We start from the raw sequence: 72089 nt of genomic DNA on the forward strand, positions 1-72089 counted from the left end.
AATTTTGCTTCATATCCCCTTGTATGCAAAACTTAATGGACCAATTGGATGCTGCAGTGAATGTTAAATCTTGAGGATAAAAAAAAGGGAGCAAAAAGATGTGAATAGCTTGGAAGTGGGATTAATGTTACAATATTTAACCTGTTAAACCCCGAGCCTGTTTTTCAGGTTTCAGGCTCGAAAATGACATTCCCAGAACAAATGACTATAACTTCACTTCTAAAAGGTTTATATGAATAATTGTTGTTATCAAAGCAAGGTTACATCTGTGAGTTGGATGTAGAAGTGTCAGAATCAATATAGATGTTTCTGTGTCAGAGTAAATTCAGATGGAACATAGTAAAAAAATGTAAATTCCTGTCTCCGCCTAAAGAAAACCCATTACTTATAGTGAAGACCAACCTTGAATGATGGGTTAGTAGCCTAAAAGCTTTAGGAATCCAAAGTATAACATATACCCTGTATCAAGATTGAGGCAAAACAAGTCACATTTGACCTTTTTAGAGAGGTTTATGAAAATAAAGTCCAGGTGGAATAAGCTTTGGGCACATTTGGGCACATTTGGTTCCATCAGTGCCATTTGACCTTTTTCAGGTACCAGACTATACAAATCATTGTATTACATTGAATCATCACTATAGGTATTCATTCCACCCAAAGAAAAATATATATATTTTTTTTAAATAATTTAAAAATATATATATTTTTGTGTGTGTGAGTGTGTGTACTAGGTGTGTGTAAATGTAGGTGTGTGTGTGTGTGTATGTGTAGGTGTGTATGTGTAAGTGTAGCTGTGTGGGTATGTGTAGGTGTGTGTAGCTGTGTGGGTATGTGTAGGTGTGTATGTGTAAGTGTAGCTGTGTGTATGTAACTGTACCAACGCACTATACAATACAACCACACTGTAGGTCATTGTGTGTAGGTGTACTTGCACAATACAAAAAAACAGAAACATAGGTAACATTTGACTCCAACTGGGGCAGATTTATTTCAAACATTTTACCAACACACTATACTGTAGGCATGTAAAAACAAACATTTTACCAATGTACTATACAATAAAACCACACTGTAGGTTTGTAAAAACAACAAATATTTTACCAACACACTATACAATAAAATCACACTAGGTATATAAAAACAACAAGTATATTTTTTTTAAATAAACACTCGCAAAACATTATACCTAACTGAACTTTATACCTACCTGAATGTTCCAGTATTTAGGTCGTGCCACTCCCTGAAACAGTTCTTTTTGACAGTGAAGCACAGAGGGACCTGGCACTTCCTGCAGTACACAGGTGTCTTCACCCTTTTGAGTCCAGCATCTAGGCACCTCCTGCAGTTCTTCCTGACCTTGGTGGCATCTTCCCCATAATACTCGGACATGCATGTGAGTGATGATGGAGGAGGAGGAGGTGGTGGAGGTGCAGGGCCTTCTGCAGGGCCTTCAGCAAACTCCAACAATTCTGCTCCCTGAAAGTCTTCTGGGTGTGTGGCTTTGTCCTGCTGGGGTCACTCCTCATCTAACAAATGTGTAAAAACAAAGAGATTAGATTAATTCACTGGCTTATACTTATAGGATAATATTGGACTATAAATGAATAATATTACACCAAATAAATAAGTAAACACATGTATATTCATTCACTGGCCATTCATTTAGAAAATGTAACTCCAAAAAGACAAGTAACACTATTTAGCATTTTGCCTAATCATTCCTGTAGCTTCTTGGCTAAGCTAGCACTGTGACGCAGTTCCACCAAACACATAAGTAATATATAAAAACAGAGAGATTACATACCTTTCCCGTGGTGGAAGTTCAACATCCGAGTCATTAGTGTCCGGATCCAGGTCTGGCTGGAGGAGATCTTCATCATCCGACGAAGAGTCATCTGGTATGAGCTATCGTCAGCTAGCATCTCTAGCACCTGCTCGCCTCGGTGGTGAAGCTCTCCCTTCTGGCTGCGTAATGGAGCCGGAGCGGGCGTAGTTTATACTACGCAGGATCATATATTTGGAACCCATTGGTCGAATTGGGTGATTTACACATTTTCTGAACCGTTAGAGCCAATTGAATCGAGTGACAGTTAGTAAGTCCCGCTAAACACTTACGTCAAGTAGAGAGAGGTTCGCGTAAACAGCACGTGAGACAGCATTAGCTCGGGACTGCGAAACTTTATACCTACTCTGCTGCCATGAATGTAATGATAGATTATCAGAAACAATTCTAAAGTGACTAATATACATTGGATTAACCTTAAGCAGCGTTGTTATTCCCTTGAACACGAGCTTTGATCACAAAACAGCAACGGTAAGACATAATTATTGTTATGGTTTTGAAAACTGTTGTTTTTTTTCTTCTCTGTTCTGGTTGATATCTCAGTGAGTTTGTGTCCTACAGTGATGATAGTTATAACAAAATAATCTGTGGAGTATCAGCTTTCAGATGATATGTAGTTTGTGCAGAAAATATTAAGTTTTAAAGATCGTTTTTGCTAGTTAGCACCGGAAGTAGCATCTGCCCGTTTTAGCTAAGGGCTAATGCTAACGCTTCTTGTGAGACTTGTGTTTTGTTTCGGTAAAAATGGTTCGTATAGTCAGTTAGCTGAGATTCTTCTCGTTAATCTGGTATAACACATTAATAGGTTTTTAAATATTAAGATGCCCTGAGACACAGTGTCGTGAAAAGAAAAAACAGGGTCCCCGCCGGCGGGGACCTTCGGGTTTAACAGGTTAAACAGTGGCCTTAAAGCTCACCTATTATGCTATATTTTAACAATACATTATCGGCAGGGGTGCACATAACTGGTACGCAGGTACGCATGTGCGGCAAACATCTGAAATGCGTACCGTCACTTGTCTCACTAAGCGCACTTCCGTACCGGCGGACTTGTGAAGCATTTCCACTGGACGACAAAGCCGGTCGCTGTGCGCACAGACGGGGCTGCTGTTAACGTCGGTGTGTACAACGGAATTGTGCCACAACTTCCGGCGCGAGTTACACGCGCGTGCTCCACTAGCGAGCACATCGACGTTCGCGAAACAGAGGGGCTGAACACATAACCTTGAGCGGGCAGCCCTGAGTACCAAACATTGTCTCTTGGTACTCATTTGAGTATGTGCACCCCTGATTATAAGGCCATATCTATAGAAAACATGTCTCTTAAGTGTTTTGCTCAAAATACCAAACGTATTTTGGGTCAGTAGCTACGGGGCCACACCCCCTTTGGAGCCACATGTAGCAGAGCTGCAGAGAGAATCAGATTCCCAGCTAAATGCTGCCGTGATTAAACGCTATATTATGTTCTAAACCAAATCGAGGATTATTGATTATTTCTGAGTATGGAGCTCAAATGCTTTTCTCTTGCGGGTTTACCACAAGGGGAGTACCTTTTTATTCCTGCTTTTTTACCCATAGGCCTACTCTCTCCAGTACAGCGTTAGCTCTGAGTGTTAGCGATGCTTGCTAATGTAAACACAGACCATATTACTTCAAAAAGACGTTGCGCATTGTTTCTGATACAGCGACGTGTCTGATAGGGCCGTGGGCGTATAAAGCCAGCCCACATTTCCGATATTACATCACGACCGCAGCAAATCTTGATCAGCTCCGTTGCACCCCAGTTTTTAGAGATGTGGGTAAGGAGGAAAAGAGAGAGGGTTTTATTTGCTGACACTCTCCTGACACACATAGTGCATTTTGCATAATAGGGGACCTTTAAGGTAATTGTTATGGTCATAAAGACATCATATATACAATGTGTGGACAAAGAGCTGTTGAAATAGCTTAATCACTGGACAGAAGCGAATCTTACTCTTACAGTTACATAAAAGGAGCTAACCTGTCTCGTAAAATAAGACACTGACCAACTGGGCTGCAGTATTGAAACTAAGTGTAAGGAAGCTATATAAGAACTATACTGTATAGTAAAATACAAGGACACTGAAATAAAATAAAAGGGCTGTATGAAATATTATATAAGTCTTAATCATGGGTTTTATATTTCTCCCTCCAAAATGTTTGTATTCCTTTTAAGCTCAGCTGTGACAATATCCCTAAAGGCATTTTTAAGCGTGTTTAACCAAAAATAACTTGACTTGCCTTTTACTTTCTCACCAGTGCATCATTGTTGATATTGGTTGTCACACAGTGGGCTATTATGCATAGAGAGACATTCATTTTGCTCTCAAAGGGGAATAGACTAATTATTTTGATCACTAATTTAGCAGTCCTAGGGCCAATTTATCTCTTTTTTTATCCCAGCAGTTGAGCTCCTCTGCTCCGCTGATACACAGCTGGGAGTGAATTAAGAATCCGTCTCCTCGGAGCATCTGTTTAGTAAGGCAGATAATGTGTGTCCCCCTGGTTCTAGAGTAACATGCTGTGCGGGAGACATTCCTCACAAAATACATATGAGACAGAAACATAGCAGCAGTCTATCCTATGACAATGTAAGATGCATAATATCTCAATATATCACTAGAAATGTAGGTTTCTAAAGACGCACTGAGGCTAATCTGCAGGAACATCAACAACTTAAATAAACTGTTTTTTTCTTTTGTGCTTTTTATCTCAAATGTTTTCATGTACACTCAGCAGGCACAGTTGGTTGTGTTGTCAGATACAACACCTTCAACCACCTCAGTTGTGAATATAAACCATAGGATACATAGATGTAATACCTGAGTTTCTTTCAGGTCAATTGGTGGGGTTTGAATCGGTGGTCCTCAGCAGTATTAATCCCAAGAACAGGCTGTGACATCACCCTATTTGACAAGGTAAAAGCCAGCTTTTTTCCACCAAAACACTAGTCACACTTAAAATGGCACCAATATAACCATAAGATCTATACTACACTGGAAGTGGTTTGTCAGAAAGATGTTGTTACCGTATAGTCCTATTCAGGGTTAGAAGTCAGTCCTCTGGAGGAGAAGTTCAAGATAAACAGCTGGATTTCAGGGATGCCAACAACAGACTATTGATTTACAAGTCAGTTTATGCTCAAAAGGTCCTCTAAATTCTCTCAAATCATCAAAAAAAAGTTGTATTTCTGATCTGACATCCCAAAATGTCGCAAATACAAATAAATCAATAAAATCTGTTGTATGATCTTTTTGAGAGGACAGTATCTTTGCACAAACACCCAACTCTGGTCATTAGAAGTGTCTGAAATGAGATTGCTTCACAGGGCAGCCATACTCTGTGAGAAAGGGTTAGGGGCATCCAGAAGGAGCTTTGAGCAGAACTTGTTCCTTCCCACTGAGTAGAGACAGGAGATGTGGTTAAGGCATCAACGGATGCCTCTTTGATTTGTGGAAAGTCAAATAGGAAGGAGACCCAGATGTGGAAGCTGGTGGGTTCACATATCTCATCTGGCTAGGGATCATCTTGGATGAGCTAGATTATGTTGTTGGGTAGAGGTATCTGGGTTTCCTTGTGTAGCCTGCAACCACAGTAAACAAATGGATATAATGTATTGTTAAAGCTTAACATATAAAAAAATATTTTTTTATAATTTAAAGAAATTCCAATGATAGTCAGTTACATTGTGTTATTTTATCCTGTTGTTATGACTAACATACTAACCTTACATAGCATATAATTTACTACAAAGACATATCTAACACATGCAAAGCGTCAGACGGTTACTCCCACTGTGGCGACAGAGATATATTTATCAACATTATAAGAACAAAAAAAGTGATGATTGGGTTAACTGCAGCAGACTTTGGGTATACCACAACAATAGGATCTTCAGAAGACTCAGCCAGAACAAACGCAGAGGAATAGATGGAGGAGACTGGATATGGAAGCTAAGCTGACCTGGCCTAGGAGCTAAGGCTATCCTCTACTCAGGCTGCTCCTGGCTGATGTCTTGTTGTTGGGAAATAGGATTGACGAAAAAAGACATCAGGCAAACATAGCAGCAGGATTGTACCCACAAATTAACAGAGCCCAGGCTCCAATGTTGCTTCCTAGATCAAGCTTTAGCACTTATACAGATCTCAAGACCCTGACAAGACGAGAGAAGGCAGAGTGTGTACACTGATGATGCTTGGTGCTTGAATATGAAAGTTGAGGGACAAGTGTTCCCTGATGTAAATGTTCAATGTTAAGATGCTGGCCATTTTATCTTCCCAGGGAAGCCACTCGTGTTTCTGTTGCCATTTTTTAAATCCTCCTGATGAAAATATTTAAAAATTAAAATCCGTTTGTGGTTGGACATGTTTTTTTTGTGTAGCATACAAAGACTACAACTGCATTTCATTTAGCAAACATAGTTGCAGAAAGACAAGACATGATCCTTGACTCTTTGAATACAATAACATTCTGGCAATGACCTACAAGAAAAGTCATTACTCTGTTTTTCTCTAACAGGGACTACACTCATTTTGAAGCAGGTACACTGAACAAAAATATAAACGCAACACTTGGGTGGAAGCTTAGATGCTAATGTATGCTAATTTAAACAAGGCTTCATTACAATATTATTAGATGCTAAGTGTAGGATTTGAAGGACAAAGAGACACAAAATGTACACGAATAAAACAAAAAGTAAAGCAGTTGTTCTTTTAGCCATTGCAGCCAAGATGCATTGAATTGAGTTGAAATTTGAATTGAGCTTAAACCCATCACTTGTTGTTTGCGGCTCTCCAAAGCCACACCAGCATGTGCTAACTCAAACACATTGCTTTCAGGGCATATTTTCCATACTTACCAAGTAAATAAATATAATAAACTGCCAAATAAATCAGTTCTAGTGAAAGTTAAGTTATATAGTCATAAAGCCAGCTGCTTGTATATATATACACTGAACAAAAATATAAACGCAACACTTTTGGCTTTGCTCCCATTTTTTATGAGATGAACTCAAAGATCTAAAACATTTTCTATATACACAAAATAATAATTTCTCTCAAATATTGTTCACAAATCTGAAAAAATCTGTGATAGTGAGCACTTCTCCTTTGCCGAGATAATCTATCCCACCTCACAGGTGTGGCATATCAAGATGCTAATTAACAGCATGATTATTGCACAGGTGTGCCTTAGGCTGGCCACAATAAAACGCCACTCTGAAACGTGCATTTTTGCTTTATTGGGGGGGGCTGGGGGGGTCCGAAAACCAGTCAGTATCTGGTGTGAGGGGTAGGGTTAGGTTTTGTGTTGGGGTAGGGTTTAGGATTCTCGGTTGAGAATGGTTGCACAGGCCTGAGGATCTGTGGATGGGTGTGTGTGTGTTGTTTGACCTAAGGTCAGAGAGGAGTTTTAAATATGGACAAATGCTGGGAAGTGTGTGTGCTTATAATTGGCTGTCCTACAACAAGGGCACACCCTGGAATCCAACTTAGATTGAGGGGGTCCTGGGGGATCGATCTCTGGGGAGGTAGGCATGCCAAAACTTGGAGGCAGGCAGTAAACGGGGCACACCCTGGAGTCCAGCTTGGGTTGAGGGGATCCTGGGGAAAAGTTCTCCGGAAAGTCGGCAGACGCAAGGGATTCCGTGGGCCAACAGGTGGAGCAGCTGGAGCCAGAGCCCAATTTAAGTGGCGAGCTGGTGTTATTGGGGAGAAGTAAAAGGGGAACTGGGAGATGGTTTTCGTGATTGTGTTTGACTTTGGGCTGAGGAGAGCCTGGGGGATGGTCGGCTACAAGGGGTTCCGGCTCTTTGGAACCAGAAACCCAAGACCACCTTCCTGGGGGATGGTCAGAACCAGACACCAAAGCCCACCTCCCTAGGGGATGGGCGGGTACATAGGCTTCCTGATCCCAGACGGATTCACAGTCGGAGCCCGAGCACCCACAACCGGAGGCAGAGCGCCATGGCTCCGGCACCAGCTGAAAAACCGCCTCAGTAGGGGAAAGCAAAGGAGGAACTGGGAGATGTTTGTTTTGATTGTGACTGATTGTGGGCTGGGGAGATCCTGGGGGATGGTCGGGCGAGCTGAGTCCCAGAGTGGGCCCGCCGGGCAACGGGAGCCCAACAGAGGAATCCAGGGAGGGGTCAGATTGGGTTTGTGAGTGGTTAAGAGTGACCCTCTTAGTCCCTTTCATCATGGACCCTCCCGGATTTTGGGTTTGGTCTGAGGGGACCCGTTGACCGGCCGAGCCCGACCGGAGACCAGCATCGCCTGTAGAGGGGAGACACAGAGGAGAGGGGTGGTTAGGAAGGAACTTTTTGGGCAGGAGGTGTGTCTTGCTAGTGGGCTGAGGCGGGGATGGGAAGGGAGGATGCTCCTGGATGGGAGTGAGAGGGGAGTGAGAGGGGGGGTCAGGAAGAGGGTTTTTAGGAAAGAGGTGTATCTTTCTTGTGAGCTGAGGAGGGGATGGGAGGGGAGGGGAGGGGACTCCTGGGTGGGAGTAATAGGGGAGGGGTCCTTAGGTTTAGGGCTGGGAGACCCGGGTCCCTTAGGCTTAGGATAAGGGGGAAGGGGAGGGTCTCTCAATGGCTGCCGAGAGGCCTGGAGGGGTTTGGGGTGGAGGACAAGGTTAGAGTCGGGTCAGGGTAGGGGATGAGGTTGGGGTATATACCCTGGGTGGGGTGGGGGGTCTTAGGATACGGAGAAGGGATGGGGAGGTGAGAGGGGGAGGGGTTCAAATAATTGTGTATAGTGGTTACCGTTCCCTGGGTCAGCCTGGGGCCATAGCATTTTCTGGCCCACCCTGTGGCGATCTGGAACGCTAGAGGGTTAAATGGGGAGGGTGTGGGTGTATGTAGTGTGTTCTTGTAGTGTTGTTGCAGTATGATCATGTTGGTATGCATCCAGTTTATGGTGTTGACATGTATCTGTGTGTGTGTGTACTCAGTTGGGGTAGATGGTTTAATGAATGCAGAGAGTATGGTGACTTGTCTGAGCATACCTGGGGGGAAGGTATGTGTGGCTATGGCTTGGTCTGTGGTGTATTTATGATGTGTGGCCTGGATGAGTGTGAAGTAATGTTTGGCAAGTTTTCTGGTGGCTGGTTCCAGTGGCTGGTATGGTGTTCTATGTGTGTAGTTGTTAATATCAGTGTGTGGTCTATGTGTGTAGTTGTTAATATCAGTGTGTGTTCTATGTGTGTAGTGGTTTATATCAGTATGTGTTGGCTGTGCATACTCTCCACGTCCACTCAACTGCACATACTGGGTTCTGGAATTGAACATTAAAAACCGTGTGGGCTCTTACCTGGGTAGGTTTTGTAGTGGGGCCTGGTGAAGACATTCCGGGTGGTTGTGGTTGGAAGTCTTTGTAATTTTCTTATTGCAGGTCCAAGTAGGATGGTTGTAGGAGTCTCCTTTTTGGATTTCCATGCGGTGATTTGGGGAATGTGCAAGGTCCCAACAGTTGAGAGGAAGTGTCTGTTTTGTAGAGTACAGCTTCCATATGGGGCAGAGCCCAACACAACAGTTAAAAGCTTAAAACTTTAATTAGCACGAATTTAAAAGAGGTTTAAAAAGCTTGTATTTAAAAGCACTGGTCAACATTTTAAAACAGAGTACCGTTCAGTGTAGGTGAGTTGAAGTAATCTCCTCGACGTTTCGATACAATGTATCTTCTTCAGGAGGAAAGACAGCATGATTATTGCACAGGTGTGCATTAGGCTGGCCACAATAAAAGGCCACTCTGAAACGTGCATTTTTGCTTTATTGGGGGGGTCTGGGGGGGTCCGAAAACCAGTCAGTATCTGGTGTGAGGGGTAGGGTTAGGTTGGGGAAGAGCGCAGGGCTCCGGAGGAGCCCATGCGTGGTGCACTGGCTCTCGGTAGATAGGTGTTTAAAAAAACATTAAAAACCTCCATAAACATAAACCTTATAAAAACCCTTTAAAAGGGTTAGGGTTAGGATTAAGGTAATGTTGTGAATCGAGTGGCCTGTGTTCGTCATCCATAACATACGCTTGCCCATACCATAACCCCACCACCACCATGGGCCACTCGATTCACAACATTGACATCAGAAAACCGCTCACCCACACGACGCCACACACGCTGTCTGCCATCTGCCCTGAACAGTGAAAACCGAGATTCATCGGTGAAGAGAACACCTCTCCAACCTGCCAGACGCCATCGAATGTGAGCATTTGCCCACTCAAGTCGGTTACTACGACGAACCGGAGTCATGTCGAGACCTCGATGAGGACGACGAGCATGCAGATGAGCTTCCCTGAGACGGTTTCTGACAGTTTGTGCAGAAATTCTTTGGTTATGCAAACCGATTGTTGCAGCAGCTGTCCGAGTGGCTGGTCTCAGACGATCTTGGAGGTGAACATGCTGGATGTGGAGGTCCTGGGCTGGTGTGGTTACACGTGGTCTGCGGTTGTGAGGCCGGTTGGATATACTGCCAAATTCTCTGAAACGCCTTTGGAGACGGCTTATGGTAGAGAAATGAACATTCAATTCACGGGCAACAGCTCTGGTGGACATTCCTGCTGTCAGCATGCCAATTGCACGCTCCCTCAAAACTTGCGACATCTGTGGCATTTTGCTGTGTGATAAAACTGAACATTTTAGAGTGGCCTTTTATTGTGGCCAGCCTAAGGCACACCTGTGCAATAATCATGCTGTCTAATCAGCATCTTGATATGCCACACCTGTGAGGTGGGATGGATTATCTCGGCACACACACTTCCCAGCATTTGTCCATATTTAAAACTCCTCTCTGACCTTAGGTCAAACAACACACACACACCCATCCACAGATCCTCAGGCCCGTGCAACCATTCTCAACCGAGAATCCTAAACCCTACCCCAACACAAAACCTAACCCTAACTTTATTGTGGCCAGCCTAAGGCACACCTGTGCAATAATCATGCTGTCTAATTAGCATCTTGATATGCCACACCTGTGAGGTGGGATGGATTATCTCGGCAAAGGAGAAGTGCTCACTATCACAGATTTTTTCAGATTTGTGAACAATATTTGAGAGAAATGATTATTTTGTGTATATAGAAAATGTTTTAGATCTTTGAGTTCATCTCATAAAAAATGGGAGCAAAGCCAAAAGTGTTGCGTTTATATTTTTGTTCAGTGTATATATATACACAGTAGATATATACAAGCAGCTGGCTTTATGACTATAGAACTTAACTTTCACTAGAACTGATTTATTTGGCAGTTTATTATATTTATTTACTTGGTAAGTATGGAAAATATGCCCTGAAAGCAATGTGTTTGAGTTAGCACATGCTGGTGTTGGCTTTGGAGAGCCGCAAAGTGATGGGTTTAAGCTCAATTCACATTTCAACTCAATTCAATGCATCTTGGCTGCAATGGCTAAAAGAACAACTGCTTTACTTTTTTGTTTTATTTGTGTACATTTTGTGTCTCTTTGTCCTTCAAATCCTACACTTAGCATCTAATAATATTGTAATGAAGCCTTGTTTAAATTAGCATTACATTAGCATCTAAGCTTCCACCCAGATGCGAAAATGTCCACCAGACAGCCTGCCTTTGTTTAGTATTAACCATGGATTACACTTTCACCCTCCCATCTGGTCTTTCACTAAAGCTGTGTAATGAGAAACTGTGTGTATCATTGTGAGGGATGTCCAGGCTCTTTCACAGTTATGAGAGCTTCGGGTGCCTATGCCCCATGCCCCCTGATGTATTTATGTTCTACTATCTTGAATCACCTGTTTTATATTAAGCACTATATGACGGTACAGCACTGAATGATTTTCGTTTCAAGCTCCACCGTATCCTGTGGATGGCAATCTGTAACACGAGATGAGAGTGTAGTGGCTACCTGTGAGAAAGGCCCTCTTTGGTGTCTCCTCTAATCGGTCTTCTTCTCTGCTTTACAACATGCTTGCTGAATTAAAACCACTATAGATAAGTGTATTGCTGCAGTGCCCAGTGTCCTAAATAAATGAGATTTATTTTCACAAAAACAGATCTGACATCCAATTGAAGCCGTATTTTGTTTAATGTGTATACTTGTATGGGTATTTTTGCATTCTGTATCTGGATTATGTCTGAAAAGGATGATGAAAATAAAGCATCTGAATAAACAAAATGGGGAAAAAGGGGTTGATTTAGAGGAAATCTGTTGATAATGAATTCCCAAAAAGCCTCCATAATTTTACAGCTCAATTGGCCTTGCAGCAGTTTGGGTTGTAGCATTTACTGGATCCACCAGATGGAGACCTAATGAGCCTTTTTTCAAAAGTAATACACAGATGGAGACAATATACTGTATGCATTCAAACTAGCATGTACTCATATCGCAGAAGAAAAAAATGGACTTCTCTGCGTGTGAAGCCCACACATAAACCATGGAACACATTGAAGCACAAACACATGCTACCTTTTTGTGTTAACCTGTTTGCTATATTATTTCTCATGGAAACAACGATGAATCAGGCATGTTGTCTGTTACGGAGTCTAGGCTAGATTTATTTTTGGGATTGGAAATCTTTGGCTGATTTTATCCATAGGTGCTTTAATTGTTGGCACTAATCAACCTAAATACATTACTTGAATGACAATGAAGATGTAATTCCACAGTTTAGCCACAGGAAAAATGTGCTTTAATGCCTAGCACTTTTCCTGTTGAATTGCTGGTACCCCCAGCTTATTATTTGCACTGTTATAACAGTTAGCTGCTAGCCGTGGGGTCATCTATGGTCCTGTTAGTAGCCATGTGGAGGCATTTTCTCTGTGCTGAATTTCAAATTCATCATTGCATCATTTTAAATCTCAGCTGGGTGACATGCTGTTTGATACTCATGGTACCTGTCTCTGTAAATAGAGTTTGTAAACTGTACCCTGTACATTATGTTGTATGTCATCCTTATTGTTGTTCTGTTGTTTTTATGTTACATGTGTAACTAATGTCCTGCAGGTCACCCTTGAAAAAGAGATATTTTGATCTCAAGGGGCTTCACCTGGTTAAATAAAGGCTACAAACACATACAAACAAATTGAGAACTTTAACAATCTAAGCTGAAATCTGACCAAACAGATAGCACCATAGTTCATCGTAAGAACATGCTTTGTAAATATTAATGTAAATTCCTAAAAGACAGCAATGAAACAGCCTATTAACAATACACATGTCAAAATAAGACGTGTTACTCAGTGTAGTACTCTAGATGTATGGCGTACTGTATATACTGTATATATGCTATGATTGGTAAGATTTAAATGTTTGTAACTGTTAAACAGTATTGTTTGTTTACACACTGATTATTATATTCTTTTTTTTGTAATAAATGACTTCATGGCACTTTCTTTTTCCACCAGATATAAAACTCTTAATGAGGAGACAACCTCTGTCTGCGTGAATGCAACATAGCCTCATTAGTGATATGGTAGTGGAGCTGTTTATGCATCTTGCATCAATGAGACATCAACACAATTACTTAATTTTTAGTGTGTTATTGTTGTGTTTTTGTCAATAACTAAATGAATGAATAATAATAAAAATGCTTTATATGTAAAAACAGTATTCAATAGAAGTATATGTGACCAGGCGTTGTTACCAGTATCAGTCTCGCACAGTGCTATTCACACATTGGCAGTACAGCATGGTAAGGCTGGGCTGAACACGCAACAAGCTTTTCCTGACTTCACTGCACTGACAAAAAACCCTTCTGACAGGAAGTCAGCTACACACAATGCTGTTTCTACAGCTTAGTGAAATTGATGCACCCTTTTTATAAACCTCCCCTGACATGGGATAATCCAGGAGCAAGTAAGAGCAAGGACATAAAGTAAGTGGAATATCTCAAAATGTGCGATAGCGGCACTTAAGGATGAGTCTGAAGATGGTTTATGTGGGATGACTTTCGAGTCTTTGTCTAGAAAAGTTGTTTTTGGTAAAAATGCTGATCCATCTAGGTCAGCACGGTTATCATTTTATTTTAAAGTTTTTAATCCTGCAGTTTTTTATAAAAAAAATAAAGGTTTTTTTCATTTGAATATACTTGTACAGCTCAACCTGCATATATGAGCTGCCGAGAGAGCAGTGAGACGACCACACAAAGAGTGCATGCAGGTAAACCAGCATTGGGACTAAGAGTTGGACCTTTACTTGAGGCAAACACAAAACTGAAAGGAGACATTTTAAAGGAATTAAATGGTGGTAAAAATGAAATAAAATAACCCTCTTGTGTATGATTTTAGGCTATTACACAGATCTTGAGGTGTGATGAGGTCATGAAAAGCATGTACCGTTAATATCTCCAACAATTTTGCATTTCTAGTGTACATCAAAAAGGATGAACTTTAATATCTTCTTTTAATATTAAGCCTCATTGTTGCGTCAAATGATTAATCTGTCCAATAATTACGAGACGCAACATCCACGCTGGTATTGTTTTCAGCATTGCAGTCTATGTGTGTGTAATCATGGGAAAAAGTTCTCCTGAAGACACCTACCTAGAACTACTGCGTGTGGTGCAGTGCATTGTGCGTTGGTGTTCGGATCAGGGGGTCACAGGTTAAAACCCCACTGCAGTCAGCATGTCGTTGTGTCCCTGGGCAAGATACCCCAAATTGCTCCTGTGGGGATTGTCCACAGTATTGAGTATGTAAGTCGCTTTGGATAAAAGCGTCTACAAGTGACATGTAATGTAATAGAAGCTGTTTTCTGTTATTTGTCAGGTGTTTATATTTCTGTCTGTGGACAGATTTTGTGACCACAAAACGTTACAGGTGTGTTGTTAAGATCAACGTAAAGGTTCACTTGAAGGCTAACACAATAACATATGGTATATTATTGGTCAAGTTGTACCTGCTTAACATCAGAATGTTAGCCTTTCAGCTAATGGAATTAGTTTATAGCACTGCTAAGTGCTACATGACGGAAGATTCATTGTTTAATTATCAAAATGGATATATTAATATTTGTTCTTTTCTTTTGGATGCTCTATTTGATGTGAAGCAGCACTTTTTCAGGAGCCTAATGCCACTAGGGTATGCACTTTCTCTCTAATACATGCAAACAAAGGAAGTATGTACAAAGGATGCGTAGAGAAATAAAAAGTAGGGTTGATTAAGTGTTCAGTAAAATCTTACTTCAGTTCACATAATACTAAGGGTTGATTTTTGCTTGAAAACTATACATAAATAGCAGGTGTGAAAGTGAAGGGATCTGTAGAAAATAAAATATGAAGATGACTTCTTCAAACAATGGATACATTAACTGCATAATTACACCACAGGAAGGTAGGCAACCTTGAACCTCCCATGCATTGTTCCCATTCCAACCAAGCAAAAGACAAGCTTTTCGCTACATTACATTACATTACATTACTATCTCGCATCTGGGTAATATCAATCAGCAGATGCTGCTTAGCTGGACCTTCTCAGTGTGCAGTTTGTTGTGCCCTATGTGTGCTGGATGCACTCCCACAGCACATAGCAGATAGATTAATTTCCTCAAGCAATGACATAGTCAATATAAAAAATCCCCTCAATAATCTAAAGACTTTGTAGACATAGGCAACTGCCCTTTAGTTATTGAAATCATACTGTACATGCATCTTAAATTAATACCTGACCTTACACACAAGCCACTTATTATATTCCTAATAAACATCATCACTCATTTTAAACATTAGAAATGTGGTCATTTTCCTTCTAACAGGCTACATAGCAAATTGCAGTACAGTAAAGTGTATCACTTTTGTTTTGCTGTATGTAAGCCTTTGTTTATCAATGTAAATGTTACAACTGGTCCAACTTTAGCACCAGTGTGCACCCTTTGTAAAAATATATACCATTGCAGACTGGTATAGTGCACTTTACAAACCAGATCTAATGCAAATCGGTGAATGGATGGTGCATTTTCCACAATTGTTCCACCAGACCCATGAGAGGGAAATGTGGAGTAACATAAATTATACAACCGAAACAGACAGAGGAAATACAATATAAAACGAAATGTTTTCTTATATAAAAACCCCATTTTTAATTATTTATGTTTCATCATGGTTGGCAGGATTTTAAGCAATAGCTATGAATAAGCATTTGATTTGGATATTAGAACATTATCTTGATTGTATGAAATTACAATGATACAATTCACGAATGATTATCAACTGTTAGTAAAATAATAATATTTATTTTTCCATTTCCCCATTCGCTTTCATACCACTTGGAATAGGTTTACAACAAAGCTACCTCTGCTGAGTCCTGGGATTGCTTCCTGGGTTCAAGAATGGATTCAGTGGATTGAGGAAGGGATTGACCCACTAAGGTGATGTTGTGGCTGCAGATCCTGTTGCTGGTGTGTCACACAGGTCAATACCGGTGTTTGTGCAGTCACTGCTCACACCTGTTGTTTCGCTGTTAGCACTCTTGTAGAGGTGAGATGTGAAGTCGCATGGCTGGAGCAGAACCTGTGCTGTGCACCACATGTGATGTGCTTTCTTAAATATATCAGTGACAAACAAATACATTTTAAGTCCTTTTCTGCTTGTATTTCATCTTTTACAATTCATTAAAATGTCTAATGAATCATGTTTGCATATAAGATTGGGGGACTAACATTTAGCAGGTCTAACTCTCTCTGTGTTGCCCTGTTTTTCATTTGCCCACTCACATTCTAAAAAAAAACCCTCCCTCTACTCTGCCTCTGATTTACTCTTACCCTGATATTTTAGAAAATATAAGGCATGTGCGTTTGGGTAAGACACTGTTCTCCTCCCCCATATCACAACCATTGCTTTGCAAAGGCTTCAATAACACCCTAGAAAATAACATTATATTATACATTTAAAAAATACACCCTATTTGAGGAATATGTGGTATTATGTTGCTGATGAACAAAAACAGTAATGTGTTTTAGAATAAATTAACTGTTTTACATTGACGGGTGCATCTTTAAACCTGGTGTTTCTATGCTCTGTACTGTGCTCTGTATTAGGCATGTATGTCTTGGCTCAGTTCGTAAAGCTATAAGAGCTCCAGAAACTGCACATCTCTGTCCTCCTCACTCCTCAACAATATCTAGCCCTCTGAGGCCTCTGTGACAAACACTCACCTTGAGTGTTGAATCACACATCCCCGGGGCTGGCCGACTCTGCCTGATGAATTTTCTTGGGAAAGAAAGGAGGGGTTATCTCGGAGGTCACCCTAATGTGAGCGACATTCATCAAACCTCGCTCCAGAGGAAGCGGCTGAAATTGGAAAACGGAAAAGGTAGTGATTCTTTGAGGGTTGCCGGCAAAAAGGGGGACAGAATGGGAGAAAGGGGAACAAAACAAACAAACAGCTTTTACGCAGACAGAGGATAGCTAATGGATTGAAGATATGGCAAGTGGGCAGTGCATGTTTACATGTTGTAAACTGCAGTCAGCTCATTCATCACTGTGGGCTGAATATTTCCCTCGAGCAGCTTTTGCTTCAATTTGGTAGCAAGCACCTTCACTCACATAGGAATATACACATCCAACACACTGAAATGAATTAGTGTGTTCATTTAGAATTATACATGCATGCATGTCTGTAAGGGCACAGATGTATTCATCAATTTAACATATTTCCTTCATGTGATCATTCATCTTGTGAAGCATTTTTACATTTAGTATAAAATCTTTCTGTTCAGTTACATGTTTTTTATTCAGTGTAGGCATTGTGTTTTTCTACCTTCACAAATGAAAATGTGTATTGGTTGCATTTTACTTTTAGACTGTAGCTGTGCTCTACATGTGTAATGTTGACATGGTAGTGACTCTGTGTTCTCACTATTTATTTTTTATTTTTCTTTACTTGTTGTGGAAAGGTATGAATTTAAGTGTGAATACCCTGTGATGGGCAACCTGGTCGGGGCTTTCAATGGTTTCCACCCAACATATACTGGACATGAAGCAGGACCCTGAAATAGAATAAAGCATAGACACCTCTTAAGCCCCACGGACCCGGTTCCGGGGCCGAAATCGCGTCATTTGCAGGAAACAACGTCTAAGGAACCTTAATATTTAATAAACTATGAATATTTTATATCCATATAACGGGAAAAAACTAATTTAACTGATCTTTTTCATTTTTTTTTCTCCAAAAAAAACACACAATGCTAACAGTGACCCTCTGAATTAGCCACGAGTGAAAAATGCTAACCTGCACCGAAAATCACTCCTAGCTCCCTTATTACTTATCCTAGCTGCACATCCAACACATCGTTTATGATCGTAAAGACACATAATCTAACGGTGCCTCAACACTGAAAGATACAAACTCGCGACGTTATCAACAAAAACGTACATCAAAACATGTGGCGCTAGGTAGCCTAAAACGCTAACATGGCTTACCTAGGTCTTTGTCTGGTCTTCAATGGCCTTCAAACGATAAAAACGATGCTGTAGTTAATCCATAGGTTAATATCCAATGTGACTGTGTCCCCTTTGAAATGTTCTGATAATCTATAAGCAATAAAACTGCAATTCCGTTTTCAAATATCAGAGCAGGGATATTCCTACACTCTGAAGCAAGATTGCATGCGCAGAGAAACAACCTTTTTTTTAACATGAGTGTGTGCGGGACGATTTCCCTTCGATTATATTGGCTCTAGCGGTCAGGAAGAGATGTCACACGTCAAAATCGAACAAGGGGGAACAGAGATATGAAAATCCACCCAAATGGCCCCAGAAGAGGTTTTTTTTGCTAAATCTGTCTAAAAAGGTCAAATATCACTTGTTTTGCATCAATCTTGATACAGGGTATTTATTATATGTTGTACTTTGGATTACTAAAGCTTTTAGTCTGCTAACCCATCATCCAAGGTTAGTTTTCACTATAAGTACAACATATGTTTTGGACGGACACTATAATTTACAGTTTTTTACCATGTTCAATCTGAATTTTCTTTAAAATAAAAAACATCTATATAGATTCTGACTTTACTACATCCAACTCACAGGTTTATCATTACTTTGAAAAAAAGGTTATTAATGTAACCCTTTTAGAAGGGAATATATGGTCATTTGTTCTGGGAATGTCATTTTCGAGCCTGAAACCTTAAAAAAACAGGCTTTCAGATACAAAACAGAAAGCATGTGCACAAGAAAAATGGGCTTAAAAAAACATGTTTTTTTATTCATGTGCATTCTGTTTTAAATGTTTATGACTACATAGTGATTAGCTCTTGTTTAGTTCTCCTGTGAATGTGTGTTAACACCTGTGCCGCCTCACACCTATGCACCTAAGTGTTCAGTTGGCATCTGAGCTCTTTTTCTCACATGGGATCACAAACATATGAGACCACGTTCCAAATATCAAGCTGCAGCCCAGTTTTAGCCAATGGGGTTTCCCACAGGAATTATTCCTCCTACGAGCTTCATCACTTCCAACTTAATTGCATATTAATGCAATACTTACAAGCCCAAAACCAGTTAGGTATGTCAGGGGATGATCTACATTAAATATCTGCTAACACTGCAATCCAGAGGATACACTTAACTTGAGATAATTTGTGTTTGTCAAACTTGAAGCTTTCTCACAAAATTCACTATACTTGTATTTTGTTTAACATTTATCACTATAGACGTAAGAAGATCAATCAAGTTTGGAAAAACCAACAACAAAACTGGTTGTGTTAGCCGAAGGTGACAAAGACCATTGTATCACATTGAATCTGTGTGACAGGCAGGTGAAGAGCAGGATCTGTGAGAAACAAATGTAATTTAGAAAGGGTTGTATGAGGATTATTTGGGTTTGACGGCCATCTTGCCTCAGGGAAGGAAGTGCTAAATGTTCAAACGTTCAAGAGCACAGGCTGGAGTATAAAGCTGACACATAGCCTGCAGGAGTTTAGGTTAAAATGCAGCCTTGCTCACATGGCAGCTTAAAAAGGAAGAGCAGAGAACTGGAGCTGGAGAGCTAGGGATGAGCTTTTTGTTCTTGATGGGGTTCAAATGTGAATTACAGTAAGGAATATACGTGAAAAGCACCTGAAAAGTACACTTACTCTGCAGCACATTTATGAATGATTGATCACCTTTTTATTTTAAATTGGTATCCTTATAAGTTTGGAGTGTACAGCCCAAAGCTGCTATATTTATTTATTAAAACCGTGGATAGTCATAAAATATGTTTGAAATATTTTGACTTTAAAAACAATGAATAACTGTAAATAGTGTTTACCAGAGAATGCTCATGTATCCTTATAGTTTAAACCTTTTTCATTTATTAAGTAGATTTGTAAATGTTTTGTGCAGTAACTTACGAATAATACCCTCCCTTTTATTTTGTACTGTGGGATGTCCACATAACCTGAAATGTTTGCACATTCATTCATAATTTCCCTATACAGAACATATTTTTTATTTTACATAATTCTTAGTGTCTTGGTCCCACTTTGCTGATATAGAATATATTTATGAATGTGGAGGTCTTTAAAACATCTTCATAAGGAGAATATCTCATGTATAATATATCCAGTTTACACACAGCCCAGCACCAAATGTCCAGAGCTGACTCACTATACCTGAGCTAATACTGCACAGTGTGCTGTGTCAGATTCAGAGACTCCCATCCATTTAAGTAACATTAAGATAAAAACTGTTTTTTGGGGCTATGATTTAGATAATGGTTTTCTCTTTGTCGGGGCTTGTAAAGCTTTTCCAGTTTAATGTTGAAAAAAGAAAACCATTAATGTAAAGCTTGGTGTGCCCCATTTCTAAAGAGTCTGTTTTATTTGTGCACCCTTTAAAAGATTATCCCAACTGGAGATAACATTTGTGTTGCCTTAAACTAGTAACTGAAGATATGTCTTGACAAGATATCATTTTTCTATTAATACAATTATGTTTATTTGAAATTCCCAATAAACCACCTCCCTCTGGTTGTATTTTAAGTGACACAAAACTTCAGCTATCAAATGTCTTCTGATTGTCTGGATGGACTGTAAGAGGGAAAAAAAGGAAACAGAACCGGCTTATGATTAAAACCCATTTTCAGCAGAGGCTTAAAAGTGCAGCCCTGTTGGCTAAACATCCCTCTCTCATGTTTCTCCAAAGACAGCTCCTTTGGGGCTAAATGTAGGAAGTAGGTCATCCCTTTTTGGAGCGGCCATTTTCTGTGGCTACAGCAATAATTTTGTATGTACATAAAGTTGTTGGGTATTTCTATATTACTTTGTAAGAGTAAACCCCAGCTCGGTTCAAATATACCAAAACCCAGTGAACAAAGATAACAGGACTCGAGTTTCAAGTTTACTTGCTGCAAGGAGAATCAGCGAGTGACAGGTTATGTCAACTCCAAAACCAACTCTGCTCCTCTTCTCTCAGTGCAGTCTCTTTATTACAAAAATACAGTTACAAATCATGCATGAGGAAGTGTATGTAACCAACGGCTTTATTTGTCAATGGGAGTCTTGTGACTCGCAATCATGTGTGTGTGTGTGTGTATGGTCCACAGAAAAGGGGAACAGACTATTCTCTGTTCCTCTTTTCTGACTATGGTCTCTTTACAACATAAAATGACAACATATTATGAAAACACGTTTATCCTTCAATAAACTCTAACATTCCCTCCTGTTTTTCATAATTACTAGCTGGTTACAGTGTCTTTATTACTTTCAGAATTAATTCACTTGTTTTTGACATTTTCGAACCATTCGTCATATGACAGACAGTAACCTAGCTTTAAGTCTTACACATTGGAGGTTAGGTGAGTATATTCGTCCTTCTGAGAGGGGTCTGTGTCAGTATAGTCATCGTTATCTGTCTGTTGCAACATCGTATATTGGACAAGAGTGTTGGTAACTATTTTACCAACCATAGCTTTAACACATGGTATAATACAAGCCATAGCACAGCACACAAGGATGACAACACATATGATTGCAACAAATCCCATCACGAGCTTTTGAACCCAGCTCCCTGAGAGTAGCCAATTGAACCATCCGGTCTCAAGAGAGGCATGTCTGTCTTGGCCCATAGCTGTCTGTAGGGCTTTGAGAGTAGCCATTGCATCTGTCATGTTTTGGGAGTGGACATTGTCGGTGATATATGTACAACAGATTGTGTTCAAAAGGATACACGTACCTCCTACTGAGGCAGTGAGTAGATCAAGGGCCATGCGGTGCTGTAGCACCATGGTTCTGAGTGAGTCTAGTTCGAGGTTCTGTTGTTCGTTTACAACGATGGAATTATTTACAAACATGCCGAACCGGTAATCAAGGGTTTCGAGTCTCAACATGTTCTTCGCTACGCCTAAGGCAGGAGTCAATGCTAATATTACCTTTCCACTGGTGGACCAGTGTTTGAATTCATCAGGGACATCTTTTCCCCATACTGAATCATGTTTTTTGAAGGCAGGCATGGCATTTCTCCTCCTGCGGGTGTGGTTAAGGTGTGGTTCTATGTCTATCACGAAGGTGTGGTCGCTAACAAATATTGGTGCGCACGTGCCTGTCCAATTTATTGGCAGAACTGGATAAGCGTTGTTGCCACACAGCCACCATCCTCCTTGTACCCACCATGTACCATTAGATTGTTTGCTCAAATAGACTGGAGCCCCTTCGCCATTAACAAGTGTCTGGTTACAACCAGTGGTGTTTCCCATTGGTACAGAACCTTCTGTCTGACTGTAACACATAGGGTGTATAGCTTCATTATTTGGCATGACTACCTTTTGTCCTGTCATTTTACGTGGCACTGTCATGTTAAAGTTCACCCAAAATATCTTATTACAAGTGCCATTGCTTAAACCTGGGGCATATGGATTCACATCGTTGACTTTTATCCCTGAGTGCTGGTATCCTACACCTCCCATGGTAGCAAAACATTTAGCTTGTGATTTACTCATCCTTTTACCATACAGAGTTACTTGTCCAGTTGACCATGGCATGTGGGAACAAACATAACAATTTGAACGCCCTGTCTTTGTAACAAGTTGATGGACATAGGCATACCAGGCATTTGTCATCCTAGGTGAGCGTGCAGTTTTGTCGTTGTGGTTCCATGGGTCATCGTTGAGTAATGACCATTTTTTCTCTCGATGGACCTTTTTTTTTGTTGAGGATTCCTCACTCAATTGTCTTATAGTCATTAGCGTCAGACCCAGCAGGGTCACTACAAACAACACCTTTCCCAACATAGTCTATTTGTGATAGTGGTTCTGTTGTTTTCTTCACCGGGGTTGAGACCAGTATTTCCTAATGAAACACCGCCCTTTGTAGCCGGACTTCCACCACTTATCCATCGTTAAGTTGGAGAGGTATTATCTTTTTGCAGTGGCTCTGATGTATCCACGTAGTTCTTTCGGCGATTTTTAGTGCAGTCGGTGTTGTCAGCAGTACCGTGTAGGGACCGTCCCACCGTGGACAGTGCCAATGCTTCCTCTTAATCACCTTCACGAGGACCTGGTCACCAGTCTGCACTCGAGTGTCCTGCAAGGGAGTAGAAATGTCTGGCAGGTTATTTGTTCGAGCTATCTCATTGCTTCTGAAGAGTCTGCTCATCCATTCAGCTAATGTAGTCCCTGCCTCAGCATCATCCTCCTCCCTCACCTCGTCTGTGATTGGTAATCTGAATTGCCTTCCTGTTATGATCTCAAAGGGAGACAACCCTTTTGCCGTGGGCGTGATTCTCATGCATGTTTCTACCAGAGACACACATTCCACCCATGGTCTTCCTGTTTCCTCCATTGTTTTCCTTAGTCTTAACTTTACTGTTCCGTTTGTTCTTTCCACTAAGCCTGCACTCTGTGGATGATATGCACAATGGTTTTTTAATGTTATCCCCATATGTTCGGACAGTTTGGTAATAACCTGATTTACAAAATGAGACCCATTATCACTGTACAGTTTCTCTGGAATACCTCTGTTTGGTATTATTGTCTTGCATATGGCTTTTGCTACGGTAATAGCGTCTGCATGTTTTGCTGGGAATATTTCAACCCACTTTGAAAACGGACATATCATTACCAAACAGTATTTGTACCCTTGGCATGGTGTTAGTTCGATGAAGTCCATATGCATGTGTTGAAATGGGTATGTTGGTGGAGGGAACTTTCCTCTCTGTGGTCGCTCATTGCCTTGAGCATTGTGTCTGCAACATACTACACAGGCTCTACAAAAGTTTTTAGAAAATGTAATGTAGTTGTATGTATGGAAATGTTCATTTATTATTGTCACCATCCCTCCTGTTGAGACATGGCACGGCCCATGACTCAAATGAGCTGCTGTTTTGTAGAGACTAACAGGGAGTACTATCTTGTTGTTTATTCTGAATGTTCCCTCAGGGTCTGTGGTTGCTCCATCTGTCAACCATTTCTTCTTTTCTCTGTCGGGTGCGTTGTTCTGCATATCCCTTAATATCACAAGAGGTATTGGTTGTGAAACACTTTCCCCCTTCTGCAAGAGGATATGGAACCCATATTCGCCCATAGCTGCTAGCTTCGCTACCTTATCCGCGTGTGCATTGCCAAGTGTTACTGCATCCTTCCCACTGGTGTGCGCAGCGCATTTGCATATAGCAATGCTTTTCGGCAACAACACCGCTTTTAAAAGATCAGTCAGCAGCTGTGCATGGGTGACTGGTTTTCCTGTTGATGTTTTCATGCCCCTGCGGGCCCATTGGGCTGCAAATATATGTACTGTTGAGTGCGCATACTGGCTGTCTGTCCACATAGTCACATCTTTTCCAACCCCCGCTTTGCATGCTTCTGTAAGAGCTACTAATTCCGCTGCTTGTGCAGAATATGTGTGGGGGAGTCGGCCTGCTTTTATGACCTGTGAGTGTGATACAACTGCAAACCCTGTTTGATTTTGGCCTGTTATAGATTTAGAACAGGACCCATCCACAAACCATGTTTCGCCACTGAGTAGTTGTATGTCTTTCAAATCTGGTCTTGGTTTGCATGTTCTGTCAGTCTCTTCTTTACAACAGTGTGGTTCTCCATCTTCTGCTGTAGGTATTAATGTGGCTGGATTTAAGATATTACATCTTTTTATCACAATGTGTGGTTGTGACATTAGTGTAGCTGTCAGTGCCAAATAACGTGCAGGTGATAAGAAAGCCATTTTGGTGTCATGTAACAACATGGTGACTGCGTGTGGAACCATCAGTGTGAGTGGGTGGAACAAAACTATTTCTGCTGTACAATGTACCGCCATTGCTGCCGCACATACTGCTTGTACGCATACTGGTAATGCTTGTGCTACTGGGTCTAACCTTTTAGAGTAGTAAGCGACAGGCCTTAGTTTTGTGCCGTGTTTTTGTGCCAATACTGATGTCATAAACCCTTTTTTGCAGTCAACTGTTTGTACAAATGGTTTTTCATAGTCTGGTAATGCTAACACTGATGACCCTACGAGACACTGTTTAGTCCTTTCAAATGCAGCTTCTGCCTCTTGTGTCCATTCTATCTTGCCGGACATTTTCATGTCATTGTCTGAGTATATGCAATCTAGTAGGGGCTGAGTCATTCCTGCGTAGTCTGGAATCCATGCTCTGCAATAGTTAGTCAGCCCAAGGAATTGCATCATTTGTTTTTTTGTTGTTGGCTTTGGTGCGTTTAACACCGTCTGTTTCCTCTCTGAGTGTATGCGTCTCCCTTCTCGGTTTAAATTGTGGCCTAAAAAGATCACTTCCTCTTTCACAAACTGAAGTTTCTGTCTTGAAACCTTGTTTCCTGTTTTGGCCAAATGTGTCAATACTTGTAGTGTGACTTTTGTGCTTTCTTCCTGTGTGGGTGACGCAACAAGAATATCATCTACATATACCAAAATCTGCGATGTGTCAGGTATCTGTAATGTAGCCAAACAATTAGCTATTTCTCATGAAAAGATTGTTGGGCTATCCACATACCCCTGAGGTAATCTGGTGTATGTGTATTTTGTTCCTTCATGTGTGAACCCAAACCATCCTTGTGAGTCTTTTTCTACAGGAATGGAGAAAAAGGCATTGCTCAAGTCTATCACTGAGAACCATGCCATATTTGGCTTAAGGCCGTTCATTAACGTGTGTGGATCTGGTACTGTTGGGGCTGTGCTTTGTACAGCATCATTTACTGCTCTTAAGTCTTGAATCATTCTCCATGACTGCCCATCAGCCTTTTTTACTGGGAAGATGGGGGTATTGCATGATGCATCAGGGCACTCACGCAGGATCCCTGCTTTTAGCATTTCTTCAATTACAGGTTTGATGCCAACTTTTGCATCCTCTTTTAAGGGGTATTGTCTTATGTTAGGTCTGTAGTTAGTTTTTGGTCTAACGTGTACAGGTTTTGCGTTCACCATGCGACCTACATCACATTTTCCTTGTGACCATACGCATGGCGGCACCGTTTTCAGGACCTCTAAGGCCTCTTCACTTAGCATACATCATTGTTGTTCAGGGTCGTCTAGGTGGGCGCGTGGTGTCATCACTAGAGTAAACCCTAGAGTTTTGCGCTTTAACCCGCCTCCAGTTTGCCAACCGTTTTTGTCATCTGTCCATTTTGTTATCCTGTTACCTCTAGCCACTAATAAACCTAAGTCTCTCCATGAAGTCCCTGGGCCCCTAGCTACTGATATGTGTGGCGTGGAACCTGGTTCCATTATCAAGGCAGTGGTTGATGGGACCCTAGCGTCAATTACAACATCCCCGTGTTGGTTTGCATACATCGAGTGGAACACTACCCTCTGTGGTGTCAGTCGATGCACGAGCACATCATAGTCTTTGTCTGGGCCAGGGGTGTTCTTGTACTTTAGTGTAACGTGCAATGCGTCAGGTTTCATTACTTCTTGGCCATGTTGTGGGGTGAATAGTGTTAACAGGTGTTCACCTGTGTTTGTCACGTCAGGTTGTGGCATGTCTAGTGACCAGTAGTAGTTGGGGGTGTTTATGGATTTTTGAAGGAAGACCTGGTCTTCCACCTTTTCTCCGGGCCCTACTGCTCGCATTCCCCCTTTGACTGGTACTACACTGATTTTTAACATTTCCATGCCGTCTCTCCCTAGCAAATTGACAGGGCAGTTTGAGATGAACACAAATTTGAGGGATGCCTGGAGGCCTGACCTTCTATCTTCCATAAAAAGTGGCTTTGAAATCGACCTCTGATTTATGTGTCCATTTGCTGATTTTACAAACATAGTGCCAGTTGGTGGCCACATTCTTTGGACCTCTTTGTTCACTACTGATGAGTCTGCACCGCTGTCACATAAAAATTCAAATTTTTCCCCATTGATTTCGATTGTTCTGGTAGGTTTAATACTGTTGTCTGACAGATTCAGTAATACTTCAGAAAGGTCAATGTGATGTGTGTGGACGTCCTCTTCTTCCTTTTCTACGTCTAGTCAGTTGTCATAACTATGTAGGTTATGTGAAGGGGGGGGGCCATGTCTTTCGTCTTTGTACTGTCCCTTTTGTCCCCCTTCTTTTATCTGTGACATCTGTTCCTCACAGTCCCTCGCCATGTGCCCCTCCTTTCCGCACCTGTAGCAGAGGAATTTGCCTTCTGCGTTTCTGCCTCCTCCTCTGCCTCTGCCTGCTCCTTTTATGGGCTTGTTCAGCCCATAAAGCTGCGACTCGCAGTTGAGCTTCTAACTTCTTTCTTTTCTTGCCTTGTGTTGTTCCAGCTGTTTCTGCTCTCAATTTGTCGCTTAATTCTCTTACTGCTGTTTTCTCCAACTTTCCTCGGAAGCCGTACAGTTTATACCATTTGCTACAATAACTGGTGCTGCCATGACTATATATTTCCATATATCTCATGTCCCCTGTAGCGGCAGGCTTACTCCCATTGGACCCCATTATTCTAGCTTTGTGTTCCTACTGGACAACGTGCCGGTCAGAACCTAATTCCTAATTCACCACTAGTGTACTTCAACAGACCACAGAGTTTTTGTTATCACCGTTAGGTTTCCACTCTGTGCGCTGATTCCACCTGGTGACACTTTTACACACTACTTTCACTCAATCACTCATAAGTGTACCCAAAGGCACGTCAATTTCTACCTCCTTAAATGGTGGAGTAACCTTTCTCATAAGTGTACCCAAAGACACGTCAATCCTCCTTAAATGGCGGAGAAGCCTTTCTCTACCTCCTTAAATGGTGGAGAAACCATGTATATCAACTTTTATCTTACCCGTTATCTGTGGTCACTGGTCCGGTTGGATTCCGTCAATCGTGCCGAGGATGAGGGAGGTTGGACATATAATCACCGGCCCGGCCACGAATTCTGCGTCCCGGGTCTTTCTCGGGGTCGGCTGATGATCCCGGCTGTCGACAGACTTGCGGCGTGTCTTTTCCCTCCTCCTTCCCGTCACGATGTGTTGGATTCCGGCTCCGAAGGACCAATTAATGTTGGGTATTTCTATATTACTTTGTAAGAGTAAACCCCAGCTCGGTTCAAATATACCAAAACCCAGTGAACAAAGATAACAGGACTCGAGTTTCAAGTTTACTTGCTGCAAGGAGAATCAGCGAGTGACAGGTTATGTCAACTCCAAAACCAACTCTGCTCCTCTTCTCTCAGTGCAGTCTCTTTATTACAAAAATACAGTTACAAATCATGCATGAGGAAGTGTATGTAACCAACGGCTTTATTTGTCAATGGGAGTCTTGTGACTCGCAATCATGTGTGTGTGTGTGTGTATGGTCCACAGAAAAGGGGAACAGACTATTCTCTGTTCCTCTTTTCTGACTATGGTCTCTTTACAACATAAAATGACAACATATTATGAAAACACGTTTATCCTTCAATAAACTCTAACAAAAGTGCCGTATGTATAGGACAAATATCAACAATGTAAACACATACTGTAAAGAGCAGCAGCAGCTATTAACACCATGATAGTGTCAAGTACAACATAAAGGTGTCTTTATTTTTCATTGCACATTCATATCTCCACACACCACATTACAGAAGGTTGACAGGCCATGCAGACAATATAACTAAATACTTGATTGATTTTATTCTGATTTAATTCAGATGCGTTTTTCATAGAACTTTAAAATTCTGAAGTACAGGATGTAACGACAGCCAGTCTCCTCCACCAAATAAATTCAGGACAAACATAATCCAGAAATAGTGCAGTGAAAAAGAAAAATGTGCAAAAGTTGGTATTGCCCTGAAATCAGGATTTGTGATCAAACAGTCTCATTCTGCTTGGCTTTCCTATTCTTATTTTTAGTCAGAAACTGTGAACAGGTGTGAGTGGAGTCTCCATCAATCTTGGATGTATGATGGATGCAAAGAGGCAACATGAGCTTGTTGTGCAAAGTTAAGTTTACTTGGGGGCAGTTTGAGTGGAATTTGTTTTCCCAGATGTGGGACTGGGCAGATCCAGTGCACCTGCACATTTGTTTTAATAAAAGCGACTTCAATAATATAACCTTAAGGTGTTACATTTTCACTTTCACATGCAAATGTGAATGGTTTATGTAAGCCTTCCCTTTATAGTTAATTTGTTTATTTAATGTTTTAAAGAAATAACAAGCTCAGACCAGAAATATAGCAACGTTCTCAAAAACACAAATCTAAGAAACTGAAAGGTCATACCTTTACAGTCTCCAACAACGGTGACTCGCTCCCCTGTCTAATGTTTAAAATAAGGTACACTACAGATTTAAAAGAACATATCCATCTAACATTTATTTGTTGTTGTCTCAAAGAATCAAGCAAATGATAAACACTGTACTCAGCAATATAATCCAATACAACTACTGTATTCGGTAATTAACTTAAATAAAATGGTTAGGATTATTTTAATGAGGTAACAATTATTACAGGACTTTTGTATCCCACCGGATTTTGTGCATTGTGCAGGTTTTTCAAATGTCTTACACTTTTCATGAGCATACCACATTTGTCACAAACATTTATATGGTAAATAAGCATGTGCCAACACATTTATTTATTTGTTGATTGTAAAGTAAATAAAATGTATACGGTCAACCCTGTTACTCCCTCATAGTTTCCTCTCTGTTGTTTTGGGATTAAGGTAAATGTTTGGTTGCATCGTTTAACAATCAACTGGACATTGCTATAATGGAGATCAAACATAGTAAAAGTAAAATGTTTAAAAATAAACGTATAGGCAGACAAAATGTGTATATGAGAAGCACTGGCTGTGTTATCTCACATTTGTGTGGTTTTTCCTGAACAAAACAACAAAGACAATAGATCCAGCGGTGCTTTCTCATGCAGCTATTTTTCTACAAACATGAGCTTAATGCCATGAGCCATATGGGCTAATGTTTGCCAAAGGAAGTTGAGGAAAAAAGGAGAGGAGAGGAAATGTGGGTATCATATAATTACGTAACCCTGAGTAAAAACTGTTTTTCAAACCGGAGAGACGTGATGTAAGGATTACATAGTTATTGTTTATACGTCATATGAATGAAATGATTGCCATGATAATACAACAGGAGAATGTAATGGTGTTTGGCGATTAGGCCCCGGTTTGCAGGATAATCATTCAGGAGGGAAAGAACCGCTCCGATGAAATCCCCGGGGTCTAGACACTGGTGGTGGTGATGAGTAGGCAGCGACGTGCAGTCAGGGGAGGCAGGGGAGGCAGAGCCTCACCTGTCATACTCCAATGTAACGGAAAAACAACTAAAGAAAAACTAAATAGTAATAATAATAATAACATGTCTCCACTGATCTGTGTTGTAAGTGTGATTTCTGTATGATTCCAATCGCTTCTTATAGTCAAAATCAGCAAATTGGCCGAGCTCCGCTACAACTCCTACATGGGAGCGATGAGGAGTGAGGCAGGGACGAGCTCTGCCTCACGTAAGCCCACAGTAACTGGCTGGAGCGCGGGCACTAATGTAGCACGGGCACTTATTTTGTGAGCGCGCTCAAGCCAGTTACTTGTGTGGTGAGATGAGGCACAGATGAGCTCTGCCTCACCTCAGAATGCGTCACCCCTCAGAAACTGGCTGGAAAGCGGGCCCTAAGCGCATGCCTGCACCATCTCACTGTATGTCACCAATGTAATGTTTGTAGATCCCTTTATTACATTTATCCTCGCCATCCATAGTCTCTAAATAACTTATTTCACGTATATATGATATTTAGGCCCGCTGGTCTCATCATACAACGGCAATGAAAAAAGCACCAGGAGAGGCAGCCATAACCTCTGCCGCACTGAAGGGGGCGCACGTGAGCCCACAGGTTCTTGTTGCTACTGTTATTCTATGCAGAGACGGTAGACTAGACGCAAACAACAAGCTAGACTTTTGAAACTAGAGGAAGATAAGGAGGACTTTTACAAAAATGTAATGGAGATTGTTGTCCAGAAGGATAGCATGGACTGCATCTTCAAGTCAAGGTAAGACCACAATTGTAATGAACATGGGATCTTACTAAGAAAGAACAATCCAATATTTAGATTGTGGGTATCCTTTTGTTGAACAGTCTGTTTAAAATGAATCGAAGCATCAGACTAAAAAAGCTTTTGAAAATAACCGAACATTTCGATTAAGGTCAAAATATAATATTTGTAAATCTGACTCTGAAAGAGTCATGCTGAGACTCTGACTGCCGAAATCAGTGCCGGTCTTATCTGAAAACGACCTGCGGGTCGCCTGCCTGGCTAGCAGGGCTTGACTACGCCGCCCGACGGTCTAACGGCCCAACGTCCATGACACCGAAGTGTACGGTAGCCCGAAGCTACGACACCGAAGTGTACGGTGGCCCTCAGCCACGCCTGACTTCTTAGGATATATATTTTTTTCTTTACTCTTTCTTTATTTTTTCTTTGTTTTGTAACTGACACCGAAGTGTACGGTGGCCCAAAGCCACGACACCGAAGTGTACGGTGGCCCGAGTCCACGCCTGACTTCGCAGGATATATATTTTTCTTTTCCTTCTTTATTCTTTTCCTCTTTCTTTATTTCCTTTGTTTTGTAACTGACACCAAAGTGTACGGTGGCCCGAGTCCACGCCTGACTTCGCAGGATATATCTTTTTCTTTTCCTTCTTTACTCTTTTCCTCTTTCTTTATTTCCTTTGTTTTGTAACTGACACCAAAGTGTACGGTGGCCCGAGTCCACGCCTGACTTCGCAGGATATATCTTTTTCTTTTCCTTCTTTACTCTTTTCCTCTTTCTTTATTTCCTTTGTTTTGTAACTGACACCAAAGTGTACGGTGGCCCGAGTCCACGCCTGACTTCGCAGGATATATCTTTTTCTTTTCCTTCTTTACTCTTTTCCTCTTTCTTTATTTCCTTTATTTTGTAACTGACACCGAAGTGTACGGTGGCCCAACGTCCACGACACCGAAGTGTACGGTGGCCCGAAGCCACGACACCGAAGTGTACGGTGGCCCGAAGCCACGACACCGAAGTGTACGGTGGCCCGAGTCCACGCCTAACTTCGCAGGATATACATTTTACACTGACACATTTGAGCAAGGGCCTGGGATTTGGATACCTGCGTACAGGAGATGAAGCCCGTTACAGGTAGGTGCAGCGTGAGACGAGACATTGTTCCCTGTGGGCGGGGGCCCATGGACTAGGACAGGAATGCAGTTTGAAATCCGATACCATGATGAGACATGTATACGTGTTATGAACCACCACCAGTTATATGCATAGATACTGTGAGAGAATATTTTAATACGATCTGTGTATCTAGAGGTCCTCAGTCTTTCTGTAAAATGTTAATCACAAAGTTATGCTTTTTGGTAAACCGCATATATTCCTGCCTGTAATGTGATCCTGTGTAGCTTCTCAGGAAGACACAGGTCAAGAGGTCATCTGATATCCTGTGGGGGAGAAGCTTGGCTCATGTGGGTTTGCAATGCAACGAGTCTTTGTCTCGACATCTGGCATGCATTAAAGGAAAACCCGCGTGTTTTAGGGCCCTCCTCTTCTCATGTATAGATGTGTTCCTGGCTCCTTTGTCTTCAGAGTTTGCTGGTATCTTACATGAGAACTGTGATATACTGTGATCTCTCCGGCCGTACGAATTCTCAATAAATATCAGTGTATTGACTAAGGCGAATCCAGTTTCCCTCATTTCATGATTGGCTCAACATTGCTGCAAAGAAGTTTTTACTTCACAGATACCATAGTTAGGGTCTGAGAGATCTTTTGGAAGCCCGTACGGCGCTGATGTCCGGACGAATGAAGGTTGTGAAGGCGGAGGAGGACCACCGTCCTAGTTGTTGTAGGGATGAGGTAGAGAGACCTTGATTAGCAGCAGAGGTGGCTGCACCTATCCTGAAGGAATGCCCCGGGTATGATATGGGTGATAGGCCGGATTTAATGAGAACTTGCTTGAGGTAGAAATTGACGGGGCCATGACCCTGCGAACCACTCTCCCTGGAAGAAACCCCCAAAACCCATGGATGGGCGGCATCCGTGAAGAACCTCATTGAGTCAGAGGAACGCACAAGGCCATCGTAAAAGAAAGTAACTCCATTCCAGTGGGCGAGCAGGAGGGACCAGAACCGTAGGTCTGAGCGGCAGCCTTCGTCTAAGAAAACGCAGTCATGGAGGTTTTCGACCGCTGATGCTGCGTCCAGGAGGCGGGAGATGAACGAGCGCCCCTGGGGGATGACGTGCATGGCGAAGTCGAGGTGTCCGAGAAGGGAGAGCAACTGTTGTTTTGTGATAACTTGTTGCTCACAGTATGACTTGGTGATGTCCCGGATGCGCTGCAATTTGTTGGAGGGGAGAGACGCCTTCATGTCTATGGAGTCGAGGATGATGCCTAAGAACTCTAAGCGTGTGTCAGGACCTAACGTTTTCTCTTTGGAGAGAGGGACACCTCACTCTTGAAGCAGTGTTTAAGCTTGGCCAGTGAGATCCCTGAGCTGTCCTGTGGCGGGTTTATGGGGAGGAAGTCGTCCGGTAGGTGAAGGACGGAGGGGATTCTGACGATGTTCAGCAGGATCCAATAGAGCGCTTCCGAGAAGGAATTGAAGATGCGGGGGCTGCTTCTGCACCCGAAGGTCAGGCGAACGGCGAAGATAGAGTTTGGACTCCCACTTAATACCGAACAAATTCCACTGAGACGGATAAATGGGGATGATTTGAAGGCATCGGTAATGTCCGCTTTGGAGAGCCGAGCTCCGTGCCCTGTGAACTTGATCATCTTTATTGCATTATCCACTGAGGCATGGTGAAGGGAGAACTGATCTGGAGGGATGATGCTATTGACGCTGCATTATGGGCCGGAGCAGGGAGCGGACAGATCGAAAATCAGCCTTTTATTTGCGTGTGGCTATTCCGATGGGATTTGAACGGAACACTGAGAAGGGGGAGGAGCTAAAAGGACCGATTATATATCCTTTGAGAAGTTCTTTGTCGATGAGCTGGGAAACTATGTTGGGTTCTTTAGCGGCTGACTGTAAGTTTCTTGCTACGAAAGTCACTGTGGGAGATGGGAGGACCCCTACCCTGAAGCCTTGAGAGAGCCCTGACAGGAGATAGTCAACAAACACGGAATCTGGGTGAGTAGATAGCGCAGCTGCTAGCTGAGGATGTTAATGGGAGTGGAGGGGTGATATTCCAGAATGTTTTTTTTTTTTTTTTTTTATGTTTCTGGCGCAGAGCCACTGTGACGGCCCGTCCACACGGTGGCGTGCGTTACAGCTTCCAAACGCTTCTGCCCATTCACTTTGAATGGGGTGACGTCACTTTTAGCAGAACTGTATTTTGGGAAGCGACGTGGAGCGTTTGCTGGCGTTGCTCGCTTCAAAAAGTTGAGCAATGTTCAACTTTTGGCGCCTCGGCAGAAGCGTCAGCCAATGAAATCCCGTTTATGCAAATCTGCCAGTACAAGCGCTAGCCAATCAGACCGCGTGTATGCTGGGAGAGACTACGCAGGTAATTCCTCATATTCCAAAAATGTTAGGGAAAATTCATTATAGCGGTAGTGAATCACCCGGTGCAGTATGATCAGTCTCTGTTAATTTACCGGTATACAAACGAGAGGAGCGAGGCATGGAGGGAGGTGGCAGAGACAGTGGGTGAAACTGGTAGGTTTTCACCTGTTGGGGATTTTATTTTTTTCCAGTTTACTTCGTTTTAACATTGCTATTGCTTTGTGTGTCGGGGGCAAGAGATTCATGTGATTGGTTGTTGCTGCTGTGCGGACCAGTAGCGTAGGCAGAAATGTACTTTAGGGTGGGCCTGTAAAAATATAGGGTGGGCCAGATTTTTCTTTTGACGGGATCCTGGAGGGCTCGACTTCCTGCCCTTTTTTACCTCCGCGGCTGCGGCCTCGTCCTCGCCCTGCTCTCTGGGGAGCTGACTGGAGCTGCTGCCCCGGACTGGGGAGCTATGCTGGAGACCTGGTCCGAGAGCTCTCGCAGCTGCAGAGAGAGTGAGGCCTGGGGCTGTGGGAAAGCCCTGCTGCAGGAGCCGGGCGATGAGGAAGTCTGCCTCTGTTGATAAGCCGCTGTGGGGAGCCGAACCGGGATCGGAGACTTCCAGAGAAGGTTCGTGTTCCGAATTGTCCGAGTTGGACATCTTGAGATAGTTGTTTCTTACGGTTTTTCTCACGAGAAGGAGTATTGTAGTACTACCATTGCATGTGATCATCTGCAATGACAACTGACAGGGAGGAAGAGCAGGCATTTAAGGAATTTAGCATGTGCAGCAATTGGCTGCTGAGGGGTGACGCCCTCGTATTTAATGAGGGGGGAAGGGAGCCATAGAGTGACGTGTAAGTGACTCGTGTTAGGTCTTCCTTATTGAACTTGCGCTAAAGCTTTCATATGTCAACACAGCGTAATCAGATAATAACTGGGTAATGATGTATGTGAGATTTTCAAGACCCACTTGTCGATAGACTTGCAGTATATTGGGGAGTGTAAGGTTGTGTATAATGATACAGCATGTACAACAAACCAACTTCCACAGAGAAACAGTGCAATAACTGAAACCTGTGACTTTCTTTGCAAGCTAAAGCAAAGCAGGTTTACATACTGCACAGCACTTCACCCTTTCCCCACCTGCTGAGCTGACACTCAAGATGTCTCACTGAATATTCACTAAGTGCTAAGCCTGCCTCCACCGCCCCCCACCAGCAGGAAGCCTATAGGGACATTTCAGGATGTATGTTCGAAAAATTATCTTAGTTATTTGATGTATTTATGACTGGGTAAGGCAGCATTCACACCAAATCACATGTGGCGAAAACAACAGACTCACACTGCCCACACATGGGCAGTGTGAGTCTGGTGTTTTCGCCACATGGTGTTTGGGTTGTGGTGTTGGGGACCACAGGGCATACCAAATAAAACCAACAACACATGGGCCTGCAGTAAACTGTTGAAAGAAACTCGACTTTTGGAGAAACTGCCGTTGTCACACTGTGGTTGCCAATCATGTAACCGGCGATCCAGAGCCGTATGCTGCCACGAGGGACTACAGAGACATGAATCGACGTGGAGTTGCCTGGGGTAAATAGGGCATTTTTTAAGTGACACTGCACACCGCAGCACAAACCTGCTCTAATCGCTGCAACGGCTGATTTGGTGTGAATGCAGCCTCAGGCTGTGTATATACACATGCTGTGTTGGTTCAGCCAACAGTCATCACCTTTCTGACACAGGCCCGTAAATACTTCTTGTATGTGCATGACTTGTTAGGGTTGAGTGAAGTAGGCAGGACCCAAATGCAGAATAAACTGAAAAAATACCTTTATTTCAAGGTTTTAAGGAACAAACAGAACACTAACCCGTGAACACAGTCAAAGACAAACAATGAACCAACAATGACAGACAGAAACACCAGAACTTAAATACACACAAGACTAATCACACAAACAAGACACAGGTGAGGAGGGAGGAGAAAACACAGGTGCACCAGGTGAACACAATCGGGTAATCAGGTAGGAGGGAAAACAGACAGACAGCAACAGGCAAGACAGGGGGTGAACACTCTTCAAAAATAAAACATGAAACCAAAGACAGAAAAAGACAAGACAAAACACAACACAGACAGATCGTGACATGACTTCTGCATTAGATTGCATTATACTGTATGTAGTCTACAGTTGTTTAAGATATGATGTGGAACCACTGTAGCAGCCTATTAACCCATTTCCCAGAAGAGTATACAGATCAGCAGACTGACTTTGTGGTTGGTGAAAAGAGACATAATGGTTGAGTTCTTCAAAGGTAAAGGTTTGGTGCTTTGAGTGCATTACGTCAAATGCCACTTAGATTCACTGCACTGCTGTGATGACTGACAATGACTGATAGCAATCCAGGAAGAAAAAAAACCATACTCAATCATAGATAAGACTTATTTAACCCTTGTGTGGTGTTCGGGTCAAATTGACCCGATTTCCATTTTCAATGAATAAAAAAAAATATAAGGATATTTTCGTTCAACCTGAAACTCAATGGCCGGGGCTTATTTATTGTGAAGGACATGTGGAATTGTTTTTATTTTTTTTCCACTTATGAAAAAATGCCCACCCGCATTTATGTCCTTCATAAGAGGTTCGGGTCAATCTGACCTGGATACAATACTAGGACAGACAGACAGAGAAAAACACACGCACACACAAACTAAAGACACACACACACACACACACACACACACACACAATTGTATGCATAGAGAACCTGTTTGATCCTGTTTTCCCTTGATCTTTACCCTTTGTAGTGTGTACACAAAACTATCCTAGAACATTATAAACATTTTAGATCTTCCAGAAATGTATAAACATTTTACATGTTCTCGCACTGTCCCCCCTCGCACCTACACGCCGGAGGAGGGACTAAACAGAGACATAACCTCAGTGTAGTAACAGTGTAGTGCAGAACTACAATTATCTACCAACAAAATGGCCAAAACATATTCTGCTCAGAGCCGCTGAAGGACCCCCACAGCCAGCCGCAAGAAGACCCCCACAGTCAGCTTCTGGAAGACCCCCACAGCCAGCTGTGAGGTCTGTGGACCCTCAAAGGACTCCAAGACACAGACTACATGCAGCAACTGCAACAAGTAGATCTGTGCTATACACACAAAGAAGTTCTGTACATCATGTGTTTCCTAAACGGACCTGCCCATTGACTCACATGATGTTCTGCAGCGTCACTTCATCAATATATTTTTTCGGATATACTGTATTTTATGAATAGTGACTGTTAATTGTTTTTATTTGCTTTGTGTTTATATCTGTTCTATGTAATTTATATGGATGTTTCATTCCCTCTATATTTCACAGCCAAATACTTTTGGATGTGTGGTTCTTGTGTTTCAATAGCTGCTAAATTGCTTTATTTCCTTCAGGGCTTTGATTATTATATGACAGATTAAAAATAATAAACATTAATGAAAAAAATGTTCTTTTACATTTGTCCTAGAAAAACATGAGCAAAATGTAAACTTAGTTTTTATTACAGTGTATTTTTTTTTTAACATAAATTACATTTTTATCACAAAAAACGATGGACACTTCCATTGTTAAATTTGATCTAGCAAAGAGTATTTTCAAAAACGAATCATATATTTCATTTATATTGTTGGGGAATGAGTTAAAGACAATATACAGTATATAAGGAATTGTGCATGTTGAATTTAGTTCTGTATTTTTTTTAAACCCTGAAATATGTTATGGAAATCTAAAAACCCCAATACTGTAGAGTACAAGTCAAAGTGATCAAATCAAATAAATGGTGAATCAGACAGAGTTGTCTTTCTGGTGATGTTTATTCGATTCCTCAAACAAACATCAGATACAATAAAATATATATATATATTAGGGCCGGGACTTTAACGCGTTAATTAAGATGAATTAATTACACAAAAATTAACGCGTTAAAAAAATTAACGCATTTTAATCGCACTTATTTTTGCACCGCGGAACGTTTCTCACTGGATGAGTTTCAGGTGTACCGATTATACTGGAGCACCAACTAACGTTCATGACTTCAGACAACAACAAACCACAGTGAACAACAGTGGGAAATGTTGTTTTAAAAAACGGACGGATGGAAGCGTCGATAAGAGCACGGTTGTGTGCAAATTATGCAAAAAGGAATTCGCATATCACCGCAGCACATCAAGCCTCAAATATCACCTCAATGCAAAAACATATAGCAGCTAGCGTGGAAGCTAGCGTGGACGTTAGCCTCTTTTATCGCGTTCACACCAAAAAGAGCCGGTACTAAAATTAGTTCATGAGAACCTTTTTACCCCCACGAAAGTCCCTGCTAGAGAGCAGAGAGCTGCTAGAGAGCAGGGACTTTCGTACGGCTCTCTTGTGAGAAAAGAGCTATATTTCTGATTGGCTGGGCGGATTGCAAACCACGCCCCGTAAAACTCCCAAAAAGTTTTGTGAAGCCGCCATTTTATTATCCTCGCATTAGCATTATTAGCATTAGCATTATCCCAGCGCAGAAACGCAGAGAGACTAACTTATGAAAACACAAAATAAAACATGGGAGTGGTGGAGATGAGGAGGTGTCGGCATTCTGGCGATTTACTCGGAAGGCTTCAGTAGAAGCTGCTGGGACTCCCAGCAGCTTCTACTGAAGCCAGTCCCCAACTCCGGGGACTTCCGGCCGGGGACTTTGGGCGGCAGTATACGCCGTGAAGTGGTTTGCGGCCTGCCAGTAAATCCAAAGCAGAAGAAGAAGAAGTGACGTCAGCGGCTTCATTTGCCTAATCCTCCCCCAGGTTCAAAGAGTTCTCATGAACTAAATTCTCATGAACCTTTGTGGGAAAAGTACTGCGGTGTGAATGCGCCTAATGGTATACTAAAATCCATGTGAAAAAAATTGCTTCTCACTGTTCTCAGGTCAAATATTTATGTGATTAAAAATGCGATTAATTTCGATTAATTAATTACAAAGCCTCTAATTAATTAGATTAATTTTTTTAATCGAGTCCCGGCCCTAATATATATATAGACACAGGTCTCACAGAGTATAAAATATGTCTGCGCGAGTGTGCACAGTTCAATATGATAGCAAAGCTTATAAAGGGAGGAAAAGGGTGGGAAGGTAAGAAATCTTCACACGGTCACATTGTTATTAGACACCTGGCCTTGAGCTGTAGAAGTTCTCGTGTGACTTTGTGTGAGTCAACTCAGTAGCCAAAACAGCTCTGTGGCCTTGAAGTAGTGTAGATAGAGGCAAACAGCATATCTAACCAAATGAGAAGCATTTGGTTTAAACATATCAGGATATAATAAAATGTCCACTACATTCCCCCCTTTTGATCATACTTGATCAATAAAAAACAAATGACAGGATAGACTGATATAACACATCAATGAATACACTCCATCACTGGTTTAAGTAAACACATCACAAATATATCATAGAAAACTGGCTGTTTTGTGGAGGACAGACTCCAATATAATGTAAGCATAAGAGGAGAGTACACTCGATTCACATGATTATATTTATTATATTGTAGTGTCGGAATCAGACTCTTCTGATTCTAGCTGGTCTATCTCACTGTGGCGCAAAGGATTGTCTTGTAATGGAATAGCAGTATACTGAACGAAAGCTAAGGATACCAGGCTGGAAAAGCCTTTCTTCAGTATTGGGATAATCAAACAGGTACAACTGATTAATAGGCCGAAAATGATTATCAGGGGTGTAACTATCCTAGCCAGCCATGCTTGCCACCCCCCCCCCCCCCCCCCCGATGTAAGCCAGGCCCACCAGTCCCAGCCGCCTGCATTGGATATGTCATCCGCTTTCATGTCGGCTAACAAGTTGTTAAGATGCAGCACGGTGTCAGTGATGTTCTTGGTGGCGTCGGGAATGTAAGTGCAACAGTAGTCACCGATCACATGACACAGGCCACCCTTTGAGGCGAACAAAAGGTCAAGAGCAAATTGGTGCTGCATGAGCATATTCCTAGAGGCTATTATGAATGGGGCATGACCTGGAAGCCTTGCGTCGTCTCGTAAGTGAGGTTCTCTAGCCGAACGTGTAAGGTATCTATGTTATGGGCTTTTTACCTTGTGGTGTTCGTGGTGTTGGAACTCTGGGTAATGATGTGTCGTGTACATTAAGGACATGAGGACCGTGACTGCTGGATTCAAATCCACTAGAGTGCATGTACCTATCCAGAGGGGAGCCAGCATCTGATAGAGCTTGTCGCCGCACAACCAAACGTAATCTTGTGGCGCGCTAAACCCAGCATCACTGGGCCAGGCCAGTTGGAGGGAAGTATGGTTAACATCAGGGAATGCTACGTTAGAAAGGATTCTTCCAGGGACACTGAATATGCAATACGAGCTATTGTAAACACCGTAACTGCACGTATTCTGTAGGATACGAGTACAACCAGTAGTAGTACCTAGGGAAAAATAAGGTGGTGTAAGAGACGTTTTGTGGTATACTCTCTGGATACAAATGCTGTGTTTCATCCCTCTCAAATGGCTGGGGTGCACATGGCTGACCGGTTGGTACTTTGCGTATGTGGTATCAACCGTATATGCACGCAAAAGGGAGTTAGACTTATTACTGCATGGTGGGGGAAGCTGCCTGGCATAACGCCACTCGGTTACGCGGTCTTCCCCCTTGATGGGCCTTGTCAGAGCCATAAACGCACAGAGGTGTTCAACCTGGGTCAGAGAGCGCGGACGAACTGGCACTGACATTGATGAGTCCTGGGGAAAAAGGGTGCATGCATAACATGAACCATTTTGTCCTGCGGCCTGCAAGAATGATCTCAGAGTGTGCCACCAAACGTTACCGGTGATCCCATTACTGGTCTGAACCACATCAATGTTGTTATGGTCGTTATTGCCTATGTATAGGTTACGTTTTAGAAGTGTAGATGTACCTATGATGTACCTATGAATGTCAATGTTTGTGTCAACGGCTGTTTATCCTTTTTGGGGGTCTGAGGTTTGGGCGCGATGTCTATGTAAAATGTGCCACACGGGTCGGTGCCGGATACATACATACATACAACATAATAACCCCCGTCTGATCTCTGGGCAGCCTGTAGTTGCAACAGGACAACGGGGCTCGATGAATTGACTTTGGAGATAGACAATCTCCCTTTGATGTTTGTTTTGTCGTCCCATAGGGTATAACACCAATCGGTGTATGCGGTGGTCCATAAAACAAAAGCCCAGCCCCCCGAGCAGTGATTGGCGGTTTGACCAAAACTGCCTTCGACATAGCATATGTAGGCGTCCGCCCACCCCAGTTTCTTAGGGTCGGAGCAATGCATGTAGTCACACGGGTCTAACTGCACTGTGCTATCTTCCCCATCCCTTAGAGTAATGTTACCAATCCCTGTCTTGATCAGCCCCTCTTCCCATGTGGTTCGCCCTGCTCTCCCCATGTACCTCTTAGATACCTCGATTTTGGCTGACCTGCTGTGTGCTGACCATGGATACATAAAATATAGAACTAGTCCTAACACAACTATCATGGCAAGTATGCAGAGGAACCATTTTTTTATTGTCCAGGCTCTCCAGTAGTATTGCTCACGGTTGCATTGTCGTTTTCCCAGGCGAGCCGTCATCACGAGGTGGGAATGCTCCATGGGGTGTGTGTGTGTATTCCCTCGGTTGATTTTGTGACACGGACAGTCAGACTCCGCACACCGGTAACACAAACGAGGAACCAGAGAGCATATGGAACCGCTCAGCTGGCACTCGCTCGTGATACCTTGTGTGTAGTGTGTTTTAGTGTATGTAGTGCAAGTGTGGTGCAAGTTGGTGATTAGGACACATCACTTGTTGTCATCTACTTCTGTTGGTGATTAGGACACATCACTTGTTGTCATATACTTCTGTTGTGACTAGGACACGTCACTTGTTGTCATCTGTTGGTGACTAGGACACGTCACTTGTTGTCATCTGTTGGTGACTAGGACACGTCACTTGTTGTCATGTGCTTCTGTTTCCCCTTTCCTGTGACTACGACCTTGCAGTGGCTGGCGTGGACCCACGTAGCTCTCTCGGCGACCTTTACCGCTGTCTGGGTGACCAGAAGCAGGTAGGGGCCAACGATTGGATTTCCAGCTCTTTCTCCGGAAATCCTTGACCAGCACGAAGTCGCCGGGTTGGAGATGGTTAAGTGGACCAGTGGCAGTCGCTAAAGTGGATGACAGGTTAACATACAACATAGCAACATAGCATCCTCACACAAAGTTGTTGAGGGAAGAGGACATCCTGGAGCCTTGAGTCCAATCTGTGGAGGAGCCCCAAAAAGGATTTCAAATGGCTGAGTTGGCTCCGTGTTCGTTCCCACATCCGCATGTACATCAGCACAATGGACAGAGCTTGTGTCCATGACAGACCTGTGTCTGCACAGCATTTTGCTAGTTTGTTTTTGATTGTGCCGTTCCCTCTTTAGCAAAATGTGAACCGTTGTTCTAATTTAAGATGTTCTCTGATGGGCTAAACTCAATGAAATCCAGCATTAGGTGCTCAAATGAATTTTGCATAATGCAAATTAGGCATGCTTCACCCCCCTTGTGAACCACTCCTGATTTATAGCCTCTAACATCTGATTTATAGCCTCTAACATCCCCCCTTTTGACACATTGTCCAACCCATGTGTCAAAAACAGCCCCAACAGCCTTCCACCGAGCCTTCTCAACTGGTGTAGCTAGCTGCTGAAGTGACGACATGTTGTCAGTGAAGGAGGAGACAGGGATTCTAACAAATGAGTGTAAGGTGCGTGAGGTGCGAGAGGAATCAGACTCTTCCTTTGCGGCTGAGTCAGCAGCTAAATTAGCAGACCCAATTTCTTAGGGAAACTGGGTCTGTACTGCTTGCAGAAATTGTCTACACTTCCAAATAGCCACAAAATCGTGCACTACCCCAAAAGCATAGCGTGAGTCAGTGTAAATAGTCACGGTTTTGTCTTCTGCAAACGTGCAGGCTTCAGTTAGTGCGATGAGCTCTGCTGCTTGTTATGAGAGGTGACATGGGATTGGTCCGGAACGGAGTACAGCAGAATCTGAAACAACAGGAAAAACCCCACCCGATTAGTGCCCCCTTGGTCGCGAGAGGCAGACCCATCAACATACAAAATGAGGTCAGCGTTGGTCAGAGGAACGTCTTTTAAGTCCGGTCTAGGTGTGCACACAGTTTTGTTCGTCACCTTCAGGCAAAGGTCAATAAGAGGGTTCTTACACCTTTTCCAAAATCAAATTCAAGCACTTTTCAAGCATCTTACAGCTGTTGTAAATTACATATTTATATGCACATACTCAAGTGAGTATTTCCCTACCTCACATTAACTCAGATGTTCTTTATGCTATAAACAACCAAATGTGTGTTTCGTGATAGCATTCTACACGAGGATGAAAAATTAAAGAAAAGAAAACTAAGTTTAATATTAATATCAAAATGAGTGATCTGTACATCTAAAAACCCAATTCAAGCGACTTTTCACCTCCACTTAATTAAATGCACTGGTTGCAAGATAAAAATGTGAGTTAATTGATTTAGATAAAGTTCAAGTTGCAACATTAATTTATAAGTTGTGTTGACGTAATAATGTTGGTAATTACATCAACTTAATATTGTGTCATTTGAACTCTGATTTCTGCATTAATTGATTTCAAACTAAATTCAAGTTGAGGTATTGTAATGCAATTGGCTTGATAACTTAATTGTTCTTTAAAGGCAAAAACATGAATAAGCTAAGAGAAAAACCCTATTGAATACAATATTATTTGGAGCAACTTAATTTACAAATGGCTGTCAACCTAAAAACATCTGTCCATGTTCAACATGTAATTAAGTATACACAACTTAAGATTACCTTTAAATCATACGGTAAAACAAGTTGGAACTTTTAGAGTAATCAACTTAAAAACTTGTGTTTATGTTACCAATTATTAAGTAAGTGGTAATTGAAAACACCTGATTGTAGAGGAAACGCCTTTTCCCCTAACTCAAATAACTTTGTTGCTTTAACAAAATTTCATTAGAAGTTGTCTTAACTCAATAACCATCGATGCAACCTATTGCCTTGATTCTCTTTGTTAAGCCAAGCATTTGTTTTTAGAGTGTACGTAGACTGGGCCTCCCATATGACCTGGCTGAGCTGATATAAAAACAATCAGCCAAATAACTTCTCAAAACATCATTGATTACTATTTTTGAGGTACTTTTAGGTTGGCAGTAAACATAAGTTAGAGGTACATGGTGTACTTTTCCTTCACTACAAGTATTTAATACCTTTAGTTACTTCATAGATGTGGATGAATGATGTGAAATATAATCAAGTGATATAATCAGATTTTAGTTCCACCTGGAGTAAATCCACCAGCTACCCTGAAGAATACAAAGTCATTCAAACTAGCTGCACCTTTACCAGCTTTGAGAACACTTTCATGATCAATCATTATAAAACATATCATATATATTATTCTGAAATGGACCAATCTGCACAATGAATACTTTTACCGTATTATATTTTGATAATACTTTACTACTTCTTCTTGAGGAACATTTTGAATGCAGGACCTTTACTGTACCACTCTGGTACTTCTACTTTTACTCAAGTAAAAGATCTGAGTACTTATTCCACCTCTGGTAGTGTATTAGTCTGAATTCTAGCTACAAAATCACGCAGAGTTGGAAAATATAGCCTCACAATGGTAACAAGTGGAAAATAATATTTACCAATGTGTACAATGATTTGTAGGTAATTTTGACTACTCAAAACACCTGACTTATACAAAGGAAGACTGTGTTCATTCTACAATTACATGGGATTAAAGCAACATGTAGTTTTATTTGTATAATACTTCCATTTTGTATAAAAGACAGTTTGTTTTCATCTGTTTTCGAATAAACAAAGTCTTGGCTTTCAGAATATTAAACTTGTTTCGGCAAATTCAGATGATAAATACAACTTTGAAGCTTGTAACGGCATAATTACAAGCAGAGAACGGACTAATGTAACATCACAGCAAGCATAACAACAGCCGTGTGTTATGAACACATACGCCAAAATGTCATCATCTGTCGCTTAGTGTTTTCCCCTCTCCTGAAATGACATGACCCAAAAATGTAACTGTTCTTTGTACATATTGGAGTTTAGACAAACTAGCCTTCTGGCCTTCGGCTGTGAGGTATTTTAACAAGGAAATGGTATCAGCTCCACACTGTTCTGCTGTGGGTGCGCAAATCATGAGGTCATCAAACTGGCCTTGTATGAGAGCGGTGCCTTTAGAAACTTGGAGAGAGGCCAACCTTGTACACAATGCCTGGTTGTACACAGTAGCCTTGACACAAACGTGTGAATCTGTAAGGTTTACCCTTATATTCAAATGTGAACAAAATTGACTGTCTTTGTGTACAGGAACACTGAAAAATGCATTTGAGAGATCTTATGACAGTAAAAAAATGCTGCAGAGGCTGGAACTTAGGAAAGAATCAGATAAGGACTTGGGACGAGCGGGCATAGCTGCATAGCATTTACAGCTGTAAATCCTGGACAAATCTCCACTCGTCAGGAGGTTTTGTCTCTGATCTTTTTGACAGGAAACACTGGAGTACGTACCGGAATCGTTACATGGAATAATGACCCCTTGTTTAAACAGAGAGGTAAACACTGGCTGAATGCCATCAACAGCTTCACGTTTCAATGGGTACAGGGGTTGATTTGAACGGAACGTGGACATCAAACATACGTCATATCTGTGAGCTGCCCAGAGTGAGTATGGCACATCTGAAAGCGCGGCAGGAAGCTCAGAGATATGAGAATTACCTCATCATCCTCAACCAACAGCAATGTGCACAGAACGGCTACGTTTGTGCACATTTTCATCTTATACATGTCACCTGACATATAGTACATAACATATTCTGTGTGTGTAGATGTCCAATCAGTGACTGACTCCAAATCTTTAACGATTAGACCCAAATCCCTCTATCTCTCAGTGGGCCCCCTGGCTAGTGAAATGTGTGGACCGCCCCTGGGATTTGACACAGTTTGTGTTGTGTGGGTGTGCAACAGGAACCAGCTGTGCAGCGAACTCCAAGCATAGTTTTAAGCATGAGCTCCTCATTCACACATTCTAACAGAAAACTCTCATCATTCCCGGTCAGGGAACCACATTTACACGGATCATCAACAACGTTAGCACGTATAATGCAAATGAGAAGCCTCCATGAACACAGCAGGTGGAAAAACACGTTGATCAGTCACCCCGCAACAACACCTGAGAATCAGGATATGTCAGCAGCCATTTAATACACATTCACACAGTTCTTTATCATCAAATGCCAGTTTTTGAACCATCGTAGGAGATGGCTGCCGGACTTTAAACCCCTCATTTGTGGAATAAATGAGATCTAAGCCGAACCGGAGTTTCAGATCTCTGCCCAGTAAATTTATTAGGCAGACGGAGGATAAAATAAACTGTTTTTTTACTGATGTGGGAAATGGATTGACTATCATCACCGTTATCTCTACTGTGAAGTGATACAAAAACTTCTCCTTTACAGTCACCCCAGCCGCTCCTATTGAGTGCATAAATCTACCACTAAATTTGCAATCAGGCAAATCTGCCCTTTTTACTATAGAACATCAACACCCATGATAGCTAAAGTTAGTGTGGGACATTTCTCAAATGCTGTTTCACTGTCATATTTAAAATATGTACCCTCTTTAACCACAGGCATGTCTTCTACATTTTCCAATTACTCAATAGCATGATGTGTGTGTGTGTATTCACTTCCCTGGTTCGATGATGCTGGCTGAATTTCCGTCTCGCTCGATCGGGTCCCCTCCTCCCCATCTGGTGTAGGTCAGTCTGATTGTGAATGGCCCCGTCCTTGCTGTCCCCCTCTCTGCCTCCACTCGCCAGTGTTCTGTGAGCAGTCCCATAATCCCATGTTCAACACTGCCAGACTTGAAACATCTTTCGTCAAATGAAGGTCTTGCTTCTCGTCTTCTGCCTCGGAAAACCTCTTCTGCCTCTCCCTCGGTATTGTGACCGGCCAGCATTCTGCGTAGATTGCGCTGTGTTTGTGAGTCCGTTGAGAAAGGCATTAATGAGGTGTGTTGCCCAAACACTTGCTTGGGCTTGGGTTTGTTTATCCCGCTGTTGTCCCCATCTACTTGGGGCTGATGGGGGTGGCGAGCTTGGAGTTGATGGACTGCATGGCTGGGGCTTGTAGTGGCGGTGGAGGTGGTTGAGGTGGGCCAGCCGGATTGCCAGGGTTGTACCCCGGGGGAGGGAAAGGATACCCAGTCGAGGAGAGGTCATTCAGGCCTGCAATGGAAGAACACAGAGATGTCTGGGGTTTACATGGTTTTGGAAATAATTTATTTTCCTTCTTTTCTTCACATTCATCTTCAACCTTAATATTTTCTTTAATGCCCCAAGGCCAACTGCCTTCTTTCACGGCATTCTGCTTAATCCTCCCAGTATTTATTATAAACACTTTCTGTGAGTGTCCAGTTTTCTATATAAGTATTTTACTTTAACTTTATTTTTATTTCTACTTCTTGTAATTTATTCTTTAGGTTCTTGATTTTTAATTTACTCAAAAAAACCTCCCTTTGGAAATCCGAACATTTCCGTCCATATATTTAATTTAGACAGACTGTCCTCACCATATTTTACTCTCATGACGTCTACAATCGGGCCCTCAGGAGGGTGTACAAGCCCCCTACTTTGCCTTGTTCCCATGACAAAGTCTAGATGTTACCAAGCCACCCCTGACAAAACAAGGGGTGTTTAAACACCTTTCTTTTTTTTCATCCGTCGATGATGTGATATTTGTTTCTCAGTACAAATCACGCAAAAACTGATCGTAAACCCACGATCTACGACGGGATAAACCCTATGTGATATTTGTTTCTCAGTACAAATCACGCAAAAACTGATCGTAAACCCACGATCTACGACGGGATAAACCCTATCTTCGAGCAGTCCCTCTCATAAATGTCATGGAGTTTTAATTACGTTTAACTTTAAACAATTTAGACACTGTACATCTCACCCAGTATTGGAAAGCCTTTTTAAGTCCGTTTGATCTCGTGAAGTCAATCAGTTCCACCCCCGCCACTGGTCCTCTCGTCCCGTACTGTTTTTGTCGCGGGGTAGAGGGAATCTGAGGATCCTGGAGCTACCAACCAGCGTTCGTAGGTGTTCCCAATCGAACTTGCAGAGACCCTGCTCGCAGCGCCAATTGTTATGGAAATCTAAAAACCCCAATACTGTAGAGTACAAGTCAAAGTGATCAAATCAAATAAATGGTGAATCAGACAGAGTTGTCTTTCTGGTGATGTTTATTCGATTCCTCAAACAAACATCAGATACAATAAAATATATATATATATATATAGACACAGGTCTCACAGAGTATAAAATATGTCTGCGCGAGTGTGCACAGTTCAATATGATAGCAAAGCTTATAAAGGGAGGAAAAGGGTGGGAAGGTAAGAAATCTTCACACGGTCACATTGTTATTAGACACCTGGCCTTGAGCTGTAGAAGTTCTCGTGTGACTTTGTGTGAGTCAACTCAGTAGCCAAAACAGCTCTGTGGCCTTGAAGTAGTGTAGATAGAGGCAAACAGCATATCTAACCAAATGAGAAGCATTTGGTTTAAACATATCAGGATATAATAAAATGTCCACTACAATGTCCCGGGTCAATTTGACCCGAACATTACCAAAGGGTGCTAAATGTGAACATAACACAAGGGTTAAAGACAATAAATACATCTTCTTGAATTTTGATTGAACTGAAGCTTTAAAAAAGTTAGAAATTCTGTAGCTGTAAACTGCTGCACACTCCTTTCAAAACAAAATGCTTATAAGTTCAGTTCACAGCAGTACAGCAGCAGTTGTCGGCCCTACAGTGTGTGTTGATGTCAAATTAAAAATTAACGTAGCCCTTCAAAACCCTGCATCAACTACAGTCCTACAGCTAGTGTACTTTCTCGAAAGTATTTATTTATTGCTCCACAGAAAAATGAAGGTACATTGAAAACACAATATGTATTTGACAAGTGGATCATAGTTTAAACAATAATTGGATTTGTCTATTAGGACATAAGCAACTGTAGCAGACTCAAAGTACTATAGGATATTTTTGTTTCTCAAAATGAAAAATGCAAGATGTGAATCTTACCTTCTGTCTTTCCTTTTTTATATATCCTGAGCATTGAAACTTGTGAGGTTGGCAGGTAGAAGATAGCATGACCTCAGGTTCTCAGCCATGGCATAAATCTTGACCTCTCCTGAAGCAGCAGGGATGTAGGGTCACAGTGGGCCTGGGTCATCATCACAGAGAGATGTCAAGGGCCATAAGGGACACTTACCCTAATACCCTCACTCTCCCCTTCCACCCTCTAGGTGCTCTTCAGATTGATTTGTATCTGCGAGGTGAAAGCAATATAATAAGTTCAGCAAAGGCCCACTTCTGGCAGGCTGACTATGGCACAGATATGCAGGTTACATTCCAGTGTACTTTTTACAAAATACACAACGCTGCCAGCATCACTGCATATGTGTAAGGATGTTCACTCGTATAGCCTCATATTTGTTCTCTCAGAGGTGCTCGTTGTATGAATAAGTTGAATTGAATATTGAATAAAACATTAACATAAAGTAAAGCATTGATTTGCATCTATTTTTCTCACAATACTTTCTGGGAACAGTGCATTGCAGTTTGCATGAAAATCCTCAAGAATATGTCACCATCCACATGGATGAAAGACAGTTAAAATGTGTCACAGCAGGTTTAAAAATTACATACAAAGAGTGTGTTTGTCCAGAGTGAATTAAGTACAACATTGCTTCTTTGTCAAATTATTTGACAATGTGTATTGAGACTGGTAAGTCTAAGCAACAATCCGAGTGGAGCAACTTCCTGTAAACAAGTGTAACTACTGCAAACCCTCTATGATAAGATAGAAAGTATTGGTTGTACTTGTTTTCCTTACAGATGCTCCTCACTGGAGAGAGAGTATTGACAATTAGTCAAACTGTAGTTTTGATTAAGTGGTTCTAGTCAGTCAATCTTTCATTCCTCCCACTCAGTGATCCAGTGTACAGGCTTCATGGACCGAGCATAATAACATTTATAGCCAAAGCGTTCCATTACTGTCTTCAAGTATTTTTCATTCATTAGATAGCAGCCATAAGATTGGTAAAAATCAAATGAGAAGTGATGCCTTGAACAAACCTTGGGCATAAAATATGAAGAAACTGCAACATTTGAGTTACAAATAACTGTCTCTCTCTTCAACAATTTCAAATAAAATGTGTTTCGCATTTTTGTGTTGTTTTTTTACTCTTGAACATTGAAACCCTGCAGTGCATTCAGGCCCTTTGGATATGTATTGAAATGCTGCGAGACCTTCTTTCCAGTTTTTCCCACTTTGTAACAGTGAACAACAAAAACCTTTGAGCGGTCTACAATGACAGAGAAGAGACTGTCAAGTTTGGCTGTACTCAGCATTGAATCAAAACGCATTAAAGCTTTGGATCTTAATAATTTTGTGAGGCGTTTTGCTGAACAACATGGTAATCGCCGCATTCAGCTGTAATAGACATGCCAACTTGATGCTCTGCTCACGGATGAGCATACAAAACTGTTAAGAAGATGACCTTACGTGTGTACATCTATTTTTTGCTTTGTGGGGGCGTCTGCCCCCAAAAAACAGTTTTAAGTCCTGCGAAAGTCAAATAAGACGGTGTGTAAAACTACACTGCCCAGCCAAAAAAAAGTAACCACTTTGATTTAACTAGGCCAGTAGGTAAGGACATTCCACTGGATAAGAACTGCAGCGATGTATACTGTATGTTTTAGCTGAATACACGCTTTTTAACCCTAATGGATGCAGTTAGTCACTTCTTTAATGTTTGTTCTTTCTGATGTAAAGTCAACGTTGTAACTGTTTGCAGTAAAGTCGTTGGGCGCTGAACTGTTCTTTTGATTCTTTTGAATTTTGATATAGTAAATACTTGTCTTTCAAATTTGAAGGAGGGTGAGCAAGCATCTTGAGGAACATTCATCATTAACTCCTCCAAAATATATAGTTTATTTAATAATAAGACTGAAAATGTGAATCATAAAAGTGACAGCTGATAGGAATGATATGATTGTTAATATTATCATATTAATTCAGACAAACATCAATGAGACATTTAATTAATGTATGTATTGCAGCTGTCTGCATATATTTGGTACCCCTGCTGGTCTAAGAGTGAAACAAACTCATTCAGTTATTGTTGATTTAAAATTCATTAAATGATGTCTGCCACCTTATACATTTATATTTAAGGATTTACTGTTGTGCCACAATAATATCACCTATTGTTATTGAGTTAAAATATTAACATTGTGGATTTCCAAGTTAACATTGATTGATATGACTGCGATTAAATCAGCATATACTTCTTCCAGGGGATGCCACCCCTCAGAATCTCCTGCCACCCTCTTGCCACCCCATGAATATTGTTCTAGATCTGCCCCTGCATAAATCCCATGGTTGCACAATTTCTATTTGGGAGGAACCGAAAAAAACAACTAGCGGCGTTTTATACTTTGTTATGCAGATAGAATAGACTCACAGCTAACGAAAATCATAACTAATTTAACTTGTATATTTAATTGTGTTTGCATAGGAACCAATGTCTCACTGTGTCAACAACTTACTGCTTAAAATGTTAATTAAACAGTATTATAAATAAATGTATAGTTGTAAAAAATGGAATACATGCATATACTTTTATTTTGTTTAATTTATTGTTCATGTTTAAGCTAGAAATACTTCAGACTTTAATTATTCAGTGTAAGAGTTCCTCCAGGTGTATCTCAGCCCAGTAACCTTAAATACATCTCCAGGCTACATATCCATTTATCAATTACTGAAGAGCTTTTCAGGAGTCTAACATTGACCTCTAAGAATAATTGCATTTGTTCATGACAATCCTTGTTACTCATTTAGAGCATTAATACTGTCCACCCACTTTAGCTCTCTGGACAGAGAAGCTATTTTAGCTACATTCATAAATGAGAAATGACCTCAGTATCTGATTTGATTTGTTGGTTTGAGAGTTGGACACTCTGGAATTAGTATACATTATGTTTGGACTGTGCAATGTTGATAAAGCTTATAAATAATATCCATAGCCTACATGAGAAGGCATACATGGGGGGCAAAGGGGCTTTAATGCAAACTAGTAAAATGATATGCTCTGCAAAATCTTTGAAGCGCTTACTGTCATGAGTTCATGTTAATCCTCATATCTTCTTGCCGTATTAAATATGTTTTATTTAAATATCATAATAACTGGTAATATTGCTCAAAGGTGAACATTTGCACCAGCATTTGCAAAATAGTAGGCACTGCCACATACTGTACACACACAAGAACACTCACTTGAAAAACGTTTAGACGCTTCTATGAACTAAAACTAAAACTACCTGTGCAGTAGTCATACCAGGATATAACAAGTGTCGTGCGTAATTCTAATATATATTAATAATTCCTTAATAACCTGCTTTTTATTTATCTATCTATCTATATATATATATATATATATATATATATATATATATATTAGGGCCGGGACTTTAACGCGTTAATTAAGATGAATTAATTACACAAAAATTAACGCGTTAAAAAAATTAACGCATTTTAATCGCACTTATTTTTGCACCGCGGAACGTTTCTCACTGGATGAGTTTCAGGCGTACCGATCATACTGGAGCACCAACTAACGTTCATGACTTCAGACAACAACAAACCACAGTGAACAACAGTGGGAAATGTTGTTTTAAAAAACGGACGGATGGAAGCGTCGATAAGAGCACGGTTTTGTACAAATTATGCAAAAAGGAATTCGCATATCACCGCAGCACATCAAGCCTCAAGTATCACCTCAATGCAAAACATATAGCAGCTAGCGTGGACGTTAGCCTCTTTTATCGCGTTCACACCAAAAAGAGCCGGTACTAAAATGAGTTCATGAGAACCTTTTTACCCCCACGAAAGTCCCTGCTAGAGAGCAGAGAGCTGCTAGAGAGCAGGGACTTTCGTGCGGCTCTCTTGTGAGAAAAGAGCTATATTTCTGATTGGCTGGGCGGATTGCAAACCACGCCCCGTAAAACTCCCAAAAAGTTTTGTGAAGCCGCCATTTTATTATCCTCGCATTAGCATTATTAGCATTAGCATTAGCCCAGCGCAGAAACGCAGAGAGACTAACTTATGGCAACACAAAATAAAACATGGGAGCGGTGGAGATGAGGAGGTGTCGGCGTTCTGGCAATTTACTCGGAAGGCTCGGAAGAAGCTGCTGGGACTCCCAGCAGCTTCTACTGAAGCCAGTCCCCAACTCCGGGGACTTCCGGCCGGGGACTTCGGGCGGCAGTATACGCCGTGAAGTGGTTTGCGGCCTGCCAGTAAACCCAAAGCAGAAGAAGAAGAAGTGACGTCAGCGGCTTAATTTGCCTAATCCCCCCCCAGGTTCAAAGAGTTCTCATGAACCTTTGTGGGAAAAGTACTGCGGTGTGAATGCGCCTAATGGTATACTAAAATCCATGTGAAAAAAATTGCTTCTCACTGTTCTCAGGTCAAATATTTATATGTGATTCAAATTGCGATTAATTTCGATTAATTAATTACAAAGCCTCTAATTAATTAGATTAATTTTTTTAATCGAGTCCCGGCCCTAATATATATATCTCTACCTATCTCTCTATATATCTCTCTGTCTATCTGTCTATCTGTCCATCCATCCATCCGTCCATCCGTCCGTCCGTCCATCCGTCCGTCCGTCCATCCATCAGTCAATCCATCCATCCATTATATAACTACATTAATCAGAAAATCCCCAATGAAATCTACCCACACATCACATACATCTGTTAGAGAAAACACCACATAATGTGAGCATAGTAACCGTTTAGAAGTTGAATATTCTGCTTTCCGAATGTACCAGTTGGGGGAAATGCTGCTGCCGTCAAAGTGTATTTGAATGAATGATGAATGACGATGTTTGGGAAATGGCCAAAGAAAGACGGAGGAAAAGCCAAAATCTCTTTATGCATTGACAGCAACATTTTCCCTGAGAGGGTTTCTAGTGTGTTAACACTGACATCTCATTGGAGCTTGAAATTCAATTTAAGTTAAAATCCAGCAAGGGAAGTCAGTGGTTGGACAAAACAGTCGCTTATCAATCAGCGTTGTCAGTGACATCCTTTGAGAGTTTGTGAACAGCAAAGTAAAGCAAATGTTAAACCATTGTTTCCTCATAATTAAGTTTTAAACCTTACATGCATTCTAGTGTTTAATCTTCATTTTCAACAGTAGTATATGTTTTGATAACATCTGTGTGTCCTACTCAATTAAAGGTGCTGACTGACTGGCAAAAATAAGCAGCTGGTGAGTCTATGTGTGGAAGAGACATTGAATTCATATCTCCCCCAGGCAACAGTGGAAGTCTGTATACACTTAACTGTTTATTGGTTGGGGATAGTACGGGGAATATATTACATATTGCAAAGTAATGTGATACATTTTGCACATTTATATTATCAAAGATTGGGTCTGAGTGGGGGAAAAAGGGATTACCATTCTGCATCTTTTACAGATGGTTCTGATCTCTGAATCAAGACAAACCAGCAGAGTCCCAAGGATAAATAACTTATTTTTGCAAAATTTGAAAAGTATGACCCCCTTTTCATGTTTAATATCTTACAATTTGGCATTTTGATATGTTGCCTTTAGTGTATTCAATGATATCAAACACCTGGATCCATTGACAATTAACCGATTTCCCTTCAAAAATATAATATAAGGTATATGATTCTGACATGAATGTTTCTGCCAGTAGAGAGGACAATATGTGTGCCATTTTTATTTAATTACTTAAGATATGTGTATAAAACCAATGTGGAAAAGCAAGTGATGCATGTTAGACAATGCATTGTAAGACACGGCCAAGATTTACAGTAATGAACCCAAATGTGCCATGCTACTCTCCAAGGGCAAAGTGGAGCCATGACTGCACTTTGGAAGATTAATGCTGAGTTTGCAGGTGACCTTCGCTGCTGAGCAAGGACACTGCCCTGTGAGATGGGCCTTATTTTAGAGATATTTCTTATATTGCTCTGTATTTTTCTGTGCACAAGTCTGTTTGAATAAATCCTATTATGCATGTTGTTTCCAGGTTCTACTTACGGAAACTACACTTAATGACTATGCCGTAAAAGGTTTTGATCTGCAAAATATAAAATAATTAACCAAGCACGACTTAATCAGTCATATAAGAAAAGCTTAATGTTGTCAGACATATGTGAGGAAGTAAATCATTTCAGTATAGATTAGAAGACATCTCTCACAAAACAAATACATTCAGGTGTAAATTAATGAGAAACCAAGGTAGTCAGGTCCTTTAAAGACAGATTGCTGATGTTTAAATTCAACACTTCCAGAGTAACCGTCCCTCTTGCTCTTGCCCTTGGGGAGACCTCCATTGTTTTCCCAAAACTATTAAAATAAAATGAAACATTACTTAACCTTAGAGTTGCACGAGTTGACTTATTGCTTTATTTCCATTATCATGTCCACTGCAGTTTGTTTTTATTCTTTTTATTCTTTATTATTATTATTCTTTATTTAGTCTGTAAGTGTTCACATCTTAAATGAGACACAATAAACCATTTGTGATCAAACTTATCTTTAATTTTGTTTTATAATTGTGTCCTTTGGTCTCTGTTTCTATATTGTGTTATGAACTGAGACACAGGACACAGGACCCAAAAGCAGGACTCTGAGACGGTTGTCCAAAAATAGAATGTTGTTTAATAACAAAAGCTAAGTTGTACTTTCCAAAAATAGAAAGTAGTTAAATAACAAAAACTAAGTCGTACTTTCCAAAAATAGAAAGTAGTTAAATAACAAAAACTAAGTCGTACATCAAAACAAAACTCACTTGACAAAGGTATATTTCTCAAAGTAAATATTCGGGAGTCAAAAGGCCCAGGTTCTCACGACATGAAACATAACGAACTGACAAGGGAACAAAGAAACACAAGGGCTATTTATAGGTGAGGAGGATGGGCACAGGTGAAAACTATCAGGGCAGGGCCAAGCAATCTCAAGGGCGGGAAACACACAAAGGCAGGAAATGTGGGATCTGGAATAAGAGGGAAGGATTACTTTCAAAATAAAAACAGGAAGTGACAAGATCAAAACACAAGACTAGAGTAAAAAACATAACTTAACCTAACTGTTGAGTCACAACATATTGCTACTCATCTTGTTTTAATCCTTGTCTAATACATTTAATTGAATGCTCTTATCATAGTATTCACATTGTGTATAATAAAGCTAAATCTTTGCACTATTTGAGACCAAACTTAAAACCAAATATAAACATTTTGTGTATTCAATAAACTATGGTTTGTTTGGGATAATTTATCAAAAATGCACATGCCTCTTTAATGTACTAAACAAGTAGCCTGAAGCGTTATTACATGAATAAATAACAGCTAATCAAGCCCATAACAGAAACGTGTTCATGTGAATGCCAGCAGTGACATTACATCTTATATGGTAAATGTATAATAGCACTTTCAAGGCTTATTGTGCTTAGCATTGTACAGTGTATGTGTAGAAGTGACGTTATCGACTAGTTAATCCGTCCTTAAGCGGTACAATATAACAAAGGCTGTTTGGAGGTGTGACCTTCTCAAATGGTGGAGGACAGTCCAAGATTTATGTCACAGTTGAGAGCTTCTGTTGGGAGCTCTGACAGATGGATAATCCTGTGGTTTTAACTTGGCAAATATTGATCCCATGGCCCTCAGTGACAAGCCTCAAGACCTGAAATTGAGGGAAATGGATTACTCTGTGCAGTCAAAAAAAGAAGATGGAAGAGCAAAATATACTATCTTGACCATCAAGCTAGATAACACATTGAGAGGAAACATACACATTCATTCTCAGCCATCCCATTTGGAGCTATGCATGCTCTTCTTTAAATAAAGGATTGTCTTGTCTTAGCATTCATGGTTTAAATGTCGGTTCTCCTCATCTATCAAAGCAAGCATTCCCCTGCTTCTACTGACATTAACCTCAATAACATTGCCACACCTAACAAGACATTATAGAGAGTGATGTGATGGAGGAGGGTCATTGATGGGACCTTACTTTTTGTTGGAAAACTTCCTCTCCTTGTCCAAACTTAAAACATTCTGGACTTCAGAACAACATGAGCTCAAAGTTGTTGGCCATTTCATATGAAAATGTTTGCTAATGAGACAATTAGAGACAAAATAAACTGTGAAGTTGTTACTTACAATGCAATGGTTTCATGCTTATTGTGCTTCACAACATTTAAGTAGGATTAAAAGATGGTACAGAGACTGAAATCCATACTTTTATGCTTTAAAGAGGTAGCACAGCATTCTTATGCAAGTGTGTAAGGCAAGGCAAGGCAAGGCAAGTTTATTTATATAGCACTTTTCAACACAAGGCAATTCAAAGTGCTTTACAAAAAATGAAAGAGATTAAGAAAATGGCATTTAAAATCAGTCATTAAAAATAAAAGCTAATAAAATAAACATTAAAAGAAAAAAATACATGGCAGTCAATTAAACATTAAAAGAAAAAAGTACATGGATAAAAGTTACAGTGCAGTGTCTAAGATATGAATAGTTCAATTAAAAGCAGCGACAAAAAGAAAAGTCTTCAGCCTGGATTTAAAAGTAGTCAGAGTTGCAGCGGACCTGCAGGTTTCTGGGAGTTTGTTCCAGATATTTGGAGCATAATAACTGAACGCTGCTTTACCATGTTTAGTTCTGACTCTGGGGACAGAAAGCTGACCAGTCCCTGAAGACCTGAGAGATCTGGATGGTTCATAATTTAGCAGGAGGTCAGAAATGTATTTTGGGCCTACACCATTCAGTGCTTTATGAACCAGCAGCAGTATTTTGAAATCTATTCTTTGACACACAGGAAGCCAGTGTAAAGACTTCAGAACTGGAGTGATGTGATCCACTTTCTTAGTGTTAGTGAGGACTCGAGCAGCGGCGTTCTGAATCAGCTGCAGCTTCCTAATAGATTTTTTAGTGAGACCTGTGAAGACACCATTGCAGTAGTCCAGTCTACTGAAGATAAAAGCATGGACAAGTTTTTCCAAATCCTGCTGTGACATTAGTCTTTTAATCCTAGATATATTCTTTAGGTGATAGTAGGCTGATTTAGTAACAGTTTTAATGTGACTGTTGAAACTCAGGTCAGAGTCCATGACTACACCTAGATTTCTGGCTTATCTGTTGTTTTGAACATTGCACACTGAAGCTCAGTGCTAACTTTTATACGTTCTGACTTGGCTCCAAAAACCATTACCTCAGTTTTATCTTTGTTTAATTGGAGAAAGTTCTGACACATCCAGTCATTGATTTGTTCAATGCACTTACTCAGTGTTTGAATTGGAGCATAGTCTCCTGGTGAAATTGTTACGTACATTTGTGTGTCATCTGCATAGCTATGGTAACTTATTTTGTTGTTCTTCATTATCTGAGCCAGTGGTAGCATGTAGATGTTAAAGAGAAGAGGCCCCAAGATGGAGCCTTGAGGAACCCCACATGTCATATTTGTCAACTCAGATGTGTATTTACCTATAGAAACAACGTTGTTTCTGTCCTTTAAGTAGGATTCAAACCAATTCAGAACTGTTTCCGAAAGTCCCACCCAGTTTTCCAGTCGGTCTAGTAATATGTTGTGGTCAACAGTGTCAAACGCAGCACTGAGATCTAATAATACTAACACTGAAGTTCTGCCACTGTCTGTGTTTAAGTGGATGTCATTAAAGACCTTTACAAGAGCAGTCTCAGTGCTGTGGTTTGGACGAAAGCCTGACTGGAACACATCAAAACAGTCATTTAAATGCAATAAATTACTCAACTGTTGAAAAACAACTTTATCAATGATTTTACCTAGAAATGGCAGGTTTGATATGGGCCTGTAATTGTTCATTACTGAAGCATCTAGATTATTCTTTTTTAAGAGCGGTTTAATGACTGCAGTTTTCAGGGCCTGTGGAAAAATACCTGAGTGAAGAGATTTGTTTACTATATGAAGTAGATCTGAGGCCATGCAAGGCAAAACATCTTTGAAAAATCCTGTTGGAATAATATCAAGGCAGCAAGAGGAGGATTTCAGAAGTTGAATAATGTCCTCTAGATTTTTATCATTAATCTGATGGAATTGTGTCATGATGTCTGAATTGATGTTAAGTGGAGATAGGGACAACACATTTGCTGTTCCTGATGCAGAGGCACTGACTGCTTGTCTGATTTTCTGAATTTTGTCAGTGAAGAAGGAGGCAAAATCATTGCACGCCCTGGTGGATAGAAATTCAGAGGCTACTGACACTGGGGGGTTAGTTAGTCTGTCGACGGTAGCAAACAAGGCACGTGCGTTGTTTTTGTTTTTGGTAATGATGTCAGAGAAGAACGATTGTCGTGCGTTTTTCAATTCCAAATTATAAAGGCCAAGTCTCTCTTTATAGATTTCAAAGTGAACCTGGAGTTTTGTTTTTCGCCACCTGCGTTCAGCTTTTCGACATTCTCTTTTTTCTGTTTTCACGCTCATGGCTTTTCTCCATGGAGATATTTTATTGCCAGACACTTCCTTTACCTTAGTTGGAGCAATGGCATCTATAACATTTTTAATTTTTGAATTCAAATGATCTACTAGCTCATTTACTGAGATGTTAGCAGGGGCAAGAGTGGAAGAGAAATTCTGAGTAAACATTTCCCTAGTATTTTCAGTTAAATATCGCTTTGTGGTTACCTCTTTTGGAACATTTTTGTGAACAGAAATAGAGCTCTCAAAGAAAACACAGGAATGGTCAGAGAGTGCAACATCAGTCACCACAACCTTAGAGATATTCACACCCTTTGAGATAATTAAGTCCAGAGTGTGCCCCTTATTGTGTGTGTGCTCCGTCACATGCTGAGTCAGTCCATAGCTATCAAGAACACAAAACAGTTCTTTAGCCCCTCTGTCCTGGGGGTTGTCAACATGGATGTTAAAATCACCAACAATGACTAGACGGTCAAATTCAATACACACTATAGACAGCAGTTCAGTAAAGTCATCAAAAAAGCTTGCACAGTATTTGGGTGGTCTATAGATATTTAGGAACAGAGCTCGAGAGGAGCATTTCAGCCGAAGGGCCACATATTCAAAATAATCAAAGTTTCCATACGATGTCTTCCTGCATTGAAGGGAATCATTGAACAGAATAGCAACTCCACCCCCTTTCTTATGCATTCTTTCCTGACTCATAAAACTAAAGTTGGGAGGGGTTGATTCGATAAGAACAGCTGCACTGTTATTTTGTTCAATCCAAGTTTCTGTTAAAAACATACAATCGAGATTGTGCTCAGTGATAAAATCATTGATTAAAAATGTTTTTCCTGCCAAAGACCTGACATTTAATAAAGCTAGTTTAAGTTTGTTAAACACACTATCAGTCATGTTTTTTGTAACAAGCTGTGGCTGACATGGAATCACTGCTAAATTAGATACACTCACACAAACGTTTGAGCGCTTCCTGTTTCTATGATTCACCGCTCTTAATCTATTACCTATCAACACAGATATCGGCAAAGCTACTGGCAGGCAGGGCCCCGACATGTCCTGGAAAGAGTTGAGAGTGCCATACGCCCTTGAGCCTGGACCCATCACATATCAGTAAGAGTTTGTTGTGTTTTGTACACACACATCCTTATCAGGCTTCGGAGACTGCAGATGCCCCCTCGAAGGGAGGGGAGGTGGTCGACGTAGGCACGGTGATGGAGACGGGCGAGATGGTGCGGGGGTAGAGGACATGCTGCCAGGGGGGTGCTGCCAGTGTACACTGTAAAAACGAATTCAGGCGACCTTCCACCTTCACTTAATTAAATGCATGGTTGCAAGATAATTGATTTAGATAAACATTTTAAGTTGCAAACATTAATTTATAAGTTGTGTTGACGTAATAATGTTGGTAATTACATCAACTTAATATTGTGTGTAATTTGAACTCTGATTTCTGCGTTAATTGACTTAAAACAACATTCAAGTTGTAGTAAGTAATGCAATTGGCTTGATAACTTAATTGTTCTACACCTTGAGTTAAGGAGTTCAAGTCCACTCCCACTTAACATGCCTGGACAAGTTCCAACAGTTAAGACAAATAGAAATATACAAAGGACATTTTAAGGTGAGTGTCCTCTTTTGTCATTCAAATACAGTAGATGGCCTTGTAGTTGCACTGTATAGGCAAATTGCTGTTTGACCAAAATTAGCATTCTTTGAACTGTGAATAGTTATGTGAGAGGATACAAAGTAGTAGAGGCTACTGTGAGAGTAAAAATACTTTGGTTACTATTGTGATATCGCTTTTTATTAAAAATGAATCTCGGTGAAGCAGATCAAGGACATGCTTCTTGAGGTAGGATCGTTATTTAGAGTTGTCATTGAAATGCAAGTTGTTGGCAGTCACCCATTCAGAATATATTAATTTAGGTAATTTCTCTTTTTTTCCTTTTTCAAAAATAGCACAATACAATTGAAGTACGCAAAGAACTATAGCCATCCGCTGCCTTGTCGTGTACCTTGGAGAAAAGGAAGAGGACCTTTTCAAGGAGTTTAGCGACAAAATAAAAAATCTTGAAATAACATAAAATCCATGTGCACAGTGACACAGGACAAATGCACTGCTCTCTGTCAGTTACATTTTGAAGCATATTGCACTTTTGGCCACACCCCAATCAATAATATCTTAGCAACGTTCAGCATGGATAGGTGTTGACGGCACTAGCATGGGAAAAGGATTGTGTAACATTTGAAAAGTGGCTTTTGCTCTTCACTTAACCAGTTCAAGTATTGTATGGAACCTGCAAAAAAGATGAGAAGATACACTAAAACTTGCACGGTTGTGATTGTCTATCCACATGCATTGAAACACTAGGCAAAGTACTCAAAACCACCTCTGTGTGTCTTCAGGACCACATTGCCATGACGACACACACATGCAGACTCAATAGGTGAAAACAATACCAGCGTTGCTTTAGCAGCTGGTAATAATGGCTCTGAATTCGCAAAGAGTGACAGTTTAAAAAAGTATGCAATTATTCATTATCTCTTATGCGCTAACCTATTATTTAATGTGCTTCAAAAGGACATTAATATCGCCTTCATCAGTGACCGGTCCACCCCAGGATCTGACCATACGATGGCAACCATCGTGGTCGAGGGAAACAAATGAATAAGCAAGCATTCTGCGTTAAATGTGTTCATACTGTTTGAAATAATGACTGTCGGCAGTGTAAACATCTTTTGTTAAATGGATGTGTGTGATCTGCAGATTGGTGGCCATTGAGAGTTTGTTTCTGTAGTTTTACAAAAACTTTACAGATTTTACATATTTGGCACTGGTTTTAAATATGCAAAGGCCTCTTACTTTGTTGTGATGGCAGCATTTATTTGCTATAATATGGCTAATGTGTTTATTTATTATTTGTGGGGCAATTTAAATTTGTGTTATTTATCTTTTTTTTCAAGATTTAAATGAAGCTCAGCGCAAGTTCTTTCAGGAAGACTGGAGAGGCTTCTCAATACTCAAATTTCCCCTCCTCGACTCCTCGGTCCTCCGGTAGTGACCCGGAAATGAATTTCAGCGCGCCATTTTGAAGGACATCTCCTTTCTCTAAATCAGGAGTGGGGAACCTCCGGCCTCCGGGCCGTATGCGGCCCGCGAGACAATTTGGTACGGCCCTCGAGGTAATTTATAAACACACGCAAAAAAGAAAAAATTTAAGAAATCTAGATCGCAAAAAAATTAAACAAGCGAGTGCCTGTTTTTCCTGGCCAAGGTCAGGGTCCTTGAACACAACACGAGTTTAACATGTCATCACGTGGTATATGTCTCGACTGACAGGGGCAGTTCTGATGGAGAGCACCAGAACGTCGCTCCGGCACTTCAGAAATTGCAGTCCCCATAAGGAGCCGTACACATGCCGCAGTTTCTTTGTGTCTGTGTCTTTAGTTGAAAGACCAGTGGCGATCTGTTCTTCCGTCATACTGATCATACAGTCAATAACTTTGTTGTTGTTATTAGCATCTGGTTAGCTAGCTATGCTAACGAATATAAGAAGCTTTTTCTCCAACCAGTGAGGTAAAGGCACATATTTATATGATCATTATAGTTATAAAAAAATAAGAGAATAAAGTAAACAGGTACAAATTACTATATGACAGTAAAAAAAAGTTGTTATTAATAAACAATAATACAGTTTAAGGGGAGTGATTTGTAAAATATTCATAAAGAAAAATAAATCTGCGTCCAGTTCTGTTTCATATGGGTGTTGAGAGATGTATCCATAGATCTCCTCATGTTGCAAAGTGCACCAGATAGATGCTTTTAACTTCAATATTTAAAAACAAATCTTCCCGGGGGAGCATGCCCCCCGGATCCCCCTAGAGGAGGTTAGCCCCCCCCCCACTTAAATCATGTTCACATGGATAGGAAACTAAATACATTTGCACACATCTTGTGTCCATATCTCTCTGTTTTGGTGGTCACGCCACACCGTGCATGCATACGCGAGTCATGGTGAGTTATCTGGGTTAAGAGGTTGCTTTTTCTTTGCACAGCATGAAATGAATGGGCTGTGATTTTAGTTATTTTAAGCAGAGGTCAATAATTTGTACGGCCCTCTGAGGATATTGTAAAAATTGAAATGGCCCTTGAGAGGAAAAAGGTTCCCCACCCCTGCTCTAAATGCACACCGAGGATCGAGCGTCGAGGAGGCTCTCTGGAGGAGCTCTAACCGAGGATACACTGATGGTTCCTCCACGGCACGGATGCATTTCCGGCAACGGTGGAGGCGTGACGCACGGCCGGACTTATCTCAGCCAATGACAGCTATGCATGCATCCCCTGGATATTATTTTAGAAACTGCTTTCATCGCGTCGCGATGTTTCCAGAGAGAACAGCTGTAAGGTCCATGCAGAAAGCAGAGCAGTGTGTATAATATATATCACTCAGTATAACAGGCCTACTCTCTTTATTTGCTTTAGTTTAGTAGCTATCTACAAACAAAGAGTCGATATTTTTCTAAGACCATTGCTTCACATAATAAAATACACAACGGCTTATGCTTTAGGAGCTGTAGGTGTGTGTGGTACAGTGTGTAGGTGTGTGTGTTGTACAGTGCGTAAATGCGGCGGACAGACGGGTCTCAGTTGGTTTGGTGTCCTCTGCTTACTTTTAATACTTGTAAATACAACTTTTGGCCCGTAATTTAAATTCCCCATTTCAGCGACCAGAGAGAGGGGGATATATCCAGTCTCTGATTGTGTTACGTTATTATGAGAGTGCTCTCATACTTTAAATTGTATATTTATATAAATATATTTGTGTGTGTGTGTCCGCATCTGTAGCCTGTTATTGTCTCATTATACCGCACTCTCAATTAATTCAAAGTAAATATGTGGGGGAACAATGTTCAGCTGATCTAACAGAGATACAGCGCTATGACAAAAACACTCGACAGCTGATGCAGCTGTTGCCACGTAATAATGAACGGACGTCTCTTTAAAATGACCGCTCAGAGGAGAGGAGTTCTCATTTCTTTAAACGTCTGCTGCTTCCCCTCCTCGGTCCTCCGCTCGCATCTCCTGTGGGCGGGTCTAAGTCTCGAGGAGGGGACATTTAAGAATTGAGAAGCCTCTTGGGTGTATACATTCACCCCGCAGCTGCATATAATCAGCTTATCACAGACATTCTCTTTAACCTATTACATTTCACCTCATTCTCCAGCAGCCAATCAACGTGCTGCAGCCAAACTATAAAATGGTTCTCCTCTCTCCTGCAGTCAGCTGTGAATTCAGGTGTTCATGCACCTTATCATATTGCATGTGTCAATAAATGTTCAAACAAAATTAATTATCTCCTGATTGAAACATCATGTGTTGAAATAAACAACTGCAGTTCAAAAATAAAAAGTGAATTGCCTAATATTTTTTTTGTGGAATCAATTAATGTCTTTCTTTAAAGGCAAAAACATGAAAAAGCTAAGAAAAAAAAACTATTGAATACAATATATTTGGAGCAACTTAATTTATAAATGGTTGTCAACTTAAAAACGTGTGTTCACAATGATGGTAATTAAGTACATACAACTTACAATTCCTTTTAAATCATATGGTAAAACAAGTTGGAACAACTTAATCTTTGGAGTAATCAGCTTAAAAACTTGTATCCCAAATGAGGGTAATTACAGTAAGTACATACAACTTAAAATTCCTTTTAAATCATGTGTTAAAACTAGTTGGAACAACTTAATCTTTTGAGTAATCAACTTCACAACTTGTGTTTATGCTACCAATTATGAAGTTAGTGGTAATTAAAAACACCTCTGACTGTAGAGGAAAAGCCTTCTCCCCTAACTCAAATAACTTTGTTGCTTTAAGACAATTTCATTAGAAGTTGTCTTAACTCAATAAACATTGATGCAAACTGTTGCGTTGATTTTCTTTGTTGAGCCAAGACATTTATTTTTAGAGTGTAAAGCAATTGTCTTGAGCAACAAGCAAAACATGCAAACCAACATTACTTAGGCTCTCTCTCATACAATATTAAACATAATTCAATGAATTTATGTATAATGTTGTGTGTTCTAGACAGACCTAAAAAAATTCACACCACATGGTTTGCAGCAATGTTTAGTCTTGCTGACACTGCATAACAATTTCCTTTTACACCATTGTATAAACAATTCAGAAGGGCTTCCATGTTCATGGGGGTAACTGTTGAACTGTACATTTTTATTTAACAGCACAATGGAGCAATGGGACATTCAAGCGTAATATTGCCGTTCAGCTCACATGGCATTTAAATAATTTAGTGTTTTCCAAGGTGTTTGCACTTGCTCTGTTACATATTAATGCAACATCATTCTCAGTGTGATGAGGAACATCTAGTGTTATCTGTTAGCTACATTCATGGTGCTTAATGTGTAAATCATAATTGTCAATCATTTATAATCTGCTTCCTTCTGTGACGCACACACAAACAGACATACATCATATCCTTTAAAGGTCAGGATCACTAGCACAGCACACTTTGAACAGTTAGGGTTCAGTTCCTTGTTGAAGGGCACTTCAGTGTGCTGATGGAAACCATATTGCAATACCCTCCAGGGAGTAGTTCACAAGCCACAATACTTTTGGAATGCTGGGTGTGCTTTGAGCACCAGCTGGATTCAGTGAGGAATTGGTTTTCTCCTGACATTGCCAGTTGGTACACCTGTCCATGAATCAGGTTAATTGGCTCTGAACAGCTCTCCTATTCACTGATATAGTGCAAGAAAATAACTGAGGAAATAGAGGAAGATCTTCTTCAAAGGGGCATGCTTTGTTTGTACCATATATTGATAGCACGTATACATCGCACTGCTTGTGGACAAAAGTTATCTACCATCTAGCTATAAAGCGAAATAAATTGGACAATTTTAATTTTTTCTAATTCTTGATAGAAGTAATTTTACCATACACAAAAAAGCCAAAGGTTCATTATTAAAAGTATTTTGTACAATGTTTGTCCAACATCATCACTGTCTTCTTGTTGGCAGGACACATACAGTAAATCCTAGTCTTCAGAGTCAAAGTCCGAAATATGTTTACCAATCCATTACTACATTTAATCAAATCTGCTTTTATTGAGGCAAGTTCATTCAACAGCCTTTAAAATGAGGGACTAAATTCAACTGTTCTCTTTCCGCAGGCTCACAAGGGAAAGTCATGGGTTGAACTGCAGTGAAACTTCAATGCCAAAACCCCAGTGGCCTACATAACAAAGAATAACTAATAACTGTAGATGAACATAGAAAAAATGAGCAACTAAAACTTTCTAACTCATGTGGCATGCAGACTGTAAAAGGCATTCAGAGCACCCAAAGGAACCCAGTAAAGAAGGGCATTGCACATACTTTACAAAAGACCAGGGCTATAGGCAAGGCAAGGTGGTGGTGGTGCAGGAAAGAGCTAGATGGCTCAACCTCACCAATCTCCCAGACCGGGAAAAGGGGGATGTGCTTGACATGCCCATCGTTCCCGAGGGGATTTTCGGCTCCGCTCTTGCCTCCATGCAAAGCAGATGCGAGTCGAAAAAGAAGGAGGACGAGGCCCTCCACCTCTGCCTCCCTCGAAGGGCCCAGCCGCTGCCTTCGCAGCGGCAGCCCTTCGTCCAAGCTGCGAACCCTGCTCGGTTAAAAATACCGAAAGCGCAGAGGTCGCAGTCCGCCCCGAGTCCCCAGCCCAGGCAGGGGACGAGGGCGAGCTGGCCTAGAAAATCTCCGGTTCCGGCTGCAGCCCAGGCGCAGCCAACCCAGAATTTCGGCCAGCAGTCGAGGAAGAAGAAGCGAGTGGCGCGACAGCCCCTCCTTCTCCCCTCTGTGACAGAGCTGGAAGTCTACGGTTCCCCAGCTCTAAATGTGTTCCCGCCGCCTCGAGAGATGCCTCAACACCATCCTCAAGTCCGCATAAACACATGTCACACACTTATTGATTTTTCTGTCACAAATCATTTTCCGCTGACGCATTCAGGCTTCGAGCCAAGGGCGCAGCTCGGAAAAATGAAAAGAAAAACAATAAACAGTCCGTCAACTGTTCCCCTTCTAAGAGCAGCTACGGCCTCTCTCAAAGGGCGGACAATTGACGGGTCTGTGAAGGCACCACCGTCACGCGCATGCGCAGTGCCGGCTGGGGCTGTAAAGGCACCACCGTCACGCGCATGCGCAGTGCCGACTGGGGTCATGAAGACACCACCGTCACGCGCATGCGCAGTGCCGGCTGGAGCTGTAAAGGCACCACCGTCACGCGCATGCGCAGTGCCGGCTGGGGTTGTGAAGGCACCATCGCCACGCGCATGCGCAGTGCCGGCTGGAGCCGTAAGGGCACCACCGCCACACGCATGCGCTGTGTCGGTGGGGATTGTCGAAATGGGGCACCACAGTGCTCAGACACTGCAGGGCCCCATAACACAACAAATAGAGACTCAGAGGGGAAGAGACGTGACATCTCAGCTGGCTCTAAGGAGCATACAGCGGGAGATGCTCACGACATCTGCTTGGGTTTCTCAAGACGGTTACACGGAGCTACAGACTCCAAGTCACCGTCGCCCCCCCTCGCCTCTCGGGCTATCTATATTCACAAGCCCGGGGGGAGTCAACCCATATTCTGGAAAGAGAGATTCTCTCTCTCCTAGAAAGGAGGGTTTTATCTATAATGCCCGCCGAGCAGAGTCAGATTACGCAGACAAATGTCCTCGTAAAGCACCTGCTCAACATGGGTCTCATAATAAAACCAAACCCCGCGCGCCACGGCGTGCGGAGAGTATTGGTTATTATGAAATGCGTAGTGGCACTACGCCACTGGCCGCACCCGACTTTTCTAGTACGGGGCGCGCCTACGGGTGCCGTCCTTTCACGGAAGGTGGCCACCACGGACGCATGTCTGACAGGCTGATAGGGTATTTACGAAGGTCGCCCGGTGAGGGGTCTCTGGAGCAGAGACCTCCAGCGGGTGCACGTAAATCACCCGGAGCTTTTAGCGGTGTTCCCCACCCTAAAACGCTCTCTGCCTTCTCTCAGAGGACACCATGTCCTCGTGAGGACAGACAACACGACCACAGTATCGTGTATGAACCGCCAAGGGAGGTTGCGTTGTCTCCAGTCACACACACTGGCACACAAACTTATCCCTTGGAGCGGCAGACGTCTCCTCTCTCTGAGAGCGACGCACGTACCAGGAGTGATGAACCTCGGGACAGAACTACTGTCCAGAGGTGCACCACTCTATGCAGACTGGACTCCACATCCAAGGATCGTGAGTCCGCTGTGGGTGCGTTACGGCAGAGCCGCGTTAAATCTGTTCGCATAAAGAGAAAATGCTCAATGACAGCTGTTCTCTTTAATGCACGATTTAAACGCACCGTTAGGCGTGGACGCAGTCGTACACGATTGACCTCCGGGTCTTCCCTACGCGTTCCCACCCCTGGCTCTGATACCCCCAACTCTGGCCAGAGTGAAGGAGCAATGCCACACACTTATCCTGATGGCTCCGCCTTAGCCTGCAACGTACGGGCTGGCGGAGGTATATCGGCTGTTGTGCGGGCAGCCATGGCAGCCCCCTCTACGCAGGGACAGATTGTCTCAGGCGGGGGGGGCGATCCTTCATCCACGCCCAGAGCGCGGGGCACTATGGGCCTGACCCGTGAGTGGTACAATCTGAATACAGTGGGACTCCCTCAGAAGGTGATAAACACTATTCAGAGTGCGAGAGCTTCCTCCACCAGGTCTCTTTATGACTGTAAGTGGAGGGTGTTTGAGGAGTGGTGCCTTCAAGAAGGACACATCTCCTTTCAATGTCCTGTCGGGGTGATTTTATCATTTCTACAGGACTTGATCGATAAACACAGAGCTTTCTCCACGATCAAGGTGTACCTGGCTGCTATCGCTGCATGCCATGTGGGCTTTGAGGGTAAGACGGCTAGCCAACATCCTTTGGTCTGCCGTTTTATGAAGGGAGCTCGCAGGCTCCTCCCTGTCTCCAGGTCACTGGTGCCCTTATGGGACTTGGCAGTAGTTTTAAATGGGCTCAGAATGACCCCATTTGAACCCCTGGAAGGAGCTGACATGAAACATCTGTCACTCAAGACAGTGCTGTTACTGGCCCTGGCATCCGCCAAACGGGTCAGGATTCATGCGCTGTCTGTACATCCTTCATGCACTCAGTTTGCCCCAGGGCAAACGAGAGTGTTGTTGAAGCCCAACCCTGCCTTTACACCAAAGGTGGTTGGTTCGTGTACCCCAATTGACATTGAGGCATTTCCTCCGCCGCTGGTTTCCTCCGGGGAACAGCAGCAGGATCTGTTGTGTCCAGTCCGTGCTTTACGCACATATATGGACAGATCAAAGGAGCTTCGTCTTAATGACCAACTCTTTGTGTCCTGGGCTAACCCTCATAAGGGCAAGCCTGTTACTAAGCAACGGCTCTCCCACTGGATTGTGGAAGCAATTGCTTTGGCCTATACGAGTCAGAGTTTGTAAGCACCTTCGGGTCTGCGGGCTCACTCGACTCGGGGCCTGGCTACATCCTGGGCTTTGTTCAAGGGTGTTTCCATCCAAGACATCTGTGCAGCGGCGAGCTGGTCCTCGCCGCTCACTTTTGTCCGCTTTTACAGGCTAGACGTCTCCGCTCCAAGCGTGGCCCGAGCAGTGCTGGGCACCTTGTTGAGTCGGGACTCTACCTGTTAAGGTTCTGTTTGGTTGGTGATTTTCGAGATAAGCTCGTCTGGCAATACGGGAGCTACAATTTCCCATAGTGAGACATCGAACGGAGTGTTATGAATGAGAACTATAGGTTACTTACGTAACCCCAGTTCTCAGAGTAACATGAAGTGAGATGTCTCACCAGACGGCCCTCCTTGCTATGGTGAAGCGAGAAGAGGTGCTTATTTTTTAATGATGCATGCGTCGTGGCGCAAGCTACTTATAGGGGGTGATTCCCTGACGCTGACGTCAAGATCACCAGCCAATCAGGATTGGCGTAATGAGATTGATGCTTCTGTTTGCTCCACGATGAGGCGCATCCCATAGTGAGACATCTCACTTCATGTTACTCTGAGAACTGGGGTTACGTAAGTAACCTATAGTTTTATTCTCAAGTTTCTTAATAAATACTGTACAACCCAAAACCTTAAGTGAGTCTTTATCTTTCAGTTTGGCAGCTGAATGAAAGCTAGCATAAACTGCTTCATAGTTGTGCATGGACATGCCATGAACATTACCATGCTTTTGTGACTGAGATTTCTTCAGTATGGTCCACCAGTTGTGCTGTATTAACATTACAGCGGGAATGCAATTTATTTGGAATAGAGATGACTGGAAAGCTAACATACTGGGGAATCACAGTTTGTACAGAGTTGTGGTTATTTCCAAAAACGTGCAGGCTAAAATATGAATATTAACGATGCTCAGGTAGCTAATAATACTTTTGATGTGTAAAACAATAATACAACCATTTAACATGATAATTATTATACAATACAAAATTAATCAGTGTCAAATTGATATAAAAAAGTATTGCCGATTCTAAATTATGTATAAACAAATAATCTACTTAATTACACGTTACACGTTTACACTTATTTAATCCCACCCCTTCTCCCAAAAACGAAATTACTAATGTATATCTTTTTTTCCTTTTTTTTCTTCAAG

At 41.6% G+C, this 72089-nt stretch overlaps 1 protein-coding gene across 2 annotated transcripts; it reads right to left on the bottom strand.

Moving 5' to 3' along the window:
- Window positions 1-21134: 21134 nt before the first annotated feature.
- On the bottom strand, window positions 21135-28063 carry LOC117548105 (protein NYNRIN-like). Of its 2 annotated transcripts, none has more exons than XM_034219149.1 (2): window positions 27155-28063; window positions 21135-24166 (listed from the first exon to the last, which is right to left on the bottom strand). In XM_034219149.1, the coding sequence occupies exon 2, from the start codon at window positions 24070-24072 to the stop codon at window positions 23128-23130; it is 945 nt and encodes a 314-aa protein (XP_034075040.1). In that variant the 5' UTR covers window positions 24073-24166; window positions 27155-28063; the 3' UTR covers window positions 21135-23127. The 2 variants fall into 2 exon arrangements, with proteins under 2 accessions (XP_034075040.1, XP_034075033.1); XM_034219142.1 differs by having other exon boundaries at window positions 21135-23404; window positions 23582-28062.
- Between the last annotated feature and the right edge of the window lie 44026 nt (window positions 28064-72089).

This window comes from Gymnodraco acuticeps, unplaced genomic scaffold, assembly GCF_902827175.1.
Source record: "Gymnodraco acuticeps unplaced genomic scaffold, fGymAcu1.1, whole genome shotgun sequence".
Taxonomy (NCBI): domain Eukaryota; kingdom Metazoa; phylum Chordata; class Actinopteri; order Perciformes; family Bathydraconidae; genus Gymnodraco; species Gymnodraco acuticeps.

Excerpts from the sequence above, each read along its gene's own strand:
- LOC117548105 (XM_034219142.1), bottom strand. The coding sequence starts at position 25,422 with ATGATGCAATTCCTTGGGCTGACTAACTATTGCAGAGCATGGATTCCA. Across the intron at positions 23,405-23,581 it reads AAGTTAAGACTAAGGAAAAC|AGCTGAATGGATGAGCAGAC; the intron begins AATGGAGGAAAC and ends AGGGACTACATT.